Raw genomic sequence first — 70,662 nt, forward strand, 5'->3', positions numbered from 1 at the left:
TACAGGGCCCAAGCACTTGGGCCATCCTCCGCTGCCTTCCTGGGCCACAGCAGAGATCTGGACTGGAGGAAGAGCAACCGGGACAGATGCCAGCACTGCAATTGGTGGCTTTACCGACCGGGACTAGAACCTGGGGTGCTGGCGCCACAGGCAGAGGATTAGCCAAGTGAGCCGCGGCGCTGGCCTCTGAGATACTTCTTAAAAAATTTATCTGAAAGGCAGAATTAGAGAGGGAGGGACAGAGAGAATCTTCATCTGCTGGTCCACACCCCAGTATGGCCAGAATAGCCAAGGCTGGCTCAGGCTGAAGCCAGGAGCTCCTTCCTGGTCTCCCACATGGGTGCAGGGAAGCAAGCCCTTGGGCCATCCTCTGCTGCTTTCTCAGGCACATTAGCAGGGAGCTGGATTGAAAGTGGAGCAGCCAGGACTTGAACTAGCATTCACGTGGGATGCCAGTGTTGCAGGTGGTGGCTTAGCCCGCCGTGCCAGCAGAGAGCAGCTGTGGGTCTCTGGAATGGGTTCCTGTGACCATGGCTGGCTGTTTCTCCCGCACCAGCTCGTACAGGGGCAGAACCTGTAACTGTTAGCAAGACTGGTTTAGAGAAGGTCATGGAGGTCACAGCTGCTGCCGTGCCCTTGTCCTGTGCTGGGGCCCAGCTCTGGGTGCTGTGCAGCTGTGCTGTGGTTTTTCCTGTTAGCTCTTACCTGCCTTCCTGGACAGGACTGCGTGTTGCACCTGGCTTGTGATTTTTAGGGTCAGAGTGGATGCTACTGTGACCTGTGGAAATCCTGCCAGGTCGGAGCTGAGTTCAGCCGGGTCTCCCGTGTAGGTGGTGGGAACCCAAGTGCCTTTGCTGTCACCTGCTGCTTCCCAGGCTGTGTATTTAATGCAGCCAAGGTGGATCTGAAGCAAAAGCCTTGAAGCTCCTTGGTTAAGTTACTAGTCCCTCCTTAGATGTGAGGGTTGGGGTGGGGGGAGCTTACTTGTGCTGCTGGGTGTGAGTGGTTAGTCTTGGCTGAGGGGGGCCCAGGAGTTCCTGAGGTGCCAGGTTTGGTTTCTTCATCTGGATGCTGGTTGTTCATGTGCTGTTCAGCCTGCAAAAACCAGCCGAGCTGAGATGTGCATGTTGGCTCAACTGAAGAGGTGGAAAAGCAGGGAGGGGACCAAGCCCAGACTGCAATGGCCTGAGTGAGGATGGGTGGGGGGGGAGGTGTGGCTGGCAGAAGGTGGGCAGACCAGGCAGGGGAGAGAAAATGAAGGTGGAAGTGCCACCTTAAAAGTAGGAAACTGGGGGCAGGCACTTAGCACAGTAGCTTATGTTGCCACTTAGGAATGATGTGTCCCTACTGGAGTGCCTGGATCGAGTTCTGGCTCCTCTGCTTTGAGGTGATGGCTCTGGTACTGTCTCTGTCACCGACACAGTAGACCCAGATGGAGTTCTGGGCTCCTGCTACAGCCTGGCCCAGCCCTAGCTGTTGTGGGCATCTGGGAAGTGAACCAGTGGATGGGAGATTGCTGCCTTTCAAATAAAATGAGGTGCGTGCGGGGGGATCCCACCCACTTGGTCTAGGACGGTGCGGGTGGTTGCATGTTTCCTGGAGATGCTGATTTGCGGCTGAGCAGTCTAAGCGTTGGGACCCGCTGGGACCCTTGCACATCCGTGGGTGGAACTTGGCTGGTGTGACTTACATTGGAATGGAGACAATGGAAAGTGCCAGCACTTCCCTGCCTGTTACACTGCCCAGTATTGTGCTAGCAGCTTTAGATACAGCTGGGAACCCTCACAACCACGTGGGTGGTGGTTTAACGCAGCAAAGCCCCTGGGTGGACTAGACTTGAGGGTGGTGCGGGGGCGCAGCAGGACTGGAGCCAAGGAGCGTGTGCCCTGCCCCCCACACCACTCCCTGCAGCTGCCCCTCCCTTCACAGGTTGTGAACTATTCTGCAGTCTAGGGAAGGCGTTTTTCCTCGAGAGGATGTTGTGCAGGCTTTCCTTCATGGAAACCTTCATTTCTGCCTCGAATCTCATGACCAAGGCCAGCAATACGACTACGCGAGGCAGCTGGCGTGGAGGCTGAGCACCTGGTCTACCCTCTAATACAAAAGCCACGCTTCCAACTGCTCAAGGAAAAATCTGATATAATGGTAATTTTACAACCAGCCATGTTTTCATTTTGAATTTTAGAATTAACATCATTTGGGGAGAAAAACTGAACCCCTGGTAGTAGCTTGTAAAATGGAACTGGTTTTAGTCAACAGTAAACCCGAACTTTCCAGTCAGTTGTAGCTGGGGCAGAAATTATTGCAGATTTGAACACTGAAGCCTGCACAGCCAGGCCCATTCCACCCTTTGGTTAGCAGATTTACCCACGAGGGTTGGTGTAGTGGCTGCTGCTTGGGGCGCAGGCACCCCACACTGAACTCGAGTTCCAGCTGCCGTGCTTCCAGTCTAGTCCCTGCTAACGCACTGGGAAGCGGGAGAAATGGCGGAAGTACCTGGGGCCTGGGTACCCATGCAGGAGACCAGAATGGAGTTCCTGGCTCCGGTCCGGCCCAGTCCTGATTATTGCATGCCTTTGACGAGTGAACCAGCAGATGGAAGCTCCTGAGTCTGGCACTCTGATAGGGGATGGTGGTGTTGTAGGTGGCAGCTTATCTTCCACACCAAAAAAAATTTTTTAAGGATTTATTACTTATTTGAAAGAGTTAGAGAGGCAGAGGCAGAGAGAGGCCTTCCATCCGCTGGTTCACTCCCCAGATGGCCGCTAATGGCTGTAGCTGGGCTGATCCAAAGCCAGGAGCCTCCTCTGGGTCTCTTATGTGGGTGCAGAGCCTGAGAACTTGGGCCATCTTCCATTGCTTTCCCAGGCCATAGCAGAGAGCTGGATTGGAAGTGGAGCAGTTGGGACTCGAACCAGCGCCCATATGGGATGCCAGGACTGCAAGTGGTGGCTTTACCAGCTGTGCCACAGCAATGGCCCCACCTGCATGGTAAAGTTAAACCCCTGCTCAGACATCTGGGATGGAGTCACCCCCTGCCGCTTCGGCTCCAGCTTCCTGCTGTGCATCCTGACAGCTATCAGAAATACTTGGGATACATAAATGAATCTAAAAAAAAAAAAAAAAAAAAAAAAAAGGAATGCTGGCAAGAATGCGACATACCAAGTCTCCAGCTTTGTCAGGTTTGGGGTGGAGTGGGGGTGGTGGAACCACACTTCCTGAAGGAACCTTTTAAGCTGAGCCTTACTTACCTTTGCATTTTTCCAGATTAAAAGGAGGGATGTGTTAAGCCAGGCCTAGACGAGGTTGTGTTTGGGAAGGTAAAACTCATTGCTTGTGTCCTCCAAGCACCAGGGGGAGGCAGTGGTGCATGTGATCCAAACACCAGAGGCACACTGGGGCACAGGGAAGCACTGACAGCAGGAATCTTCTGGAAAGATTTCTCCGCAGGCACAGATTGAGGGAAGAGGGTCAGCAGCTTTTAGTTAATGGAGAAATGGAGGAAACTGGATCCAGTCTGGAATGGTTTTGGAGGTGGTCTGGTGAACATTTTAAGCCAGGGCAGATCTGCAGCTGACTGGGCCCCGTGCTGGGGGACACTGCAGAGGCCGGGCCTTTGACAGCATGCTGGGCTGGCGACATTCTGGGGCGACGTGGGCTGCTGTGTAACTATTGGTCGTACCTCTACTTAGAAGGTCCCGAGAAGCCAGGCTGGGCTAGGTGCAGGGGTGTGGCACCGCTCAGCGCCACTGTGTCACCCACTCATTCCCTAATGGACCTGCAAGTGAGAACGTGTCCGGGCAGCGTTCATCTTTGAGGCCACGGAACGGATACGCCAGCGGACCAAAATACTTCAGCTTCTCAGCTGCCTGGAACCATGTTTCATGGAACCTAGACCGAATGTTCGCAGCTGTGATGCTAACTGGGCAGCAAAGTTCAGAGGTTTGCGGTAGCCTCAGAGAAACCTAAAATGTTCCACTTTGCCTAGGCAAGAAATCTGATCCGTGGCACAGGTACGTGGGGACTGGGCCACACTGTCGGACTCTTCCCAGTGTTCTCTCTGGAGGGAGGACAGTCACCCGCGAGTTCTCAGCCGAGTCGGGACAGAACCATGGGAGAGCCTCTCACGGATGTGCAGGGCCAGAGTCCAGACTGCAGATCCTGTAACGAATGTGCTGCGTGGTCTTCAGGTAACTGGGACTGGTGGGAAAGGAAGCTGTGGGGATGCTAGGGTCATGCGTGGCGCAGCTTCACTGTGCTTGTCTGCTCTGGGCAGTGGCACGTCAGCACTTACTGCAATGCCCCGCGGTGATGGTGACCACATGCACCCTTCCCTGCACAGGGGCTTCCTAGGAACCCAGGCACAAGTCAGAAGGCCGAGTCATCAGACAAAAGCTAAACAATTCCAGGCCAAGTTCGCAAGCTTGTCACTGGCCAGTGCCAGAACTCACCTGCCTGTGAGACGCTGGCATCACACACCCAGGCCTGCAGCAATCCCCAGGGCACCGCATGGCGACCCCACGCCAGGCCTGTGTGACCAGGCCAGGGGAGCAAACACAGCAGACAACTCCGGCCCTCCCCTTAACGGGGCTGTCCTCAGAGCCAAGTCACTTGGTGTCTCTGGGCCCTGGCTAATCTGTAAATATGCTCATCATTTTACGCCACTATCATCGCACCTCCTTTATGGTTGCTGGAAAGATCAAATATGAATAGGGTCAGGGAAAGCTCCTTACAAATGTGACACTAAAATCGTTACACAGAGCTCATCTGTCATTATCCTTGCTTTCTATTCGGATCTCTGTATAAGAACTGTATTAATCAGGACTCTGGTGGGGAACTGTGAAGCATCCTGGGGCTGGCAGCCGCGCCTCTGGGTGGCTGTGGAGAGTGGCCGGGGGAGCCCAGTGCTGTAGCCGGCCCCGCCCAGCCCAGCCCAGCCCAACAGAAGGGCAGCTAGGGAGCCGTCGGCCCCAGCCCCTTCTGCCCTCTGCTTTCATGCTGGGTCTTCCTGCTGGCTGAACCCACCTTGCTGCTAGGGGCCACCGGAAGCCCCCCGAGGGGGCTATTAAAGCGGGTCACAGCCTCTACTCCGAAGCCACTTGCCACGCCATGGTTTTTCCCAGTTTATCGGTGGCAGAAACGCAGGTTCTTTCACACCTGCACGAGCATCTCATGCTGCTGCTCCTAGTGACAACACATCACGCCAAATACCGCTGATGCTGGGTCCTGACATGCTAGTCGGCCCAGCAGGATTGGGAGCTGCTGTGCTCACATCCCGGAAGGCACTTCAGCAAGGGCACGCCAAGGACCGTGCACGACTTGCAGCACTTGGGAAGGCCCAGCTGCCCTTCGGCACCCATGGCGGGCAGTGAAACCCAAGATCTGCTGATGAGCTGGGAAGTCCAAGTCCAATGACTCCAGACTCAAACCTTCAACGGCTCTGTAGACCACAGGGCTGCCCACGCCCTCCCTGGGACCCCCTCTCCCCGGCCCCCTCCTTCCACCCGTCTCGCCAACGTCATGGTCAGGCTTCCACACAGGGCTTTCTTGGTCAAAGAAGGGTCTTTAATTTAGCTTTTGTCAAGCTTCAGTTCTTAGAAAAAAGGTCTCTTTTTTTTCTGTTAAAACAAGCAAAAGATGGTGAGGGGAACTATTCTAAGGAATCCAACAAGAAAAGGGAACAAATACCTTTTATGAAAAGGACTTCCAAGCTCACTGAGCCCCGAGTTTAACGGAAATATCTTCATGGAACCATCTCCACGCAAGACACTTAGCACCGCGCCCCAGCAGAGGCGCGGATGGGATCCAGTCACCCAGTGTCACGTACAACACCCTCAGCAGAAATGGAAGCAAAGCACTCTTTACTCTTTCAGTCAAGTCCAAGGTCCTCCAGGCTGCGTGCTGCTGGGCTAGCTGTAGGAGAAGCAGTAGAGGTCCTGCCCGACGGCCATGAGCAGCCCCGGCGCCCCGCGGAAGCCCCCGAGGCGGGAGGAGAAGGCCACGCTGGGAATGTAGGCCTTGGAGGTGGGGTACGGGGACGGTATGGTTCTGAGCAGCTGGCCATCGTGCAGGCTCCAGATCCTTGTGTAGCAGTCCTGGCCCACTAAGAAAGAGGGGAGACACGTGCAGCAGGTTAGCAAGAGAACACAAAGGAAAACTCAGGCACCCAGGACACGGCCGCTCACAATTCCTGCGGCCAGATGGGGTCTCCTGCCAGCCAATGGGAAGTGTTTCTACTGTCAACATGCACGCTGATAAAAACCAAAATCATGAGTCACCCTGGTTGGGGGTGTGATGCTGCGGGGGCCCCATGGGTGGGTGTCAGCACAGCTTAGGTGGGGGCCCAGCCCACCCAGTCTAGTTGACAGGCCACTCATCTTTTTCTGAAACAGTAACCAGGATGTCCCAACTTTATTCCACCCCCGTGGAAAAGCTGGGCAACATTCCCCACCGCCACCGCACGTGGCCCAGGCCCTCCGTGGCCCGGTGGTGCAGCTCCTCAGGACCAGCTGAGGCCCTGAGCGACACAATGCATTCAGGTCACGGTCACGGCCACTGGCGTTGTGCAGCAGCAGCAGGAGGGGCCAGGCCTCTGAGACTCCGGATTGCACATCTGTGCTCCTGAGCCCACAGGTGCCACCTGGCTCACCACTTCTGTTACCCAGCACACAACTCTGCTATGGCGGACACTCATGCATCACGACAGACTGAGGCGGCTCATGCTGGTGCCGAGACAGTGAACAGTCTCAGAAAGGCCAACAAACAGGCGCTGTGGCGTAGTGGGTAAAGGCGCCGCCTGCAGTGCCAGCATCCCACATGGGCGCTGGTTTGAATCATGGCTGCTCCACTTCGGATCCAGCTCTCTGCTATGGCCTGGAAAAGCAGTAAAAGATGGCCCAAGTGCTTGGGCCCCTGCACCCACATGGGAAACCCAGAAGAAGCTCCTGGCTCCAGATCAGCGCAGCTCTGGCTGTTACAGCCATTTGGAGAGTGAACCATTGGACAGAGGACCACCCCCCACCCCCCACTTCTAACTCTGCCTTTCAAATAAATAAATAAATCTTCAAAAAAAAAAAAAATTAAAAAGCAGATGCTGCTTAGGAAGTAATTACTTTCTATGGTAGTATTAGCAAACTTGAGTACTAATGGCAGGGGCCCACTATTTCATGTTTAAAACCTCCATCTCTCAGGCTACCATAATACTCTACAGCACAGAAGCAGTGCAATCTATAATCTATAAGAGCCCCTGTAGCTCTTCCACAGGGCTCAGTGGCTGACAGCCGCTGCCATCCAGCGAGTTGTGGACCCCCATGAGCGGGGCCATGGGAGTAGCCATCAGCAGCTTTACAATGACCCCAATTGAGCACAAAAGAAACTGAGCCCATGTTCCACCATGAGACCGCTGCCCGCTGCACGAGGGGTAACAATACTGGCCGAGGAACGACCCCCAAGCCCAGCCTCCCAGCTGCTAGTTCTCAGTGTACCTCCTCTGTTTCTGAGTGACGTCTGCCCCTGGCATGGGGACAGAGGAATGTCCTAATGCTGGGCAGTCCCACTATTTCCTTCTATTTTTTTTAAAGATTTATTATTTATTTACTTATTCAAAAGTCAGAGTTACACAGAGAGAGCAGAGGCAGAGAGAGAGAGAAAGGTCTTCCATCCACTGATTCACTCCCCAATTAATGGCCAGAGCTGTGCTGACCCAAAGCCAGGAGCTTCTTCCAGATCTCCCACGTGGGTGCAAGGGCCCAATGGCTTGGACCATCTTCCCCTGCTTTCCCAGGCCATAACAGAGAGCTGGATCGGAAGTGGAGCAGCCAGGTCTTGATTGGTGGCCATATGGGATGCCAGCACTGCGGGTGGAGGCTTTACCCACTACGCCACAGCACTGGCCCCTGTTGCCTCTTTTTTTTTTTTTTTTTTCTTGGACAGGTAGAGTGGATAGTGAGAGAGAGACAGAGAGAAAGGTCTTCCTTTTTGCTTTTGGTTCACCCTCAAATGGCCGCTGCGGCCGGTGCACTGCGCTGATCCGAAGCCAGGAGCCAGGTGCTTCTCCTGGTCTCCCATGCGGGTACAGGGCCCAAGGACTTGGGCCATCCTCCACTGCCTTCCCAGGCCATAGCAGAGAGCTGCCCTGGAAGAGGGGCAACCGGGACAGAATCTGTCGCCCCGACCGGGACTAGAACCCGGTGTGCCAGCGCTGCAAGGCGGAGGATTAGCCTGTTAAGCCACGGCACTGGCCCCCTGTTGCCTCTTAATATCCAATTCCATATCCCATGTCTCCCCAACTCAACTGTCCACACTCCGCCTTTACTCAGCTCTGTTCTTGGGCGACTTCTCCCTCTGCTGCCAGCACCTGTGGGGGTGGAGCCTCCCCTGGCCCAAGTACCTGCCACCACGATTTCCTCCTCCTCGTGCACGTGCAGGGGCAGGTAGGCATACTCGTTCACGTGGCCTTTGTACTCTCTCAGACACTTGGTGGTCCTCAGGTCCCACAGCTTGATCTGTGGGGGAAGCACCGGAGGCAGTGAGCGGGGCTGGCAGGTGTACTGGTGCAGGCCAGCTGAGAAGCCAGGGAAGCCAAGGGGCCTCCAGTGGCCTCTTCAGGGGATGAAGACCTGCACCTTGGAGTCCATCCAAAGCACGGAACTGGAGGGCCACGTCCACTTCTTCAGCCACACTGGGCTCAAGTGGACAGTGAAGGCGCTCCCTAGACAGTCTTGCCCGGCCTGTGTTTTGGGCCCCATGCGGCTATGGCTGGAGAGCTGGCGTCCCTCACCTTTCCAGCCATGTCTGACACCATCAGGCACTGCTCTTCCTGGAGGATCTGCACTGAGGTCACGGCCGAGTCGTGGAACAGACGGGTGGCCTTCCAGCCACTGCCTTGACTTGGACATCGCAGATCAATGCCAAACACCTCCCCGGAACGACAGCCATTGTAGAGCAAGGGAGCCTGTGGGAAGAGGGACTGCCTGGGCCCTGCCCGGTACTCTCCTCCCCTCGGTCGGGCGGCCGTGGAGATGGGCGGTTTGGCTCTCAATGGACTCGGAAGGAAGCTGAGTCTCTGTGAAGGGTGGTGGGAGGACTGGACCCCGCGGCCCCCAGCACTTCCTTGCTGGGAGCACACAGGCCTGAGAAGCGGCTCCCGCTGCTGTGAGGCCCCTCGGAAGCCCAAACGCCGCAGCTTGTCTCCAGCAGGGGGCAGTGAGCACGCAGTGGGAGAGATCAGGGTCCCAGTTAGAGGGGGATGGGTTGGTTAAGGAGGCCCGACTGAGGGACTCACTGCTTTCTGCCCAAAGCAGGCCAGCACCTCCACTACACCTTCAAGGGAGGGCCACGCTCACTGCAGGGCGAATCTTGGAGATACAGCTACTGTAACTTTGACTTTTGAATATATAAAATGTACAACCTGAAAGCTACACATGAAACTGTTAAGTGTTATGAACTGGAACTTACTTTATACATTTTGGAAATAGTCCTGCTGGCCAATCCAAGTACTCAAGAATGACCCACTACAGACTTCAATGGGAGTTCTAGAAAGCCAGCTTAGGCAGGCCACCACTTCCACTCAGCTCAGTGGGAGTCATGAAGCAGCACACTGATCCTCCCCAGCGTTCCTTCTCCCCGGTGAGAGAGGCCACACAGGGTCTCCCCCTCAAGCCAAGTCCCAGGGAACTGCGACCTCCTGCCCCACCCAACCAACCAGGAGAGCAAACTGCTGTGCCAAGACGTCACTGTTGGTTCCGTACGACTGCCGGTGCCCCGTCACCACGTTGGTCAGCAGGACCCGCCGAGACAAGCCTGGCGGAGACAGAGCTGGGTCAGTGAGACCAAGGAGAGGGCCGCTGGGTGGGACCTCAGGGCCCCGGCTCACCGGTACTGAAGCAGTTGTTTGCCTGGATGTTCAGGGACCACGCGCAGGACCAAGCGCCAGGGATGCGGAAACTGCACAGCATGCCAGGCCGCTCCCCTGCCGAGAGAAACAAAGCAGGCTGTCCCTGGGCCGCCAGGCCAGTGACCTGTCTGTCCCTACCAGGGCATCAGTGGTTCTGTGAGACCTCAGCCAGTGTGCCTGCTGTCTTGGCAAGAGCTGCTGTCTGCTACAGTATACCAGAGCAACTAGGCACTGATGACGTAACAGGGCCATGCCCCAGCCTCTGCAGTCCCACAAAATAAGCCTCTACTGTATACCATGCCCTGTTAGTGGTGATACTGTCAGCCGTCAGGGAGGCAGCCAGAGTCACAGGTGAGATGACTGCCAGTCATGAACCACACCGCCAACCATGTGAGCTCAGTGACAGTTTTTAAAAATAAACTTTTGGGGCCAGTGCTGTGGCATAGGGGGTGAAGCCACTGTCTGTAGTCTGGTTCCAGTGCTGGCTGCTCCACTTCCAATCCAGCTCTCTGCTGTGGCCTGGGAAAGCAGTAGAGGATGGCCCAAGTCCTTGGGCCCCTGCACCCACGTGGGACACCCAGAAGCTCCAGGCTGCTGGCTTTGGATCAGCCCAGCTCTGGACGTTGTGGCCATCTGGGGAGTGAATCAGTGGATGGAAGACCTCTCTCTCTCTCTCTCTCTTCCTCTCTGTAACTCTGCCTTTCAAATAAATAAATCTTAAGAAAAAACAACAACAAAAATAAACTTTTGTGTGAAGTGCAGAGTTCAGGGAGCTGTCGCAGGCGCCAGAGCCTCCCTCCCTCTCTCCGCTTTCCCAGTTGCTGCCCGCGCAGACCTCCCCGGTGGGAACTGCTCTCCTGACCCGCACACTAACAATCTGTGAGGCAAACTCTGAGCCTGGCTTTGCCCCAGTGTCCGTGTCTGCACAAGGGTCACAGGACACCCGCTCTTCCCTCAGCAGCCTGCCGGGCACGGCACTGAGGGCCCACAGAGGCCCTGGCAGGCATCCCCCAGAGGTGAGACTGGGAAGGGCCGGGCGAGGACAGGGGCCAGGTCTGCCTGCGGCCTGCGCTCCCAGAGGCTGACTCTTGTCTTACTGATCCCCATTCTCCAAAAGGCTGGAAGCTTTGCACCCACAATGTTGCCCGGAAGTATTCAGAGTGCCTGTCATACAGCCATTCAAGAGAGGGCTTCTGAATGACCTGTGCAGGCAGCCCGGAGCAGTGTTTTGTTGCTCGCTCGCTCGCTCTCTCTCTCACACACACACACACACACACACATGACCTGTGCAGGGAGCCCAGATCAGTGTTTTGTTGCGCTCTCTCGCTCTCTCTCTCTCTCTCTCACACACACACACACACACACACACACTCTGCTGTGTTCTGGTTGCTGCAATGACCCAGCAGGGGTAAAAAGGACGGGGCAGTGAACAGCTCCCGTGCTCCTGGCACCCAGCCCGGGGCAGGCGTAGGGAGCCCTCCCCCAGGGCTTCTGCACAGCAGCCCTGTGCCCTGCCCTTGCAGCCAGACGCCTCCCTCAGAGCAGGGGCTTTTGTCACAGCAAAGGGCCCCGTACCTGGGTGACTGCTGACAAACAGTGACGCTGGGAGTAGCGTGGCACAGCCCGGAGTCTCTGCAAGCCCCATGAGGCAGAGCCTGCACAGAGGTGTTAAGGACAGTCAAGTGCAAAGCTTTCCCCGAGGAGGGAGAACGGGCGCAGGAACCCTTCAGGAAATGACAAACTCACAAAAGGACAGAAGACAGACACCCTTCCCTCAGGTGGACCTCACCTGCATCTCTCACACTCAGAACATCACTGGCTCAGTTACAAGGTCTCTGGTCCTTCCCGGTCCAGTTCTGCCTTCTCATCCACCCAGACAGAACTGGTGCTCTAAGAACAGGGCAAGTTCTTCTGGGCCACGTCACGACACTTCCTCCAGAGGGTGCCTGGCCATCAGTAACTCAGGATTTACTTTATTTATTTGAAAGGCAGAGTTACAGAGAGAGAAAGAGAAAGAGAGAGACAGAGAGGGAGGGAGGGAGGGGGAAGAGAGAGAGATGGAGACAGATGTAGGTCTTTCATCCACCTTGTTCTTAAAACAGAGAAAAGGCAGCATGAAGTCTTCTCCAACTTCCTGGGCTCCGCATATGGCTCCAGGTCACTCCTTGCCATCACGGGACTCCTTCTAGCAGTATACGACGACACATCTAACATCTGGCTGACGGCACCTGGGCTCTGCTCCCTGTCTCTCCCTGCCATGTGCTGGAGCTCTCTAAGGCAGCGGCTCTTTACCCGCAGCCTGCGTTTCACATAAACATGCACCCAAACACATGAGGCAAATGCTCCACACGACCTCTGTCCTGACCCTAAATATGGAACTCTCCTCTGGGGACCGAACCAGCAGATGCAGGACCCCCTCTCTCTGTAACTTTTTCGAATAAGTAAATCTCTAAACAACAAATACAAAACTGCTATTTCCTAGTCTGGTTCATGAAACAAAAATGCAGCCCCCAAAATCGACTTCGTGGCTCACTGATGAGTTACGACCTCAGCCCCGGCATCCACAGCAAGGGTGGAGTTCCAGGGCCACAGGGATGGACACCTGCAACTTCAGAGTGCGTGTATGTGTCTACTTACACCAGCAGCTTTCCTGGTTTCCCACCTCAGCCCTTAAAGTTTGCTTATCTCTCTTTAAAAAAAAAAAAAAAAAACTGAAAGACATAAGGAGAGGTAGAGAGAGAGAGAGAGAGAGAGAGAGAATCTTTCATCCAATGGTTCACTCCCCAAATGGTCACAAGAACCATGGCTGTGCCGCTGAAGCCAGGAGCTTCTCTCCCATGGTTGGCAGAGACCCAGGCACCACTTGGATCATCTACTGCCTGGTCCAGGCTGTTCATAGGGAGCTGGATTGGATGTGGAGCAGCCAGGACATGAACTGGTGCCCACATGGGGTGCCATGTTGCAGGCAGAAGCTTAACCTGCTGCACCTCAATGGCGGCCCCCAGTTTTTGCTTATCTTGAGGGGTTATAAAACGACATGGCAGAGGCAGGCATTTGGCACACAGGTTATCTGCGTCCCCACCAGAGTACCCCGAGTTCATGTTCAATTCTGCTTTCCATTCCAGCTTCCTGCCGAGCACCCCAGGAGGCAGCAGGTGATAGCTACGGGACTGGGGTCCCTGCCACCCATGTGGGAGATCTGAACGGAGTTCCAGACTCCTGGCTTAGCCTGGCCCAGCCCTGGTTGCTGTGGGCATTTAGGGGAGTGAGCCAATGGACGGAAGATCTGTCTCTCTGCCTTTCAACAGGAAACCCTAAAAAAATTAACATCTCAAGATTGAATTTGGATTCCCTGACTACAAGCAGGTACACCTACTGCAACGATGAAATAACTCAGGTTTTCTTCTCTTTGAATTCCCTCTTCACACCCTTGCCTACCTGTTCCTGGTTTGATTCCTCTCCCTTTCCCTTTCCAACTGAACTTCTCTCCAGAGGGGCCTGTGCTCAGCCCACTTCCTCACCTTTCTTTCACTGTTCAGCCCAGTGGCTGCTTCTCACAGTCACATGTTTCAGCTGTGCCCTGTGGCCATAATGCCCATTTCTAACCACATACACCCCTGACTTCCGGCCTGCCTCCCTCCCAGAGTTCCATCGTTGGACCTTCTCCTGTCACCAAATGCTTGCCATGGCTACGGTTGGGCCAGGCTGAAGCCAGAAGCTAAGAACTCAGTCTAGGTCTTCCCCACATGGGTGGCAGGAACCCAATTACTTGAGCCATCACCCCTGCATCCTAGGTTCTGCATTAATAGGAGCTGGAGCCAGAAACCAGAGCTGGGCATCAAACCCAGGCACTGCTGTGGGTCACGGGTGTCTACCTGTCCCCTTAACTGAAGTGCATAACCATATCACTAATGTACCTCAGGCTTCAAACCCTCTGAAACGGAGTGCTGGGAAGCAAATGAAACGTTTCTGACTCAGCCGTCATTTGTTAGGACCAACTGTGTACCAGCAACTGTGTGAAGTGCGTTCAGTTAACTAATGGTAAACTCGGGCAATGCAGGCGGTCGGTGTTCAGTGCAGCTTCCCGAACTCATTTATTATGGGAATGGGCCAAAGACAAGAGCCATGTACACGTGGCTTTGGCTTTTAGACCAAACAAATCCTGTGCAGCAAAGGAGCCCCTCAGAGTTCCAGAGGATGGGCTCACTCCCCACAGTACTGTGCTCCTGGCAACCCCTCCACGCCCATCTGGAACGAGGGAGGCAAGGAGAGCTCTCAGAAGGCCATCAGTTGCTGGAGGGAGCCTCAGCGCTGGGGCCCACAGTGCTTTTCCCCTTGGCCTTAGGAGGATTCGGGGCTCCGTCCCAAGGCTGTACTGCTCTCTTCTGCCGTCTCTCTCTGCTAAAGCACCAGTTCACAGGCGTGGGTGCCGGGCCTGTCCAGAGACCCAAGCCTGATGCCACATGCTATAGTGGCAGAGAAGGCTCAGGGGCAGACTGCCTGGTTCTCACCCTGTCTCCACCACTTGCACGTGAAGTTTCAGAACAGCGTTTGGCACACAGAGGCATTAGTATCATCCTAAGAAACAGCCACCGCCCACGGGGCCCCGACGGCTTCTCTGTGCTGCACAGGATCGGCTCTGACCCGGCTGCACTGCTTTCCTCTGGAGGATGACAACCAGTGCGGAATGGCCCAGCCCCCTGCCACCAAGAGGCCATCTCACAAGGGCAGGATGCCCAGGTCCACACTAAGGCATGGCTGCCCCCGCCCGTCTCCATCTGCCAAAGGATACAGGATGTGGGAATCCAGGTGATTGAGCGAGGCCCAGCACACGGAGTTCACCTGGTGAGGAAGCACATGGCAGGATGGAGAGAAACAGGAAAATGCCTAGGAAATGGCCTGGGGGAGACACACATGCACCCTTTTTCTTTGGGCCTCACTGCTCTTAAAATGGGCCAATCTCCTCGCCCTGCTAGTCAGGGAGGTCACTGGCAAGGGCCCCACAGGGAGGCATCCGGTAGACCCTGTGGACCCAGCTGAACCCTCTACACCGGCAGGGACGAAGCTTCCTCCTTCACTCAGACACCACTCAACTGGTATTCATCTCTCTTTTAAAGAAAAATTTATTTAAAAAATTCAGACTTACAATGGATACATATACACCAAGCCTCCCTGAACTCTACCAAAAGGAAAAAGAATCCTGACAATGAGGAGACCCCTTTCAATCAGCAGGGAGAACTTTACGGGCCATTCTAGCAGTCCCAGGCACTGCACTTCCACTTGGAGTCAGTACTGCCAGGGTTGACACTTGGGCCTCAGAGACTCGCTCTCACCCAACTTATAACCATCACCATCTTCAGTATTTGTGGCTGGCTTTCTCTCATTTCACTTCCCCTGCCTCTTGGGAAACTCTGACATTAATAATAATTATGTTCACCCTAGCAATACCTAGTTCAGACAGGCAGATCTAATCAAAAGGAAAGCAAGGGATCAGTTCGTCTGGTCTACGCTGCGGCCCACGCCCTAGGTGAACTGAAGGACGCAGCTTCTTCTGGATGCAGCAATCATCCCGCGGCAACTGAAACGTTGCGCCTGTGGAAGCGAGCTTCTGCCACTGCTTTACAGCTGCGCTGGCCACAGGCCGACTGATGTCCTGATGCACAGGAGCTGACCGCTCCATCAGGCCACGGTCAGTGTGGCCCAGGAACCCCGAGCCGTGGCAGGGGCCCTTTTGGACGAACTCCTGGGCCTTCTGGAGGGAGTGTCCTTTCAACTGGCCAACGCAGCACTGCCTCAGCCGAGCCCAACTATCTAAGTTATCTTGTCTTCCAAAACAAGAAACGCCCTAGGGTCCTCATCCCCACCCCACATGGGCTCTCAGGAAGTAAGAATCCTTTTGCCCCATGAGAGCACACAGCTCCCCTCTCTCACTGCAGTGCCTTGGATGAATAGGCACAGTGGGCTCAGGGCTACAGAGGGGATGACGCACCTTACGGTTGGTGAAGTAGAGGTTTTCCTGCATGTGCACCTGCAGCGTGGGCATCTTCAGGCCGCGCAGGCTGATGATGCCATACTTGGAGCCTCCGACTCTGACGTCATTAACAGTGAAGAGCCGGCTACTATTGGTATCCGCCTGGAGGGGGAAGTGGGCACGGGTGACCTGCCAGGTTTGAGCCAGGAAGGCTGCCACAGACTACCTGGCCCCTCTCCAATGCTCTGTGTACTTTCCACAGGTGAGAACTTGTGTTCACAAGGAAGAATGGAGATCTAACTTGCTCCTACTCAGCACGGCCATCCCTGAGCAAAGCTGACGGGTGTCTCGGGTCTACCAACTCAGGAGTAGGAACGAGGACAACACAGGGGGCTTGGCCAGGAAGGATGAGTTCTGCAGTGACCCCTCCCTCAGAACTGGGTTTGGAAGAGTTTCAATATCAGCCCGGAGGAACGTACCACGAGGCCATCACAAAAGTGATGCAGCAATAGGGAGAAGGGAAGTTTTAATTGCTAAGACAGGAGGACACAGAACTGTCTTCCTGCACCACAGGCAGTAAGACTGCCACAGAAGAAAGAAACAGTGCACTGACTAGGAAGTAGAACAGAGCAGGCTGCATTAGGGGCGGGGCTACTTTTAAGACTTTTTTGCCTGGGTTCCATTCCCAGCCATGGCTCTTGGTTCCAGCTTCCTGCTAACGCACACCCCGGGGGGCAGCAGGTGATGGTTCAATTAGCTCGGTGCCTGCCACCCACTTGGGAGACCTGGACTGAACCCCCAGCTTCTGGCTTTGACCTGGCCTGGAATTGGCCACTGCAGGCATCTGGGTGGTGAAGTAGTTGATGAGAGCTTTCTCTGTTTACCTGTCTCTCTTGGTCTCTTGCTCAAGTAAATAAAATTTAAAAAGTGGTTAAAATGATTTCAAAGCAAAAACTACATGCTTACATATTTTAAACATATTAACACAGAGACATATGCATGGTTTTGGGTGCTGGTAAAATTGTACTGACTACAAACTGACTTGGGAAGAACAGCTGTATTCCTGAAGTGTCACTACCAGTGTGGAGAACCCAGTCTCAACACTGCCTTCCTAGCCCTCTAGTCCCACCAGCCAGCCCGTCTGCCGCACAGCTGGGTGCTGGGGAGGATATGCCAAGGGCCACACACAGCTTGCAAAGTGAGACAAGCATGAGGACTGGGGCTCAGGCTTAAATAAGCAGCACAAGCATCATTAGACCCCATATACCAACTTCCCTGGTTCCTACCTGGTGTGACCTGGAGAAGGAGCTCTGGAGGGGAATCCACTATGAGAAAATAAACTACTGGGGGCCAGCACTGTGGCACAGCAGGTACAGCCTCTACCTGCAATGCTGGCATTCCATATGGGTGCTGGTTGAGACCCGGCTGCTCCACTTCCAATCCAGCTATCTGCTATGGCCTGTGGAAGCAGTAGAAGATGGCCCAAGTCCTTGGTTCCCCTGCACCTGCATGGGAGACTTGGAGGAAGCTCCTGGCTCCTGTCTTCAGATCGTCACAGCTCCGGCCGTTGTGGCCAATAGGGGAGTGAACAAGCGGATGGAAGACCTTTCTCTCTCTTTCTCTGCCTCTCCTTCTCTCTGTGTGTAATTCTGACTTTCAAATAAATAAATACATCTTGGCTCATGTCAAACTCTATGCCCCCAAAAGAGGGCAAGGCCACAGCAGAGAGCCTGGGCCCTGGTGCAGCACCGCACAGGGAAGGCTCTGCTGTGGCGGTCTCCTGGGGCAAGAGGACCCAGCACCAAGCTCCAGGGCCAGCCCTGGCGTTAGCTGCAGTCCCGCCAGCAGATCACTGTAGGATTTCGTGTCCTCACTCGCCCTAGTCTTTCCCTCGGCCTCCAGGATGGGCCTTGCCAGGCTGCCAGGTCCTCACGGGGTCCACGCGCAGACGAGGCTCCCCTCACTTGTAGTGGACCTCCTAGCTCTCTACCTACACTTCCCTCGCCTTGGGGCTCCTGCAGCCCGGGTCTAACCAAAAGCAGACTCTGAGCTCCCTGCAAATGCGGTGAGGGAGACAAGCAGACAGGCAGGCCCCTGCCACCCAGGCTGGGGTCAGAAAGCCAGGGAGCCAGACCCTGTTCCTCCTGAGGGCACATGAGCTTCAGGCTCGGCCACCGAACCCTGCTCTGGAGCAGGAAGAAGGGTCACAAGCCCCCGGCTACCGGTGCCTTTTCAGTGCATACATGACACAAACGAGCAGTTCTCTTGTAATGGCTCTTCCTCAGCGTGCAGCCAGGCCTACCCTAAGGTCAAATGAGGTGGGAGCGGTGTTGGACACAGCAGGCATCTTCCCCAGGGCTAAGTGGGTTATAATCACAAAACCAAGAGCCAGCTTTGCCAGCTTCCACTGCAACCAGCTGCGGCACAGCCAGGCTTTCCACCAGTGCTAAGCCACAGGTGCCCCGGGGACGGAGCCACATCCTGGTATCCACACAGCCCCTCGCACTCACCAGGATGAGGTTAAATCGGTCGCTCGCCAAAGCAGAGGGATCTGAGCTGCGGATGTGCACCTTCTTCCTCTGCATGCAGCTCAGTCGCAGCTCGTGGGCTAAGCTGCAGAGAGACAGGCCGCAGCTAGGCCCCGCCCAGCCAACGCAGGGGCTTTTGTCCTTCCCGCCCCAACGCCGCCTCTCCACAGTGCTTCTCAGAGAGGAGCTGAGCAAGACTCCCTCACAGGAGGGACACGCAGGGGAGGCCTGCCTGGCCTGCCACTCCGGGTGGCGCTGGTCCCTGCTGAGGGCTGAGCCTGGAAAGCCACCTCCCACACAGGCAGGAAGCAGCAGACTGCAGGCCTCAGCAGCTCAGGTGCTGGCGTCTCGCAGAGCCCACCTGAGGGATTTATCTCGAGCAAGACCGTGAGCCATGGTCTCTAAGAACAGGGGGAAGTGTCACCCACCCTGCTGGGTTTTACTTAGAATCGTACCAGACATCACAACCGTATGATCACGTTTAGTACTCGCACTCCCACTGAATGTCCCTGGCTGGAGGAGAAGCTGGAGGGCCTCCACCACTGATCACCAGGAACAGTAAACATCGGCGTTTCCGGCTCCCCCTGCCCCGCCCCCCAAGCTCCCAGGGCTAGGGAAGCAGAAGGCAGGCTGCCACTTGGAGCCCCAGCTACGCGGACACCTGGAGGAGCAGTCAGTCCCCCTGGATGTGGCCTGGCCCGAGTGCGATCCTGGACCATGGAAGTAAGAGACGGGACGGGAGAGAACATTCATGAAGAAAATCTAACAGTGAGGCACTGTCTTACCGGCAGTAACTGGTGACACTGAGAAAACCCAGCTGGCGCTTTTGTAGGAAGGACGATGTATTGAATCCCTTTCTGGCTACTTTCTAAGATTAAAGAAAAACAATTCAATGAGGATTTATTTAGGTTATGGGATTAATGGAGATGTTTTCATTCCATAGGGTATGAGGAAGGAAACAGGTGCTGCTCTATCAGGAATTACAGGCCCCAACATCTAGCAGCGTGCTCTATAAGTCTCCTTGGGTAGAAAGTCCAGCCTGGGAAGGCACACGAGGGGCAGAGCCTGCTCTGTACCCCTGTCCAAGCCTCCCAGGGATTTGTGCCTGGGAAGATGATGCCACTACCACTGGGCACTTGGGGCTGTGTTGTGTTCTCACTTCATCCACACCGACAGCCACCCCCAGAGCACATGCTCCATCCTGCTGCCCCAACCAGCATGGTAACCTGGCATGCCAGTCACACAACTGGTCTACTAGCAGGCATCACTGGTACTACCCCGTGCTGCTCCCAGTGTTATCACACACCTGGTCTTCTACTAGCAGGCATCACTGGTACTACCCCACGCTACTCCCAGGGTTATCACACACCTGGTCCACTAGCAGGCATCACTGGTACTACCCCATGCTACTCCCAGGGTTATCACACACCTGGTCTACTAGCAGGCATCACTGGTACTACCCCATGCTACTCCCAGGGTTATCACACACCTGGTCTACTAGCAGGCATCACTGGTACTACCCCATGCTACTCCCAGGGTTATCACACACCTGGTCTACTAGCAGGCATCACTGGTACTACCCCATGCTACTCCCAGGGTTATCACACACCTGGTCTACTAGCAGGCATCACTGGTACTACCCCATGCTACTCCCAGGGTTATCACACACCTGGTCTACTAGCAGGCATCACTGGTACTACCCCATGCTACTCCCAGGGTTATCACACACCTGGTCTACTAGCAGGCATCACTGGTACTACCCCATGCTGCTTCCAGGGTTATCACACACCTGGTCTACTAGCAGGCATCACTGGTACTACCCCATGCTACTCCCAGGGTTATCACACACCTGGTCTACTAGCAGGCATCACTGGTACTACCCCATGCTGATTCCAGGGTATTCACACACCTGGTCTACTAGCAGGTAGTCACTGGTATTACCCCATGCTGCCTGCCAGGGTTCCCGAGGGGAAGGACAAAGCGGTAGAGTTGCTGCTGGAACCCAGCACACAGGAAAAAGGGGTGGGGGTAGGGCAGGAGCCTTCTGGCCGCTTTATCTCTCCATCGTCTTCCTGCTGGGGAGACTCTGGGCCTGAGCACCTGCACTAAGCATGAAAATGGGACTGGCAAGGGCAGGGGAGCGGCGGCCAGGTGCAGAGCCCACCTTTTCCTGCTTGTCGTCTTCCTTGAGCAGCTGCAGCCGTTTGTTCTCCATTTCCTTCTGGCGGATGCCCTCCATTGTGAGGGGGTTGCAATTGTTATGTCCTGGGAGCAGGCGGAAGTAGCGGTTCTTTTCAGGGTCGTAGTAAAACCCTGGCAGTTCTTTCAAGAGAACAATGAAATGAAATTTACCAAGGTAAAACACTGCAGGTTGGGGCCGGTGTTGTGGTGTAGAGGGTACAAGCCGCCGCCGGCAACACCAACATCCCATGGCCAGTTCATGTCCCGGCTGCTCCACTCCTGATCCAGCTCCCTGCTAAAGCCTGGGAAAGCAGCAGAGGACGGCCAAAGTGCTAGGGGCCCTGCAACCTACATAGGAGACCTGGAAAAAGCTCCTGGCTCCTGCCTTTGCTTTGGCTCAGTCCTGGCCATTGTAGCCATTTGGGGGGTTAATCAGCAGATGGAAGAATTCTAAAACTGCCTTTCAAATAAATAAAATAAATCTTAAAAAACAAAACCCAAAACAAACCATCCACTGTGGGCTGACCCACCCAGGAAGATGCCCGGGGCCCGCTGCCTGTCTTCCTCATGGGCCCCGGGACCCAGCTCAGTCCTGGTGGAGACCATCTGCTTCAGGACCTCAATTCCTGACACACCCGGCTCCTTCCTTTCATTTGCTCACTGAATTCCCATCAGGCCAGGAACGGGGTGGTGACCCCACGTAAGTGAGGAGACAGAGACGCACGTCCCAGCCGTGGCTGAAGGGCTACCAGGAGAGAGGCCAGCAGCCGACAAGGCGGGATTCGGTTCCACATCTCCCCACGGGTAAGGGCTAGGGCAGCCCAGCCAGCGCACTGACTTACCTGGCACAGAACTCCCAGTCGAGGTGGACGGGGACGCAGCATCATCGGGGCCAGGGTCTGGTGGGCTCTCCAGGGCCCCCGGGTGCAGCCTGTCAACACAAGGGAGGCTACCTCACAGGGAAGGGCCTGAGCGCCTCCTTGGCAAGCCCCGTTCTGCGGCCCTTACCTGTGCCCCTCCAAGCTTTGATTCCTTGGGGAGCACTGACCCCACTGCAAAGGCACCAAAATGGAGCTGAGCATGGGTTTCTCCTGCTCTCCTGTTGACAGGGATGCGTATCACAGTAATGCTCTTCTTGCCGCCTCACTTGAGCATTTTGTAAGACCTTTTGGAATTTTCCAGATCAAAAGGAGAACAGAAATTTGTGCCAATAATAGTTTTACCATCTGGGCCCCTTGTCAGCCCAAAGCAGTTACAAGGCCAGATGAACGTCATTCTTTACTGGATCCAGAAGTGCTAGGAGTTTAAATTTTACTTGGTTACCCAGCCTTACAGTATAGACAATGGCATTCGGGAACAGAGGTAGTTGGCTCAGTTATTCTGGGACAGAGCCACAGTTAAAATGCTGGATTTATAAAGGCCCACGTCGCCTCTGTGGCAGTTACAGGCTGAAAGATATGGTGAGAAAGCAAAAGACCTTACAGGCCAATCAGAATCCTGATGAAATTCCTGTTAACACAACTCTGCCTTCCTACCACCACACTGGAACACAACCCAAAAGGAATACAAACTGCCCAAGTGGACTGAAGGAATGAAAGAATGTTCTTGCTTCCATAAACACTGATGCTATGCAGAGTTTCAGGGAAAACCGTCTATCCCCTGCCACAGCACACTCCACCGAGCAGGCTGTCTGCAAAGGGCTGCAGGAGGGACTCTACGTCATGAGCAACGTGCACATTTCCAGGCCAAGGCCCGCAGCTCCGTTCTCACCCTGGGCCCAGAAGGCCACTGTCCAGCAGGTTTCTAACATTCTGCCAAAGCTGGGCCAGGACACGCTTCTTGTGCAGGTCACATTTTGCTCCATGTTCTGCTCTTGTGGGAAGGCCTGGAGTCCACAAAGTATCCACGGTTCTCCTCCCAAACACACAAACATTGGGCCCTGTCCTGATCTTCCTACAGTGTGGGTCACGTCTGGGAATCTGCACCCAGAGACACACGGCACACTGACGGTCTACTCAGAGCCAGGCGGCCTGGTAACGGGGTCCCACACATCACCTCCAGAGAGAGGACTCGGCCTGCTTTGTACAGGCAGTAAACAGGACTCACAACCGGACCTCCTCGTTCTAAAGACCTGTTCTTTCCAACTTTTTGCTCCTATTTGGGTCTATCTGTGTCTTTGCTTTTTTAAAATTTAGTTGAAAGGTGCAGAGAGAGAGAGAGTGAGTGAGTCTTGAGATCTTCCATTCCCCCAAATGCCTGCAGCAGCCTGAAGCCAAGGGCCAGGAACTACATCCTGCTCTTTCACACGGGGGGCAGGGGCCCAGGCAACTGAGCCATCCTCCGCTGCCTTCCCCGGTGCATGAGCAGGCAGCCGGATTGAAAGCACAGCAGCCAGAACATGGACTGGCGTGCCAATGTGGAATGCCAGTGTCACCAACAGCGGCTTAACTGCTCTGTCACAACGCTGGCCCCATTCCCTTTCCCTCCTATTTTATTTGAAAGGAACAGACACAGAGACAGACATGGGCAGATCTCCCATCTGCTGGTTCACTCCCTGGTAAGGGTGCAACAGAACTTGTCTCCTCCAAACTCAAGAAGACGTTTAAACCTCAATGCTTTAATGTTAATGCTTGATTGAGGGTGGAGACTTAATCTACTGATAGCATCTGGGATGATGGGGCTGGTGGGAAGTCCCTGGGTCATTGGGGCGTGCCCTGGAGGGTGGTTCTCCTGAGAGGTTTGATATTTGAGCTCAACTTCGGCCTAGAAGCTCTCTCACTCTCTCCTTTGTGGCTCACCGTGCAATCATGCCTAGTACCCGCCATGAGCAGCCTCCATCAAAAGCCCGACTATGGGGCTACCCAATCCTGTAACCTTCAATTGTAAGCTGAAATAAATCTTTTATTTCCTAAAGATGTACCTCTCAGGTATTTTAGTTAAAGTAATGAAAAGTGGGAAAATACACTCCCCAAGTGCCCATGACAGCCAGGGCGGGGCAGGCTGAAGTCAGGAGCCAGAACTCCATGGGGTCTCCCATGTAGTGGCAGGAATCCTGCCAGCTGAGCTGTCACCTGTTGTCTCCTGTGGTGTGCATGAACAGTAAGACAGTCTTGGGAGTGGAGCCAGGATTTCAACCCAGGTACGTGCATCTGGGATGCCGGTACTCCAGCTGCTAAACACCTGCCCCGGTTAAACCTGTTCCAGGGGAGAATCTTGGTGTGACTGTTATGGCTCCAGCACTCTGTCCATTCTCACAGGAGGTCTGCTTTTTGAGAGTTTGGATATTGGCACAAGTGACCTCTTTGGTGACGAGGAGTGTGCAAAACTGAGGGCTGTGCAGGCTCTCTGTGGCCAGTGACACAAGAGCAGCCTCCCTCGTGAGGGTTCTCTGTTGAGATGAAATAATTTGAACCTGCGTCATGCAGAAAAACTGGAAGAACCTGGGACACGTTTATACCAGGGACTTCGATGGACATATCATCTGGGTTTTATTTTTCAAGCTGGTGAGGTACACAGTTTTCCCTATTGCCATACACCGTATATACACTTCTGTGAACATCAGACACTGTATTTTATATATTGACATATATTCATATACTAAACACAAGTTATATATTACATGAAACCATATAAATGTATTTATACGTCCTTTTTCAGGACTTAGGCTGCACTAATGAAATTTAAGTTCCAGAAACATATCTTCATTGGATGAAAAAAAGAAAAATCAACAAAATGAAGCAGCAGGTCTCCAGTGGTAGCAGATGTGCGCCTGCAGCCTCAGAGCCAGTGCTTGGCTGAGAGTTGCGCAGTCACTGTGCTACTCAGCACGGGCACTCGGCAGCAGCCACAGGCCCTGGGAGCTACCGGAAACTCCTCAGGCCCCAGCTCGGACCCACGGAGTCATGTCTGCATTCTGACGAGACCCTCCAGTGACCCCCACGCTCTACTGGATGCTGAAACATCACTTGCCTCTCGTTCAACTCCTGCTGTCTCAGCCAAGGATTGCGTGGGTGTCGGCTTCTCCCATGTTTCTTCTTACCCTGCCAGCTGCTTCTATTCATTTCTGTTCCTAGAAGACAAAGACAGCACCCTGGTGTGCACGTTTGCTAGCTGCCTCTTCAAGCTCAGACGGGTTAGCACCCAGGCCGCAGCTGTAAAGGGCTCCTGCCACACTTCCCCACAGCCTTCCCCGCTCCCTTCTTGGGACCCCATGGTAGCTGGTATGGTTCCCTGTCCTGCAGGCGTGAACACCCTTATTTCCAGCCCACGCCCCCATGCACTCCGCAAGTGCCTGTCCTTCGTCTTCCTGTTTTCCCTCATGTGCTGGGCAAACAGGTGACCCAGCAGGTTGTCCAGGCGAGCTCATCCCACCTGCTCTTCCCAGGACTCTGCAGATAGCTACTCCCATGTATGTTTAACGTCTCCAGCTCCTTAACTCAGCTTATAAACACATCCAGGCTTTCTATGTGTGTGTGCTCCAGCACCAATCCAAAGGAGCAGCACAAATTCTGCCTTCATTTCCCAACATTGCCCGATCCTTTGGCCTCACCTGCCTGCTAAGAGAGGCTCTTAAAGAAGCACACCAACGAGCACCTCTGTTCCTGTAACATGGGGCATCACCATACTTCACTATTCAGCTTCTGCACTGTCTTCCTCTTGGTTTTACTCTTACTTGTCAAATCAATCCTTTGCTGTTTCTCCTGGTCGTGCACCCTGTGGATGCTTTCCATATTCTGTCCCAGCTCTCCCTGTCACACCTGACTCCACCTCAGCCACCAACATATAGGTTCATTCCCATTCCCAGCGAGCCCGCGCACGAAGTCCCTACACAGCTGCCCCCGTTCACTTCCACAGATCCAGCAGGCTCAAAACCAAGTTCCTGGGCTGGCACTGTGGTGTAGAAGGTAAAGCCACTGCCTGCACTGCTGACATTGCATATGGGCACCTGTATGAGTCCTGGCTGCTCCATTTCTCATCCAGCTCTCTGCTATGGCCTGGGAAAGCAGTAGAGGATGGCCCAAGTCTTTAGGCCCCTGCACCTGCACGGGAGACCTGGAGGAGGCTCCTGGCTCTGGATCAGCACAGCTCCAGTCGCTGTGGCTACCTGGGGAGTGAACCAGCAGATGGAAGATATCTCTCTCTGTAACTCTGCCTTTCAAATAATAAAATAAATAAATCTTACAAAAAAAAAAAAAAAAAAAAAGCCGAGTTCTGGATCCCTCCCAACCTGCTCTCTGCCCTATCTATATTCCCCTTTCCTGTAAAAAAGGGCTGGCACTGTAGCATAGAAGGTTAAGGCTCCGCCTGAACTGCTGGCACCCCATATGGGTGCTGATTCGAGTCCCAGCTGCTCCCTAAAGTACTGGAAGACAGCCCAAGTACTTGGGCCCTTGCTCCTATGTGGGAGAAACAGAAGTTTCTAGCTTCGGGCTCCTGGATTGGGCCTGGCCTAGCCCCAGCTATTACAGCCACTTAAGGAGTGGACAAGCAGATGGAATATCTCTAACTCTGCCTTTCAAATAAATAAAATAAAAATTTTCTTTTGACAGAGCGGACAGTGAGAGACAGAGACAGGGAGAAAAGATCTTCCTTTACTGTTGGTTCACCCTCCAATGGCCCCTGCGGTCGGCACACCACGCTGATCCGAAGCCAGGAGCCACGTGCTTCTCCTGGTCTCCCATGGGGTGCAGGGCCCAAGGACTTGGGCCATCCTCCACTGCACTCCCGGGCCACAGCAGAGAGCTGGACTGGAAGAGGAGCAACTGGGACAGAATCTGATGCCCCGACTGGGACTAGAACCCAGGGTGCCAGCGCTGTAGGTGGAGGATTAACCTAGTGAGCTGCGGCACTGGCCAATAAGTTTTTAAAAAAAGTATCAATGGCCCATTGTGCAAAAGTATAATCATTTTATTCATTTTCCAATGGTTCCTCAACACAAGGGATCAATTATCATATACCCAGGCAAAGAATAAAGCTGCATTTATTGCAAGATGAGTTTCAGAATGGAACTGGTGTTGTGGTGTAGTAGTAAAGCTGCTGACTGCAATGCTGACACTCCATAGGGGTGCCAGTTCGAGTCCTGGTTGCTCTACTTCTGATCCAGCTCCCTGCTAATGTGTCTGGGAAAGCAGCAGAGGAGGGCCCAAGTACTTGGGCCCCTTCAGCCACGTGGAGACCCAGATGAAGCTCCTGGTTCTTGGTTTTGGCCTGGCCCAGCCCAGGCTGTTATGGCCATTTGGGGAGTGAATCAGCAGATGGAAAATCTCTAACTTTCAAATAAATAAATCTTCAAAATAAAAGTTTCAGCCTGTGTACAGGAAGGAAAGCTATGACAGTCAGTGTTAAGAAAAATCAGGCAAACTGACAATGTTTATTATTACCAAGTCCAATAAATACAAAATCAAAATTTCTTTAGAGTATGCATTCTGGCTTGTTTTAAATATGTGATAATGCGGGGCCGGCACTGTGGTGTAGCGGGTAAGGCCGCGGCCTGCAGTGCAGGCATCCCATATGGGCGCCAGTTCACGTCCCAGCTGTTCCACTTCCGATTCAGCTCTCTGTTATGGCCTGAGAAACCAGTGGAGGATGGCCCAAGTCCTTGGGCCCCTGCACCCACGTGGCAGACTGAGAAGAGCTGATCTGGCTCCTGATCGGTGCAGCTCCGGCCATTGCAGCCATCTGGGGAGTGAACCAGCAGATGGAAGACCTCCCCCACTCCCTGCCTCTGCCTCTCTGTAACTCTGCCTTTTAAATAAATAAATAAATCTTTAAATACGTGATAATGCATTGAATACAGGGAAGAGCAACGTACTACAAGTCAGACCATCCATGGGGGTGGGGGAGTAGGGCATGCCCTGCCAACACCATCACCTTCAATAGGGGGCTATACAATCAGAAAGACATAGTAGATAATAAATTGGTGAGGGATGGGCATTTAGTCGAGTGGTTAGACTCACGTCCCACATCAGAGTGCTGAGTTCTGTACCTGGCTCCATTCGGACTCCAGCTTCCTGCTCAGGCAGACCATGGGAGGCAGCAGTGACAGCTCAAGTAACTGGAGCAGATGGGAGCTCCCTGTCTACCTCTCTCACATATACATAGCTAAAGTAACTGGTGTATGCTCATTTTGGCCAGGGAGAACGTTTCTATTAAATTGCCAACTCATACCTGCAAAGGTTCAGGTGCTTGCTACAGCAGAATAAGGTAGGCCAACATCAACTGAGCTATGAGCAAGATCAAGCCAAAATCATTTTTAAAAGCCCATGGGTAGAGGCCCTGCAAATACAGAAAGGGTTTAAAAACTAAGTTTTCAGGGCCAGCGCCGTGGCTTACATGGCTAATCCTCCGCCTGCGGCGCCAGCTTCCCATATGGGCACCGGGTTCTAGTCCCGGTTGCTCCTCTTCCAGTCCAGCTCTCCGCTGTGGCCCGGGAGGGCAGTGGAGGATGGCCCAAGTGCTTGGGCGCCTGCACCCGCATTGGAGACCAAGAGGATGGCTCCTGGCTTCGGATCGGCATAGCTCCGGCTGTAGTGGCCATTTGGGGAGTGAACCAACGGAATAAGGAAGACCTTTCTCTCTGTCTCTCTCACTAGCTCTACTTGTCAAAAAAAAAAAAAAATTAAAACAACAACAACAAAACACTAAGTTTTCAGTAGCTTTAAGAATCTTTTTCATGACATAGCAGGCTAAGCCTCTGCCTGCACTGCTGGCATCCCATATGGTGCTGGTTTGAGATCCAGCTGCTCCACTTTCAATCCAGTTCTCTGCAGTGGCCTAGGAGAGCAGGGGATGATGGTCCAAGTGCTTGGGCCCTTGCACCTGTGTGGGAGACCTGGAAGAAGCTCCTGGCTCCTGGCTTGGATTGGCTTAGCTCTGGCCATTGTGGCCATCTGGGAAATGATCCAGCAAATGGAAGACCTTTCTGTCTCTCCCTCTCTCTGTCTGTAGCTCTCTCAAATAAATAAAAAATCTTGGGCCGGCGCCGCGGCTCAATAGGCTAATCCTCCGCCTAGTGGCGCCGGCACACCGGGTTCTAGTCCTGGTCGGGGCACCGGATTCTGTCCCAGTTGCCCCTCTTCCAGGCCAGCTCTCTGCTGTGGCCAGGGAGTGCATTGGAGGATGGCCCAAGTGCTTGGGCTCTGCACCCCATGGGAGACCAGGATAAGCACCTGGCTCCTGCCATCGGATCAGTGTGGTGTGCCGGCCGCAGCGCGCCAACTGCGGCGGCCATTGGAGGGTGAACCAGCGGCAAAAGGAAGACCTTTCTCTCTGTCTCTCTCTCTCTGTCCACTCTGCCTGTCAAAAAAAATAAATAAAAAAAAAATCTTTCCCCACACGCAGGTGCAGCCACACCTCACCGCGGACACATGCGCTGGTCACCCGGCATTCAGCTGCTTGTGCTCCTGTCTCACACTAAGTGGGGTGTGAATCCTCTGAGGCAAGGATCCAGTCCTTTTTTCTAATCCTGGTCTAGCTGGCTCTCTGTAAACTTTTGCTAACTAAAACAACAACAAACCTGCAGCTACTTTAAATCCCAGTGAGCTGTCTTCTGCGCAGGGCATTTTCCTGGACTACTCGACACACATTTACAGAGTGCCTACTCCACGTCGGCCACTGGGCTAAGCAGGGGTAAATATGCTGTGGTCTCCAGACTCGTGGCCCTGCTTAGTAGGGGAGCCAGATGCATAGACCACTTCCTGCTGTGCAGGGTGAGGTGAGGACCCAGGCCTCTCCAGGATTAGAGGACAAAAAGGAGTGGCTGCTCTGGGTGGACAGGCCACAGAGGTGAGGGAGAGGCTGAAGTGCAGTCTGAAGAATGCAAGACCATGCAAGGTGCTGGGGGCAGAGCCTGGGGCAGCTTGATATGGTCAAAACCTGAGGTAGAGGGGAGGGGCGAGACTGGACGGGCAGCAGGGCTGATCAGGAGGGCAGTGGGTGCGAGGCAGTGGCATGGTTAGGCCTGCCTGGAAAGGACACAGCACAGCTGATGAGAGGTGAGAGGTAAGGGGTGCTGTAGCAGCCCAGGTGAGATGCACTCACACTCACACACTATGGAAGGGGTTCTGGAAAAAGAGGGGCTTGGACTTACTTTTTTAAGAATTCATTGATTTCTTCTATCTACAGGTTCACTCTCCAAATGGCCACAACAGCTGCGGCTGGGCCAGGCTGAAGCCAGGAGCTAGACAGTCCATCCTGGTCTCCCACATGGATGGCAGGGGCCCAAGTGCCTGGGCCATCACTTGCTGCCTTCCCAGGCACATACGCAGGAGGTGGAATAAGAAGCAGAGCACCGGGATTTGAACTGGCGCTCTGATCTGATATGCCAGACTCACAAACAGTAGCTTAATACATAATGCACTGAAGGATCTCTGTGAGTGAGACCTCAGGGGAAAGAAGGGGCCATCAAAGAAGGATGTACTTTTCTCTGAAGGGAGGAGAGAACTTCCACTTTGCTTATGGCCCTGTCTAAATACTGACAGGGTCTGTGCAATCAAAAGGCTTCCATAGCCTTGCAGCTCATGTCAAGAGCCTCAGGTTGATCACCGAGGTCATAAACAAGAGTGTCAACTGCTAAATCAACAACAGGAGTCACTGTGCACTTGCTCCCCATGTAGGACCTCTGTCCTTAGTGAGTTGTACTGTGAGAATTAACTGTAAAACTTGTTTTCAAACAGTACTTTATACTTTGTGTGTCTGCAAACTGTGGAAATCTTTACTTAGTATAGAGTTAGTCTTCTGTATATAAAGTTAATTAAAGACAAATCTTAATTAAGAATGGGATCAGAGCGGGAGTAGGAGGTGGGATAGGAGTAGGGATGAAAGGGCAGGTATAGGGGGAAGAACCACTATATCTCTAAAGCTGTACCTATGAAATTTGTATTTATTTAATAAACGCTTTCTAAATATATATATGTATATGTATATATATATATATATATATATATATATATATAAAATGCACAGTATGTATTTGCTTGAACTTGGGAATATTTAGGAAGCGAACTTCATGGGAGAGGTAAAAAGAGGGGCTGAGAATGGATAAATAATTGTTAGTGTCAGGTACTGGAAGAACAAGAATAAAGGAGAAAGAGCAGTTTGGAGAGCGAGGATAAGTAAGTATGATTTTGAACAAATCAATTTCAGGAGGCCAAGTCAGAGCACGGGTCTGGGAATTCAGAGGAACCCAGGCTAAAGACACAGATTTGAAAGTCATTAGCAGTTGTTGACACAGATTGAGACAATGTGGTTCCAAAGCCAAACACAGCCAGCCAATTTTATCCAACGATATGAAATCCAGCACACATCACAGTTAGCAGAACAATGCTTCCTGAGCAAGGACAACTTGGGCACTGGGACATATGACTATGTCTGGAAACATTTTTGTCCTAACTCAGGGGTGGGCTGGGCTGCGACGGCAGCTAGTGGCTAAGAGCCGCTGGGGATGCCGCTGAGCACCCTACGATGCGCACAACAATCTCCAACACACAAATGCCCAGCCCCAAATAGCGCAAGGTAGAGAAGCCCTGTGGTGGATGGCAAACGCTCACAGCAACTTGCCGGGTAAAATGCTGCGTCCAGCAGGGATGGGAGAAAAGCTTTTACAAAGCATCATGGTTAAGGACCCAGTATCCAGAAAAAAGAATTTATAACTCCATAAGAGAAATACAACCCAAATAAAAACCACCAAAAGTGGTGGGTGTTCGGTGCAGCAGTTAAGATACTTCTTGGGATGCGCACGTCCCATATCAGAGAGCAGGCTCTCCTCCCAACTTCAGTGTCCTGCTAATGTAGACTGTGGGAAGTAGCAGGTGATGATGGTTCAAGTACTTGGGTCCTGATGCCAGCACAGCAGCTTTACCTGTTAGCCACAACCTGGCCCCAAGATAAGTAAATTTTAAAATAAAGCCAATCAGCCCATGAAAAGATATCATTCAGATACAACTTAAGCCCACAAGATAGGACTTTGTATCAACTAGGAAGGCTATAATAAAAAAGCAGAGATTAAAACAAATGTTGGTGGCTGGCGATGCGGCTCACTAGGCTAATCCTCCACCTGTGGCGCCGGCACTCTGGGTTCTAGTCCCAGTTGGGGTGCCGGTTCTGTCCTGGTTGCTCCTCTTCCAGTCCAGCTCTCTGCTGTGGCCCAGGACTGCAGTGCAGGATGGCCCAAGTCCTTGGGCCCTGCACCTGCACTCTCACTAACTCTGCCTGTCAAAAACAAAAACAAACAAAACAAAGCAAAACAAAAAAAAAACACAAAAAAACAAAAACAAATGTTGGTGAGGATATGGAGAAATCAGAACCCTTACACACTGCTCCTAAGAATGTAAAATGTCAGAGCCACTTTGGAAAACAGGTTAGCAGTTCCTTAAAGGTCAAACACAGAGTTACGTATGATCTAGTAAATCCTCTTGTAGGTATATTCTCAGGAGAAATAAAAACATATGACCATACAAAAATCTGGACATTAGCCAAAAAAGTAGAAATAATCCAAATTTCCATAAACTGCTGAACAGACATGGAACATTCATACAAGAGAATATTATCCACCAAATAAAATGGAACTAAGCATTAATACATGCTATACAACGTGGATGGACCCTGAAAACATGATGGCCACAATCCTGCATGATTCGGGTATGTGAAACCTCCAGAAGTGGCAAATCCAGAGAGAGAGATGATTTTCAGGGTGGGAGGTGGGGTAGAGGGGTGAAAATGGAGAATCAGAATCAGGATGATTTTTAATTGGTTTTTGTTTGTTTTTTAAATCTTTCTTGAAAGTCCATTACAAATTGTTTTTCTAGTTATCTCCAATGAGTTGATAAAAGATCAGATTAAACTGTTCCCCAAATGGCTGCAATGGCTGGAGCCCAGCTGATGGAAAGTTAGGAGCCAGGAGCTTCTCTTTTTTTTTTAAAGATTTATTTATTTGAAAGAGTTACACAGAGAGAGAAGGAGAGGCAGAGAGAAAGAGAGGTCTTCCATCCACTGGTTCACTCCCCAGTTGGCCACAACAGCTGGAGCTGCGCTGATCTGAAGCCAGGAGCCAGGAGCTTCTTCCAGGTCTCCCACATGGGTGCAGCAGCCCAAGGACTTGGGCCATCTTCTACTGCCTTTCCAGGCCATAGCAGAGAGCTGGATCAGAAGTGGAGCATCTGGGACTCGGATCTGCACATATATGGGATGCCAGGGCTTTAACCCTGCTGCATCACAGTGCTGGCCTACTTAGTATAATTCTAATATAATTTTAAATGACTCATGTTTCTTTCCTTCCTTCCAAGATTTTATTTATTCATTTGAGAGTCAGAGTAACAGACAGTGAGAGGGAAAGACAGAGAGGGAGGTCTTCTTTCCATTGGTTCACTTCCCAAATGGCCGCAATGGCCAGAGCTGAAGCCAGGAGCCAGGAACTTCTTCCAGGTCTCCCATGAGGGTGCAGGGGCCCAAGTACTTGGGCCATCTTCTACTGCTTTCCCAGGCCATAGCAGAGAGCTGGATTGGAAGAGGAGCAGCTGGGACTAGAACCAGCGCCCACATGGCATGCTGGCACCGCAGGCAGAAGATTAACCTACTGTGCCATGGAGCTGGGCCCCCCTACCTTTTTTTTTTTTTTTTTTTGACAGGCAGAGCAGACAGTGAGAGAGAGAGACAGAGAGAAAGGTCTTCCTTTTGCCGTTGGTTCACCCTCCAATGGCCGCCGCGGTTGGCGCGCTGCAGCCGGCGCACCGCGCTGATCCGATGGCAGGAGCCAGGTGCTTATCCTGGCCTCCCATGGGGTGCAGGACCCAAGCACTTGGGCCATCCTCCACTGCACTCCCTAGCCACAGCAGAGAGCTGGCCTGGAAGAGGGGCAACTGGGACAGAATGCAGTGCCCCGACCGGGACTAGAACCCGGTGTGCCGGCGCCGCAAGGCGGAGGATTAGCCTAGTGAGCTGCGGCGCCGGCCTACCCCCTACCTTTTTTTAAAAGATCCATTTATTTGAGATGTAGAGTTACGGGGGAGGGGGGAAAGGGGAAAGGAAAGAGAGAAGGCCTTCTATTGTCTGGTTCATTCCCCAAATAGTCGCAACTGCCAGAGCTGGGCTGATCTGAAGCCAGGAGCCAGAAGCTTCTTCTGCCACTTGGGTGCAGGGGCAGAAGCACTTGGGCCATCTTCCACTGCTTTCCCAGGCAAGAGATCTAGCAGAGAGCTGAATTGGAGGAGGAGTAGTCGGGACTAGAACTGGTGTCCAACGGGACTTCAGTGCCACAGCTGGTGGCTTAACCTACTACACCACAGTGCTGACCCCATGAGTCATATTAATGTGTGTCTGTTTCTTTCCTTTTCTCCCTATCCCCCAGAGCTCTGACCCCAGGGTTGAAGAGCTCTGTGTCACAGCATTCTGGGCTTTGTCCCCACTCTGAGTTTGCTTGTTTTCTTTGGAAATACTCCACCAAATTAGGAGCTTTCCAAAAGCTGGAGTACCACAATCAATAACACAACACTCTAGGATGACAGTAGCTTTTCTGGATGTGACTTTAAAAGCAGAATTAGGCTGGATGTGACTTTAAGACCAACATGCATGATTGATGTATGTTTGGAAACCACTGACATGTTGGTGTCAATCCTGGTTATGCTCTTGTTTAAAGATCAATTTACAGGGGCGAGCACTGTGGCATAGCAGGTTAAAGCCCTGGCCTGAAGGGCTGGCATCTCATATGGGCGCCTGTTCTAGTCCCAGCTGCTCCTCTTCAGATCCAGCTCTCTGTTATAGCCTGGGAAAGCAGTATAAGATGGCCCAAGTCCTTGGGCCACTGCACCCACGTGGGAGACCCGGAAGAAGCTCCTGGCTTCAGATTGATGCAGTTCCAGCCATTGTGGCTATCTGGGGAGTGAACCAGCAGATGGAAGACCTCTCTCTCTGTCTCTACCTTTCTCTGTAACTCTTTCAAATAAATAAAATAAATCTTTTTTTAAAAAAGATAAATTTATAGATCAAATACGAAACTTCATGTTTCAATGAAAGTAAAAAAGAAAACTGGTGTTTTTTCTTTAAGGCTTCATGGAATAGAATTTGTATTTAATCAGAACACTACAAGGCTTCTTTTCTGGCATCAACATAAAAGAAGTTGCAACTGTTAGATCTTTGGTTTTCACATGTACTACCACTAGGCACAGTATATTACTGTGAAAATACTCTGAAATTCATAAACCAGAGAAAAAAGGGAATTTACACAAAAAAGATTGCATATACTAGGTATGGTGTTGAAATGACTGGATGTGTAATATTTTTTTAAGTATTCATTTTGGGTCAGCATACATTTAATTATTTTTCCATTTTCAGTAACATTTCGTGATTCAACATAGTAAGTCACTATTAAAGTTTTACAATAATGTAATTGGTTGACTCATTTTAAGATAAAAATGAAAACTAAGGAAAGTACATTTAGAAATTTAAAGTTAAAAAATGCAATCTAAACTTTACTCTTTTAAAAAGATTTATTTGAGGTCTTCCATCTATCGGTTCACTCTCCAAATGGCTGTAATGGTCAGAGCTGGGCGGATCCAAAGCCAGAGCTTCTTCCCATGTGGGTGCAGGACCCCAGCACTTGGGGCCACCCTCTACTGCTTTCCCAGGCCATTAGCAGGGAGCTGGAGTACAGCACCAGCACTTACATGCCTCAGGTGGAGGCTTAACCTGGTATGTACAGCTCCAGTATAACTCTTCTGTAGCATCATCATTTTCTGCTTACTCATTTTTGTTAGTTCTTGGACAGGTAGATACTTATCCAGGTACACGTTTTAGCTGACAGTAATCTCGGAAAAGGGAATTTTGAATGCACTCCTTCAATAGCTAAAAGGTAAGTAATCTGGTGGGTAGAGTGCTTCTGAAAATTTCTAAATCTTCTTCCTCATCATTTTCTGTGTGTTTTGGTAGGCACACTTGTGGAAAATGGAATTAGAAGATACATTATGGGCTGGCGCTGTGGCTCACTTGGTTAATCCTCCGCCTGCAGTGCCAGCTTCTAGTCCCGGTTGCTCCTCTTCCAGTCCAGCTCTCTTCTGTGGCCAGGGAGTGCAGTGGAGGATGGCCCAAGTGCTTGGGGCTCTGCACCCGCATGGGAAACTGGGAGGAAGCACCTGGCTCCTGGCTTCGGACCAGCGCAGTGCCAGCCGTAGCAGCCATTTGGGGTGTGAACCAACGGAAGGAAGACCTTTCTCTCTCTCTTTCACTGTATAACTCTACCTGTCAAATTAAAAAAAAAAAAAAAAGATATATTGTTTTGGCATAAAAATTTTTTTAAATCCACATATGGGGTGGGCTGTTTGGTATAACAGTTAAGTTCATTACTAGTGCGCCTAGGTTTGAGTCCCAGCTCCACTTCTTCTTCTTCTTCTTTTTTTTTTTTTGACAGGCAGGGTGGACAGTGAGAGAGAGACAGAGAGAAAGGTCTTCCTTTGCCGTTGGTTCACCCTCCAATGGCCGCCGCACCGCGCTGATCCGATGGCAGGAGCCAGGTGCTTATCCTGGTCTCCCATGGGGTGCAGGACCCAAGCACTCGGGCCATCCTCCACTGCACTCCCTGGCCACAGCAGAGAGCTGGCCTGGAAGAGGGGCAACTGGGACAGAATCCAGTGCCCCGACTGGGACTAGAACCTGGTGTGCCGGCGCCGCAAGGCGGAGGATTAGCCTGTTGAGCCACGGCGCCAGCCCCAGCTCCACTTCTGATTCAGCTTCCTCCCAAAGCACTTCCTGAGAGGCAGCAGGTTCGAGTCCTTGGGTCCCTGTACTCATGTCAGTGTCCTGGATCGGGTTCAGAATTTCTCACTTCAGCCTTGCTACTGTGGGCACTTGGGAAGTAAACTATTGGATGGAAGAGCTGTCTCTCTGCCTTTCAAACTAATAATAAAGGGGGGGCAGCACTATGGTGCAGTGGGTTAAAGTCCCAGCTGTAGCACTGGCATCCCTTGTGGGGATGGCCAGAGCCGGGCTGATCAAAAGCCAGGAGCCAGGAGCTTCTTCTGGGTCTCCCACTTAGATGCAGGGGCCCAAGGACTGGGGCCATTTTCTACTGCTTTCCCAGGCCATAGCAGAGAGCTGGATTGGAAGGGCAACCGCAACTTAAACTGGCACCCATATGGAATGCCAGTGGAGGTGCTGGCTTTTCCTGCTATGCCACAGTGCTGGCCCCGTCTCTAAATATACTTTTAAAACACCCACTGAGGGGGGGGTCAGCGTTGCGGCACAGCAGGTTAAGCCACACCAGTGGTCCAAGTTACAGCTTCTCCCCTTCAGATCCAACTCTCTGCTAATGCACCTGGGAAGGCTGCCATAGCCCAAGTACTTGGGTTCCCGTCACCCACATGGGAGGCCTGGATGGAGTGCTCAGCTGCTGGCTTTGGCCTGGCCCAGCCCTGGCTGTTGCAGCCATTTGGAGAATGAACCACTAGATGGATGCTGTGTCTCTGACCCTCTGTTTCAAGTAAATAAATAATATTAATAAAAAAAAAAACCCGCACAATTGTACTCTTTAAATGGCCAATTTTATGGTATGTGGATTGTTTCTGAAAGAAAGATGCCCACCTCAGCACACTACAATACTGAAGGTCGGAAGCCGCCTCAGCATCCGGGAACCCGGCGACAAGGCTGCAAAATGCCGACGCCACGTGTCTGCAGCGCGCAGCGCAAAATGGCCACCCCAGCCCTGGCCGAGGGCCGCGCGCATGCGCCGGGGTTCCGTTTACGGAAAATGGCGAACCAAAGGTTTCCGTTGGCGCTCGGAATTTTATATTCTGGCGCCGGTCCTTGGTCAAATGTCCATAGGAGTTTACTTTCACAGATTTAACAGCCACACAGCTCTGATTTACTGTTTTACTCCGCGAACTGCCAGAAGCCAGGAAGTCCACCCCGTGTCCCACGCCCATGAGCAAGAAGCTGGATCTCAAGCGGAGCAGCAGCAGCAGCTGAACCCCCCCCCCACCCCCGAGTTATTTTTAACCCTCTTTACAGATGCACAGACAGGGACCCAGCCTCAATTAAAATCCCCATTGTTATGTTAAAGCCGGAGGTCGGGTTTGGAATCGCGTCTCCTGCGGGCAGCTGCCCTAGCCGGTGCCAGGTCTGCTGGGTGCACAGCTGGCTGCCCGGGACGAGGTCTGCAGACCGCCCGGGAGCGGGGCGTTTCGTGGCAGCTGGCTTACTCGCTCAGCGTGAGGTGGACCTGGTGCAGGCTACCCTGGCGAAGCGGCCCCCTGGCCACAGATACCGTAGAGCCGGCGTTCGGCACACTTAGTGAACGCCCGCCAACCAGCCGGCACGGCGCCGGGCGCTTCGCAAGCGCTGTCTGCTGGCCGCGGTGTCCACTCTCCGGGAAGAGGCGACCACGATGTGAATTTTGATAGGGCAAAGCCCCCGGCGGGTCCGCACTTCAGTTGCGGCCAGGTGCTGGGCGGGGCCTTCAACAGCAGCGATTGGGGAAGGTTGCTTCCGGTCAGACACGGAGCGGAGCGGGGACACTCGGCGCCCTCCCCCCGTGCTTACCGGACAAGGCCCCCCGGGATCCACGCCCCCCAAGAACGCCGAGCTCGGGGGCCTCGCCGGGATGCGGTCGGCGGTCCACGTGCTCACTCCTCGCCGCCCCTCTCCCTGGCCTTCCCCCGACGCCCCGTGCCACCCCGAGCTGCGCAGCGGAAGCGGCAGAGGCCCTCCAGCCAGGCCACAGGCCACCCGGCCTGCAAGGCTTTACCTGTTTGGAAGGTCCCTTCCGGCTCCCCCGCAGGCCCTGGTCCTCAGGAGTAGGGGCGAAGCGTGGAAAAACCCGGAAAGGCCTCGGCGTAGCGTCAGTGTTTTAGGTGCGCCGGGCTTTGTGTTGTTGCAGCCGATTGGGCTACGGCGGCCGCCCTTTCCTTCTCATTGGCTGCGGCGTCTGTCTGTGGACGTCCATAGGGGGCGTTCTTACGGAGAGGGCGGGCAGTGCAGTTCCGGCTCCGCCCAGGCCTGGCCTGTCCCCGCTCGGCGCGCTTGTGGGCGGGGACTGGGCTAGCTGGGAGGCGGGGCCCGGCGTGCTTCGGGGCGGGGCTGGGCGCCGCCCTGGGCGCTGCGGACCGGCGAGGCGAGCTTCTTCGAAGCGGGGGAAGCCGCGTCGCGGTGCCGCTGACCCACTGGTCTGACCCGGGAGAAGCCCTCTTGCTTCTCGGAGCTACCATTTAAGCCCCCACACCAAGATTTGAGGAGGAGAAAAAAATTGTGTTGTGGAAAGGACTGCGGAGGCTCTGAGGTGAGGGAGGGAGCAAGGAACAGTTGGTGAACCGGTGGTGACTTCTCGTCAGGGGCCTAGGTGGCTGAGGAGGTGCAGCGCGTGCCCTGGGCTGGCAGTTCTAGGGCTAGTCCTGCTTTTTTTTTTTTTTTTTTTTAAAGAACTATTTATTTTTATTTGAGAGGGAAGGTCAGAGGGAAAGGTCCTCCATCCGCTGGTTCACTCCCCAAATGGCTGCAGTGGCCAGAGCTGGGCAGATCCAAAGCCAGGAGCCAGGGCTTCTTCCTGGTCCTCCTCATGGGTGCAGCCACCCAAGCACTTGGATCTCTTCAGCTGCTTTCCCAGGCCATAGCAGAGAGCTGGATTGGAAGTGGAGCAGCCGGGACTCGAACCGCCGCCCATCCCATATGGTATGCTGGCATTCCAGGTGCAGGCTTAACCTACTGCACCACAGTTCTATTTCCTACTTTCTGAGTGACCCAGAAAGGGAGTCTCTTCCCTTCGCTCTTCCTTAATTTCTTCTGTTGAGACAGAGAAGTTGATCCAACTCGAAGTTTGTTCACGTAGCCAGTATTTCCAGAATGATCCATGGGTGCTGTCCTACTTCTCAGGATCGGTTGTCAGCCATGCGATGCTCTCAGAGGAACAGGGCAGCCTGTGATAGGCACCTGGCTGGATGCGGCGGTTTTGTGAGGAGAGCTGGATTCAAATAGGCCAGGCTCGGTGGGAGCGCCATGTGCTCCGGTAACCCAGAACCCTGTGGGTGGCTGGACCCATGAGAACCAGGCTGCGGGTTTGCCGATGGTACCTGTGTGTAGGATTTTGCCTCTCAGGGAGTTGACCAACAAGGGCAGAGTGTGGAGTGGAACTGGCTGATGGTGAGGGAAACGGGGGTATAGAGTGAGGTCAACATACAGTGCAGCTTCAGGAGGCTTGGGCACCCTGGAAGGGAAGGCAGAGAGAGAAGTTGTGGGCGGGACGCACAGTGTGGCTGCAAGCCCCTGCGGGGAGTCATTTTGGCTGCTAGGGAGGGGAGTCTTGGCAGCAACCCCAGCAAGTGAGGTTGGGGCTTAATAATGCAAGGCCTCAAACCCCCGAGCACGGTGGCAGTGGGAGGCTCTGAAGCACCAGCCCTGTGCTCAGGAGGAAATAACCTGGCAAGCTCCATCCGGGAGATTGGAGAGGGGGCTGCGGAAGGCAGCTACCAGGCTTCTGAACGCTCATCAGAGTTGAGCCAGGATGGTGACAGCCGGCCTGGAAGGGAGCGATGCGTGGGAGAATCTGCAAGATTTGAGCTCTTTTGGGAGAGGCAGACAGGGCTCCATGCTGGAGAGCTGAGGTCGCTGGAGGAAATGGGGAGGGGTTGGCTTGGGGCCTGCTCAGTGAATAAATGGCAAACAGCCAGCCAGCCAGTAATATCTAGTAAGGGAACAGTGGTGCAGGCAACGGATGTCCCCCGGGGACCTGCAAAAGCCTTTGCAGGGAAGAACATCAAAGACCTTTTGCAATGGGCAGAAGCAGCTTGACCTTGGGCAAGTCATGGGCCATCTCCACCTCAGTCTCCTCCCAGGTAAGATGAGGCTACGGCACCTGCCCAGAAGGTTGCTGTGAGGAGCAGAGGCTATGAGAACCCCTCACCTGGCGCTTGCTCTACAGCTCCCATTGGTTTAGCATGTGGTGTGTGTTACCATCGAAAATGAAAACAGTGACTTGTTTTCCATCTGATTTCCAGAATTGGAAGCCAAGTCAGATGATTTCTTTTTGGTTGAGGTGGGATCTAAATGAATGTGAAATTTGCCTATGCAAAAAAAAAAAATGAGGGTATTGGTGGAAAATGAACTTAAAAGATTAGTTTGTTTTGGAGCAAAAAACTTGAAATCCATGCATAGTTTTTTTTCATAAAACTTAATTTTCATAAACTTTTTGACATCCCCTTGTACTTTGCTAGTCCATGTATTAGGTATTTCCTAAGACCTTCTCCTAGATTTATTCTTTTAGTTACAACTCTCTGAGGTAGATGCTAATAGTTTCATTAATAATTTGATAAATTGAGTGACAGAGGTTAAGTGACTGTTGCATGGTCACGTAGCAATTGAGTGGGCAGAGAAGAGTTTGTGGTCTCAAGGCAAATGCTATCATATAGAGAGTTGAAAGAGAAATGCATATTATATATAAAATATTTGCAACTCACATCACAGGAAAAGGCTAATTATCCTAGTGTATAAAGTGCTCCTACAAATAAACTCAGTAGATAAAATGAGCAGTAACTATAAGAAAATACAGAAAAGGAAGTAAATATGAAATGATGTTCTACCTCACAAATCTGAGAACATATTTCAAAATTCTTCTGACATATCCTTTTTTTTTTTAAAGATTTATTTATTTGTTTGAAAGTCAGAGTTACACAGAAAGAGAAAAAGAGAGAGAGAGAGAGAGAAAGAGAGACATGTCTTCCATCTGCTGGTTCACTCCCCAGTTGGCTGCAATGACCAGAGCTGTACTGATCAGAAGCCAGGAGCCAGGAGCTTCTTCCGGTTCTCCCATGCAGGTGTAAGGGCCCAAGGACTTGGATCATCTTCCACTGCTTTCCTAGGCCATAGAAGAGAGCTGTATCAGAAATAGAGCAACCGCGACTCGAACTGGCACCCATGTTGGGTGCCGGCACTGCAGGTGGTGGTTTTACCTGCTGTGCCATAGCACCAGCCCCTGACATATCCTTTTCCATAGTCAGTCACAATCCAGTGTTTGTACCAATCTAATAAGGTAGTTAATAGTTAGTAAGGCTGTCATACAATCATGGAAGGGGAGTTAGTTTGGCAATATTTATCTGAAGTTCAAAATGCACATGCACTGCTAGGAACATATCTTTAAGTTGTATTTGCTTCTATCAAAGTGACTAGGCACATGGAACCTAGGTTTTTATTTTTTAAGAGTATGCAAGTTTCACTTTATTTTGAGCCAAGTCACATTTTCCTTTTCAGTAGATGCTTGAGCCAAACAAGCAAATGAAAATGAAAATACTGGCCGGCGCCGCGGCTCACTAGGCTAATCCTCCGCCTTGCGGCGCCGGCACACCGGGTTCTAGTCCCGGTCGGGGCACCGATCCTGTCCCGGTTGCCCCTCTTCCAGGCCAGCTCTCTGCTGTGGCTAGGGAGTGCAGTGGAGGATGGCCCAAGTCCTTGGGTCCTGCACCCCATGGGAGACCAGGAGAAGCACCTGGCTCCTGCCATCGGATCAGCACGGTGCGCCGGCCGCAGCGCGCTACCGCGGCGGCCATTGGAGGGTGAACCAACGGCAAAAGGAAGACCTTTCTCTCTGTCTCTCTCTCTCACTGTCCACTCTGCCTGTCCAAAAAAAAAAAAAAAAAAAAGAAAAAGAAAATGAAAATACTACGAACATCTTCATGTCTCAACTTTTAATCCAATTTGTCTTTTCTATTTCTTCCACTCTTTTCCTTTATAATTTTTATTACCTTCCAAGTATCACCTCATCCTACAGAATGCTCCTCTAGCTAAATGTCCTGCTCATTGAAAACAGCATCATTAGGGGGCTGGCACAATGGCATAGTAGGTAATGCCTCTGCCTACTCTACCACCTACCTTTACGGCCTTTTGGGGAGTGAACCAGCGGATGGAAGACCTCTCTCTCTCTCTTCCTCCCCCTGCCTGTAACTCTTTCAAATAAATAAAATAAATTTTTAAAAAAAGCATCATATTTATTATTGTTGTTTTATTTTTTAAAGATTTATTTTGCTTATTTGAAAGGCAGATTAGAGAAGGAGAAACACAAAGAGAGAAATGTTCCATCTACTCATTCACTCCCCAAATGGCCACAATGGTCAGGGCTGGGCCAGACAGAAGCCAGGAGCCAGGAGCTTATTTCCGATCTGCCACATGGGTGCAGGGGCCCATGCACTTGAGCCATCTTCCACTGCTTTTCCAGGTGCTTTAGTAGGGAACTGGATCAGAAGTGGAGCAGCCAGGATTCAAACTGACACCCATATGGGATGCTGGCATCACAGGCGGAGGGTTTACCTGCTGCACCACAACACCAGCCTCAGTATCCTGGTTTTAAAGCTTTAAGACCTTATTAATAGAAATGCTGAAGATAAACTGGAGTGTCACTGTTACTTTCAAATGTCTCCCTGCTCTCCCCAAAGCCCTGAGGTAGAGTCAGAGTGACAAAATCCCAGATAAACAGAAGCGAGAAGTTAGGCCCATAAATCCTGAGGGCTGTGAAAGGAAAACATTTTGGCACCTGAAGAACTTGATCATCTAGCCCAGCCCCTTTATTTTACGAATTGAGGTAACAAAGATAAAAATAACCTTGAGGGTGCAGAAGTTAGTGCATAACTGGAACAAAACCCCAGCTCTCTGGAATCCTCAATTTTTTCCCCACACCTGGCTGTGGCAGGGAGCGTGGTTTATAATATTGAAAGTTTGTAAGCCATCTTAAGGTACGTTAGAAGACTAGTTAAAAAAAAAAAAAACAAACAGATGGGCTCATAACTTAGATGGTGGCTGAGAGGGAGACGCAGTGAAGCCACTGGCACATGGGCTGCTGCAGGTGACAGGGAATGGAAATGACCGTAAACACTGCAGCAGTGCAAGAAGGAGGCCACAGCTACACTGAGGGTTAAGAGATCCCGGGAGTCCGATTTGGGTCCTGTATCCCTCACCTTGGGTCTCTGGGGGAGTGGAGAAGGCACAGGGAGATTAGTCTAACTCCACTCCCATATATTTTTTAAAAGATTTATTTATTTATTTGAAAGTCACAGTTATACACAGAGAGAAGGAGAAACAGAGAGAGAGAGAGATCCTCCATCCGCTGGTTCACTCCCCAGTTGGCCACAACTGCCGGAGCTGTGTCCATCCAAAGCCAGGAGCCAGGAACTTCTTCCAGGTCTCCCATGCAAATGTAGGGGCCCAAGGACTTGGGCCATCCTCCACTGCCTTCCCGGGCCATAGCAGAGAGCTGGCCTGGAAGAGGGGCAACCGGGATAGAATCCGGCACCCCAACTGGGACTAGAACCTTTTTAAGCCATGGCGCTGGCCCATATTCTTTTTTAAGATTTATTTATTTACTTGACAGGTAGAGTTACAGGTTATAGGTAGAGAGAGGGAGAGATGGAGAAAAAGGTCTTCCATCTGCTGGTTCACTCTTCAAATGGCTTCAGTAGCCAGGGCTTAGCCTGGCTGAAGCCAGGAGCCAGGAGCTTCCTCCAGGTTTCCCATGTGGGTACAGAGGTCCAAGTACTTGGGCCATCATCTACTGTTCTCCCAGGCCATAGCAGAGAGCTGGATTGGAAGAGGAGCAACCAGGACTCCAACCGGCTCCCATATGGGATGCTTGGTGCCACAGGTGGAGGCTTAGGCCACAATGCCATAGGAGGATGCTTCAAAAAGTTCATGGAAAATGGAATTAAAAGATAAATTTAGGAATTGGTGTAGAGAAATAATGGGTAAAGGGCCGGCGCCGCGCCTCAATAGGCTAATCCTCCACCGGCAACGCCAGCACTCCCGGGTTCTAGTCCTGGTTGCTCCTCTTCCAGTCAACTCTCTGCTGTGGCCCCGGAAGGCACTGGAGGATAGCCCAAGTGCTTGGGCCATGCACCCACATGGGAGACCAGGAGAAGTACCTGGCTCCTGACTGCGGATCAGCGCGGTGCGCCTGCCGCAGCGGCCATTTTGGGGGTGAACCAATGGAAAAGGAAGACCTTTCTCTCTGTCTCTCTCTCTCACTGTCCACTCTGCCTGTCAAAAAAATAAAAATAAAAAATAATGGGTAAAGTTGCCACCTGCAATGCAGGCATCCCATATGGGCACTGATTTGTGTCCCGGTTGCTGCACTTCCAATCCAGCTCCCTGCTAATGGCCTAGGTAAAGCAGCAAAAGTACTTGAGCCCCTGTCACCCATGTGGGAGACCTGGAAGAAGCTCCAGGCTTCAGCCTGGCCCAGCCCTAGCTGTTATAGCCATATGGGGAGTGACCCAACAGATAGAAGATATATCAAAAAAAAAAAAAAAGAAGATATATCTTTCTCCCTCTCCCTCTCCCTCTCTGTGTAACTCTGATTTTCACTAAATAAATAAATCTTTATAAAAATAAAATATGTTTTGATGCAAAAAAATATTTGAAATCAAAACAAATTCACAAAAATAACCTTGAAATCATGAGCATGAAAAATGTGTACTGTGAAAAAACTGTGCATACATTTCAAGTAAGTAAATAAAAAATTTATATGTTGGTTTAAACAAATCCCATATTAATTTGACTTCTTGATTATGGTGATATTGTTTGGCCAGGCTTCTCCAATGTGAAGTTACTCTTGTTCATATTTTTAAAAATTTGATGTTTGAAAGATAGGTTTATAGAAAGTTGCAAAAATAGTTAAGAGGGGGCCGGCACTGTGGCGCAGTGGGTTAATGCCCTGACCTGAAGTGTTGGCATCCCATATGGGCGCGGTTCTAGTCCCCGCTGCTCCTCTTCCCATCCAGCTCTCTGCTGTGGCCTGGGAAAATAGAAGATGGCCCAAGTCCTTGGGCCCCTACACCCATGTGGGAGACCTGGAAGAAGCTCCTGGCTGCTGGCTTCGGATTGGCGCAGCTCTGGCATTTTGGCCAATTGCGGAGTGAACCAGCGGATGGAAGATCTCTCTCTATCTCTGTTTCTTCTTCTCTCTGTGAATAACTGTGGCTTCCAAATAAATAAATAAATCTTTAAAAAAATAGTTCAGAGAGGTCCCCGATACCCTTCTTCTAGCTCTTCCAATGTTAAGGTCTCAACCTTAGTACAATGTTACTCTTTTTATTTTATTTTTATAATCTTTGAAGTATTTGTGAGGCTGTACAAACACTCTATTCTGCATCAGACTGTATTTATTAATTTATTTAAGAGGGAGGGAGGGAGGAAAGGAGGGTGTGAGAGAGAGAGAAACATGCTCCCATTGTTGGTTCACTGTAGAAATGTCCCTAACAGTTGGGGCTGGGCTGGGACTGAAGTTGAAGTAGGAAACCAGGAACTCAATCCAGGTCTCCCAAAGGAGTGGCAGGAACCCATTTACTTGAGCCATCTCTGCTGACTCCATGTTTTTGCATTAGCAGGAAGCTGCAGTCAAGTACTGGAGCCAGCAATCAAATGCAGGCACTTTGGCATGGTATGTAGGTGTCTTAAACTGCCAGGCTAAGCATCTACTTCTCTTTTATTTATTTGTGGGCATGGTTCCTGGTTATTCTTTGAGTTAAATGCATTACTGTCAGTGTCTTGATGCTCAAGTAGTCTGAATTTGGCCAGTAGGAGCCCCTTCAAATTGGTATAGGGAGATTTTAAATTTACTCCTTTCCCTTTGAAGCGTTAATAATGTTAGTATATGAAATAAACTCACAATACAGATAGCAACAAAAAGAATGTATGTGTTTTATTATATGCCCAAGCATAGGAGTATAAGACTCAGAGAATGGCTGATTCTTACATGGAGCTTAGAGGGATAGGGCCTTGGATTTCTGGGGCACAGTCCAGGCAGTGACACAGTCCAGGGAACGTTGAGGGAAGGGGGTACACAGCAAGTGAAGGTTATTTTGTTATGCAGATGAAGTGTTCCAGGTACTAGACACCTATGGCTTCTGCCTGGTTCAGGTGTCAGAGCTGCAATCTCTTCTTCCTGTGGAAGAGCTCTTCTAGAGGATATCTGGTAGGATTGTCTGTCTGCAGTTGCTATTTACTAACACAGACAGACCTCAGTCTCTTTTATAAAAGGACTGCTTTTCAGAGACATTCCTGTGACTACAGAATCCAGTTTCTCTGAATAACCAATTTGAAATATGCCAAAGAAAAATATTTGGGGTGGGGTGTTTTACTCTCCCACACTGGCTTCTGTGTTCTTTGATCATGTCCCTGCCATTTCTTGAGTATTTCCTTGTGTGATAAAAGACATTCCAGGCTTGTCTTGTACTTTCCCTGTCATAGCCTTGGGATGAGTCTGTCTTTAAGGAATTCTAGTCCCATTTAATGGAGATTGGTATTTAGAAGCCAAGATCTGAGTGCTAAGAGTGTTTATTGCTTTTAGGATGTCCCTGTTGCACAGCCCTCTCAATGTTTACACTTGGGGATACATACATGCTCCCACATACAACACACACACATTTATAACTCTATTTAGTTGTACTACACTTGATCTTAGCCAAAAGACCAAGAAGTGATACAGCTGTATTTATTTGTATATCCGTATCTAACTATCTATCTATCTACCATCTGTCCATCTTGGAAACCATGAATTCACACCAAACCCTCCAATTCCACTCCATTATTAGAAAGCTAATTTTAGTTTTCTCACTTTCCATATTTGAAATTCTCATTATGTTTATTTATTTATTTGGTCAGTCCCCTTGATATCGGAAATGACCCCCTAAAATCTGTATCAAAATGTGGCCCCTTAAAGTTCCCCAGAAATGCCATCTGGGGTGCTACCAGAATTTGGGGTGCCATACGATATCACCATATGCTTATTAATAAATCCCCAAATTAATAAGCCCGAGAGGGTCCTTGCCTTATATTTAGAGAAGAATTCTAAATACCGGCACAGATAAACGAGGTAGCATGGTACATTTTAAGCCTTTATTTAGTGAGAAAGATGCATAGAGGAGGGAGAGCTTTATCTAAGAGGGAGAGGTAAATCTGGGTTCATACTGAGCACCAGGAACCAGCCACGTAGAGGAGCATCTAGGCCAGGAAGCCTAGGGCTGGTGGCCCGAAGGCCATGCACCCTGGAAGCGCAGGGCTACAGCCAGCCCCCTCCAGGAAGAGGCCAGGAAACAGAAGAGAAGGGCCACACACCGTGTCTCAGGCGGTTAACCCACTTCCAAAGGGGAGTGGTTAATGATTGGCTGGTGGGCACCCAGGTGTGGCCAGGTAGGGGCATGAGGTCACACAGGGGAGCAGCGAAGGCGTGATCTTCCAGCTCACAAACCTAATGGATTTTTTTTTTTTTTTTTGGACAGGCAGAGTGGACAGTGAGAGAGAGACAGAGAGGAAGGTCCTCCTTTTTCCGTTGGTTCACTCCCTCAATGGCCGCTACGGCTGGCGCGCTGTGGCCGGCGTGCTGCAGCTGGCACACCGCGCCAATCCGAAGCCAGGAGCCAGGTGCTTCCCCTGGTCTCCCATGCAGGTGCAGGGCCCAAGGACTTGGGCCATCCTCCACTGCACTCCCGGGCCAGAGCAGAGAGCTGGACAGGAAGAGGAGTGACCGGGACTAGAACCCGGTGTGCTGGCGAAGGCGGAGGATTAGCCTATTGAGCCGTGGCGCCGGCCAAACCTAATGGATTTTAACCTGTATGCCTGCCTACTTCACCTTTGTGTGTAGCCATCTCTTGTTTCTGCTCCCACCCCCTCCCCAATGCAGATGCTCTTCTCACCACACAAAGACTCTGAAAACTTGTGCTGGGTCGTACCGTACACCCTCCATCCATGAGGATGCCTTCATCAGTCTCTTCTTCTTTTTAAAAAATGTACTTATTTATTTTGAAAGTCAGAGTTACAGAGAGAGGGAGAGAGATGTTCCCCAACCGCGGTTCATTCCACAGATGGCTGCAATAGCAAGGGCTGGGAAGGCCAAAGCCAGGAGACAGGACCTTCTTCAAGGTCTCCCACGTGGGTACAGGTGCCCAAACAATTGGGCCGTCTTCTACTGTTTTCCATGCCATTAGCAGGAAGCTGGATCCAAAGTGGAGCAGCCAGGACATGAACCTTTACCATGTGGGATGCCAGTGTCACAGGCAGCAGCTTTACCTGCTATGCCACATCTCCAGCCCCTTCATGAGTCATCTGTGGGATACAGTTTTTAACATGACTGACAAATTTCTTGCTTTCAAGGAGCTTACATTCTAATGATGGGGAGCAGGGTCAAAGAGAAAAAAAATTAAACATCAGATGCTGAGAAGTGCAGCAATGAAGCAGGATGATGTGGTTAGAAGTGACTGCAGGGCCACTTCTGGGTTGGGTAGTATGTTGATTATTCTCTTTGTGCCTCTCTCCCGCATCCCAGACTGCTTTGTGTATCTAAGAAATGCATTGCCTTTGTTCCTCTGCTGCCAGCCTGCTGGTTGTCTTCAACCAGCCAGAGGCACTGTTGGTAGACAGGTCGGTGGGAGGAGAGAGAAATGAGGGTTTTGCTTGTTCCATCCGGGTTTGGGATGTGTTTTGTGGCATTAGTTCCTATTATAGGCTCCAGAAATTCCATTTCCTCCCCTTGTTCCATCAAGCCTCCTGATAATTGATGGAACAAAGACATAAACTTCAGCCATTCTAGCCCATTGCCCAAAAGAGAGATAAAATTGGAATTTATCCCAAAATTAAAAAAAAAATGGAATTTATCCCTTGCCCCTGAATCTCAATTGTTCTATGCCCTATTATCTTTACCCCTCCCCCACATTCTTCCCCAGGTTTGGAAGCCAAACTTGAAAGACCAATATGGAGGAGCCTACTGCCCCCCACTCCCCGCAGGCCACCTAAGATATGAAAAGGCCCAGCCTGCTGGGGTCTGAGTTCGGTCTGTGAGTGTGATGGCAGTTGGTTGACCTCTGTGAGTTTATTTTCTCTGAATAAATTCGGTCTGGCTGCAAGTTTGTATTCTGTCTCCTCTCTGTTCTGTGCCCCCTTTTTCATACATTCGGTGCCCCTTTTGAGGAAGCACCAATCTGCACTCTTTTCCTTACAGTAATAACTTCCCGGCCGGCGCCGTGGCTCAACAGGCTAATCCTCCGCCTTGCGGCACCGGCACACCGGGTTCTAGTCCCAGTCGGGGCACCGATCCTGTCCCGGTTGCCCCTCTTCCAGGCCAGCTCTCTGCTGTGGCCAGGGAGTGCATGGAGGATGGCCCAAGTGTTTGGGCTCTGCACCCCATGGGAGACCAGGATAAGCACCTGGCTCCTGCCATCGGAACAGCGCGGTGCGCCGGCTGCAGCGCGCTACCGCGGCGGCCATTGGAGGGTGAACCAACGGCAAAAGGAAGACCTTTCTCTCTGTCTCTCTCTCACTGTCCACTCTGCCTGTCAAAAATTAAAAAAAAACAAAAAACAAAAAAAAAAAAAACAAAAAAACTTCCCATTTCTGCTCACCTTTGGGTGCTCCCGTGGCCTTGTTGCTTCCTTTTTGCCTTGCTATACCTCTGTTAATAGTTCCTCTGTTAAAGTCTCTTGAACTGGGGCAGATTGGCCTAGTGGTTAAGCTGCTGGTTAGGATGCATGTATCCCACATCCCGATTCAATTCCTGGCCCAGCTCTGGCTCTGGCTCCTTTTCCAGCTTCCTGCTGATGTGGACTCTGTGAGGCAGAAGGTGGTGGCTCATGTCGTTGGGATTCTGCCACCCTCGTGGGAAACCTGAATTGGGTTCCCAGATCCTGGCTTTGGTCCTGGCCCACCCCTGGCAACTGCGAGCATATCCGGGAGTCAGCTGGCATACAGGAGTGCTCTCTCTCTCTCTCTCTCTCTTTCTCTCTCTCTCTCTCTTTCTCAGGTGCTCTGGCTCCAAAATACATAAAAGTCTCTTGAACCATCTAAGTTGGATTGTATTTCAGTAAGAGACTTTGTGAGGAAATTGTTTTGCTTTAAAAAATGTATCATGAACAATTTTTTCAAGTCATTATATATTATATTAACAAGGAAAGTATTACTTAGGTTTGTTTTCCTGGATCTCAATGCAGAATCTCTTTACCCAGTAGAAAATGTTTTCGCCCTGCCCATCCTGATGGCCAGATGTCTTAAGTTGTGCATTAGAAGGAGTGATGTGCATGTTTCTGTAACTCTACCTCCCCAGGATCTAGATTATTCACATAATGTCCTTGTGGCTTCTTTATGGTATAGCAGTGTGCTTCTGCCAGCAGGCTTCATGGTTGTGTATTTCTCCACAGCAGGGGTTTAGGTCATTAGGAATCAATGGGGCCATTGTAGTTATTGGGGCCAAGAATGGTGTTTCCAATGGAGTAGTCTCCAAATAATTAAAGAAAGCTTTTTGCCCCTTTGCCTGGGGTCTTCCAGGGGTGGGTTAGATTAGAGAATGAGGAGGGGCTCCCAGGAAGGTTCCTCAGTGTGGCTGCCACTCTGAGCAAGACAGAAGAACATAGGATGCACATTGTTTCTGACTGCCTTTATCAGTGTCAACAGCTATAGATTGAGAGAGAAGGGGAAAAAAATCCTGCAGAATAAGAGCTGGGGGAAGAAATTGAGGCATGTCATTGTTCCACTGCTTCCCTGGTTTCTTCTGCATTTGAATTTCTGTTTAACACTGATATCAGGCTTGCCTTTAGGGGATTCGAGGAAGGGACTGGGGAAATCCGCAGCAGTTTAGCCTTAGGAAACCACAGAAGGATTTGAAGCTGAACGAGTTCATCAAGAAACTGGTATGTGGTTGTGCCTGGAGAGGCTTTTAAATATCTTGTGAGAATTGTTGTTGCTGGCCCAGGAAAGAGCATGCAGAACCTGGAACAGTCTTTGCAATTTTCTATGATCATAGAGGATCAGGAACCTCTTCAGCCCCCAATCGTGTCCCTAACTCCCAGCACAATCTTTCATGTGAGCTAGATGCTTTCACAAAATTAATTTCTTCCTTGTTCGTTCTGTCTCCTGTTAGGCAACGAAGGAGGTGATTTGAGGCACTGTAACCCCATCTTTCCAGATGAGACGATTAATACACTATGGCTGGATGAGGTCATGTCTTTGGAAGTGTTTTGTGTATTGGAAGGAAGATACTTTATACATGTGGCTTATTATTGTTAACCATCACCAGCAACATAACCCAGGGGTTAAGACTGTGTGCTGTGGAGCCAGTTGACCTGTGCTCCAATTCCTGTTCCATCACACTTCAGTTGTGGGATCTTGGGCATACAACTGAGCCCCTATCTCTAATGCCTTGGAGGCAGACTCTGTCAGATCCCAGTCTGCCTGCCTTAGCTTGCATTTCCTCTGTCTCCACTGTGGTGATTGAATGTCAACTCCTTCCTAAAGATTAACTCAGTGAGTTAAAGGAATGATACGTGGGTCAGGCAAGCCCCACAAGACCCCAGATCAGAAGACTCAGAATTCAGTTTCTGCCTCTGTAGTTAATATCCTAATGCTAGACTTCATCTTGAGATCCTTCATAGGAACCTCAGGGCATGATCAAAGAACTAATTGTGTGCCTGTGCATCACAGGCAGACCAGAGCCCACTTTGCCATCACAAGTGTCTCAGGAGAATGAACAGGCTGTCCCATCCCCAACCAATCAAAGGAAGGCCATGAGCACTGTGGACTAACCAGATGCTCAAACATGAGCTCATCACACACTGCTCAACCTCGCTGTAAGATTCACTTAATCCCTTGGGGAGTTCTGGAATTATTTTTTAAAAGATTTATTTACTTATTTGAAAGGCAGAGTTAGAGAGAGAGAGAGAGAGAGAGAGAGAGAGAGAGAATCTTCCATCTGCATGTTTACTCCCCAAATGGCTGCAGTGACTGGGCTGGGCAAAGCTGAAGCCAGGAGCCAGGAGCTTCTTCCAGTTCTCCCACGCAGGTACAGGCACCCAAGGACGTGGGCCATCCTCTGCGGCCATGCTAGGCACATTAGCAGGGAGCTGGATGGGAAGTGGAGCAGCTGGGGTTTGAACCAGCACCCTTATGGTATGCTGGTGCTGTAGGCATGGCTTTAAGCTGCTGTGCCACATTGCCAGTCCCAGAGTCCAGGAATTGAGTGACAGCTGCCCATACCCCTTCCTGTGCTCTTTGCAAAATCAACAACCACTTTCTTTCACTACCCCGGTGTCAGTGATTGGCTTGCTGTGCATCAGGTGAGTGAACCCAAGTTTTATTTGGAGTTCTACACAGGCATCTTAACCTTTTTGAACTTCAGTTTCCCCATCTGAACAATGAGGATACTAAGTTATCCACCTCAAGGTGAGGATTAAAGACATTTGGATCATACAAAGCTCCTAGAACACTGCCCGACACAAAGCAAACACTTGAAAACTCAGTGAGCTTGAACCCAACAGCTTGCACAGTAACCTTCTTCCGCAGGCACAGGCAGAATCCCAGCAGCTCAGCTGAGCCCCTTGAGAGAAAGCTGAGAGGGAAGAAGAGAATTGCTGCGGGACATTTTATAGGTGTCTGCTTTGCCATTCTGAGGCATGGGTGTGATTTCTCTGCTTTTCCCCTGAAGAGGCAGCGCCTTCAGACAAGGCTAAGACTGAACCTTGGTGCGCTGCTGCTACAGAAATGCTAGCCACCTCGTCTCACAGCAGAGGCTTCAGCAAAATGTGCTTGTCGGTCTGTAAATGGCGTCTTCCCACTGCACAACTGTGGACAGTGTCTAATGCTGGAGTGGGCTCATTTTCTGAACCAAATCAACATTTGTTCCCACTAGCCCCGTGGTGCTAGCGCCGCTGTTAATGAGCTGTGGTGTTGCCCAGTGCTGCAGGAGTCATTAGGGAGGCCCTGGTAGAGTTCTGCTTATTGCCAGGGGAGGTGTCAGAGGCAGGGAAAGCACAGCTGGGGCTCCCAGCCCCCCAGCAGATCGTGCAACACGGGCAGCTGGAGCAATCATTCTTAAGCCCATGAAGTCAGGACATAAATTCCAAGAGGAATAAAAATGGGTGAGATAAAGGATTTGGGAGTCTATGATTTAGAATCATCTTTCAGGCTTCTGAGATGTGTTAAGGTAGGATGGTGGTGCAATTTAAAGCACCTCTCTGGAGGGGGTAGCAATTTGAGCAGTGCTCTATTAAGGAGCAGGCCAAGCTCTGAGCTGGTTTCCTTGGCAGAGACTGCACTCTCTGGTGTCCAGTAAATACACATTGTAGGCACAGGAGATCGGCTGAGCCAGCGGGGACATCATCAGAATGGATAGGTCCATCACAGTACACCATGCACGGAAGTATGTTATGATGAGATGCATTGGCCCCTTATCTACAAAACCAAACCAGCCTTTGCAAACACGCTGAGACTGTGCACAGCCAGCTGGTTGGAAGAAAACCCTGACTTTAGATATAGTATGAGACTGACATAGAAGTAGGTGCTTCTCAGAACTTGCTTATGGCAGACTGGACTATCACAAAACACTTGCAGGTGCTGGTTTTAGGTGAGGTTGCTTCTGGCTGGATGAATTATTAGTTTGCTAGGACTGGCATAACTGAATACCACTGACTGCAGGATTTAAACCACAGCAATTTAGTTTCTCATAGCTTGGGAGGCCAGAAGTCCTAGATTAAGGTGTTGCAGGTTTATTTTTTTCCAAGGCATCTCTCCTGGCCTGTGGATTGCCTTTCCTTTGTGCTTGAGCACCCTCGGTATCTGTGTGCCCAAATCTCCCCTTATTGTAAGGACCTCAGTCCAAATGGATCGGGGCCCAGCCTCATGACTTTTTAACTTTATCACCACTTTAAAGACCCTTTCTCCAAAATCAGTCATGTTCTGAGGTGCTGAGGGTTAGGGCTTCCTTGAATTTGGGGAGGATACAATTCAGCCCATGATATGATCCAATAAGTAAATATTTGGAGAATAATGGGAGGCATAGTTTGCACTATTGGAGAAGGAAGCTAAAAATATAGAGAAGAAATGAGATTGGAATTGTATTAAAGTAAAATTATGGATACACACACACAAACCCAGATGTAAATGTGTGTATATACATATTCATATATTCTCTAACTCTGAAATAAGTATATATTATATTTAGGTCTTGATTCCTAAATACTGTTTTCTACTAAAAAGAGTCAGAGCTGGGGCTGGCTCTGTGGCACAGTGGGTTAAAGCCCTGGCCTGAAGCGTGGGCATCCCATGTGGGTGCCGGTTCTAGTCCCAGCTGCTTCTCTTCCAATCCAGCTCTCTGCTATGGCCTGGAAAATCAGTAGAAGATGACCCAAATCCTTGGGCCTCTGCACCATGTGGGAGACCTGGAAGAAGCTCCTGGCTCCTGGCTTCTGATTAGTGCAGCTGTAGCCGTTGTGGCCATGGGGAGTGAACCAGTGGATGAAGGCCTTTCTCTCTGTCTCTCCCTCTCACTGTCTGTAACTCTACCTCTCAAATAAATAAATAAATAAATACATCTTTAAAAAAAAAAAAGAGAGAGTTTTTGTTGTTGTTTGAAATTCCAGAGTTGAGGCAGAGAAAGTCTAAGGAAAGTAATGGATTATAATCCACTGAATATCGAGGAATCATTGAGTCTATACCAATAGAACTGAATGCATAAGTAAATGAGGGAAGGAGAAAACTTTTTTTTTTTTTGGACAGGCAGAGTGGACAGTGAGAGAGAGAGAGACAGAGAGAAAGGTCTTTCTTTGCCGTTGGTTCACCCTCCAATGGCCGCCGCGGCTGGTGTGCTGCAGCTGGCGCGCCACGCTGATCCGAAGGCAGGAGCCAGGTGCTTCTCCTGGTCTCCCATGGGGTGCAGGGCCCAAGCACTTGGGCCATCCTCCACTGCACTCCCTGGCCACAGCAGAGAGCTGGCCTGGAAGAGGGGCAACTGGGACAGAATCCAGTGCCCCGACCAGGACTAGAACCCGGTGTGCCGGCACCGCAAGGCAGAGGATTAGCCTAGTGAGCCACGGCGCTGGCCAAGAGAAAACTTTTTAAAAAAAGATTCTTTTTAAAAAAGATTTATTCATTTGAACGTCAAAGTCACACAGAGAGAGAAGAAGAGGCAGAGAGAGAGAGGTCTTTCGTCTGCTGGTTTGCTCCCCAGTTGGCCTCCATGGACAGAGCTGCACCAATCCAAAGCCAGGAGCCAGGAGCTTCTTCCTGGTCTTCCACACGGGTACAGGGAACCAAGGACTTGGGGCATCTTCCACTGCTTTCCCAGGCTATAGCAGAGAGCTGGATCGGAAGTGGAGCAGCTGGGACTTGAACCGGCGTATACTGCAGGCAGTGGCTTTACCCACTATGCCACAGTGCCAGCCCCAAATAATACTTTTTTTTAAAAATATTTTATTTATTTGTTTGAGAGGTAGAATTATAGGCAGTGAGACAGAGAAAAAGGTCTTCCATCTACTGGTTCACTCCCCAAATGGCCGCAACAGCCGGAGCTGTGACGATCTGAAGCCAGGAGCCAGGAGCTTCCTCCTGGTCTCCCACGTGGGTGCAGGGGCCCAAGCACTTGAGTCATCTTCCACTGACTTCCCAGACCACAGCAAAGAGCTGAATTGGAAAAGGAACAGCTGAGAATAGAACCAGTGCCCATGTGGGATGTCAGTGCTGCAGGCAGAGGATTAACCTACTGTGCCACAGCGCTGGTCCCCCAATTAATTCTTTAAAAAGAAGCATTAAAGTATTTTAAGTGTGATGGGGCATCATGTTGGCAACTCATTTTCAAATGGTTCAGGAAAACAAGGGGTTTTTGTTATAGTTTTGTAAAGTTTTATATTTAAAACTATTTCAAAGTAACAAACTTATCTAAATTAAAAATATGAAGACCAAGTCAAGATGTTTTATTGGACAAAGGCCAAGAGTTCACTGCCAGCAACCTAGGAGAGGGAATTCTAAAGTACATTTTTTTTCAGGCAGAATGAAAGTGGTCTGAGATGGAAGACTGGGGATAAATGAAGGAATCAAGGAAAACAAGGGGAGGCTGGCACTGTGGTGTAGTGGGGTAAGCCTCCGCCTGCCTTGCTGGCATCCCATAAGGGATTCAGTTCTAGTCTCTGCTCTGGCCTGGGAAAGCAGGCCAAGTGCTTGGACCCCTGAACCTGCATGGGAGACCTGCAAGAAGCTCCTGGCTCCAGATCGGCTCAGCTCTGGCCATTGCAGACGTTTGGGGTGTGAACCAGCAGATGGAAGATCTCTCTCTGTGCCTCTCCCTTTCTCTGTAACTTTGTCTCTCAAATAAATAAATATATTTTTAAAAAAGTACAATGAAGGGGATAAACAAGAAATGTAGAAGAACACCCACTCTGGAGCTAAAAATAAAATACATGGCAAGAATAATATCTAAGTTGGGAGGGTGATATGTGGACTTAGATGTCTTAAAAATTCCTTGCGTTTTCTTGGTGGAAAGTAGATGTAGTGACTACTGCGATTTTTGATAAATGAAAGATTCATATTCTAATTTTTAATTTAAGAATTAAAAGAATAGTAAGAGAATAAATAACTTCAAAGAGGGTAAGAAGATAAAATAGCACAAAAATTTCCTTGTTGATCCAGAATTAGGCGAAAAGGAAAGAAAAAGGAACATAAAACAAGTAGAAAGCACATAATTATTTAAATTATTTAATTATTAAAATGGATTTAAATTTAAACATACCAGAACTCAACTGGCCGGCACTGCAGCTCACTAGGCTAATCCTCCGCCTGCAGCGCCGGCACACTGGGTTCTAGTCCTGGTTGGGGCGCCGGTTTCTGTCCTGGTTGCCCCTCTTCCAGGCCAGCTCTCTGCTATGGCCCGGGAAGGCAGTGGAGGATGGCCCAAGTGCTTGGGCCCTGCACCCGCATGGGAGACCAGGAGAAGCACCTGGCTCCTGGCTTTGGATCAGCGCGGTGCACTGGCTGCAGCGCGCCAGCCGTGGTGGCCATTGGAGGGTGAACCAACGGCAAAAGGAAGACCTTTCTCTCTGTCTCTCTCTCTCACTGTCCACTCTGCCTGTCAAAAAAGAAAAAAAAAAAAAAAAAACCTCAACTGCATATGGAATAGATACTTCAGTTAAAAGACAGAGATTGTTGAATTGGGTAAAATATATACATATTTTTTTGAAAGGCAGAGTTACAGTGAGAGAGAGAGAGACAGAGAGAAAGGTCTTCCTTTTTCCGTTGGTTCACCCCCCAAGTGGCCGCTACGGCAGGCGCGCTGCGCTGATCTGAAGCCAGGAGCCAGATGCTTCCTCTTGGTCTCCCATGTGGGTGCAGGGCCCAAGGACCTGGGCAATCCTGTACTGCACTCCCAGGCTACAGCAGAGAGCTGGACTGGAAGAGGACCAACCAGGACAGAATCTGGCGCCCCAACCGGGACTAGAACCCAGGGTGCTGGTGCCGCAGGCAGAGGATTAGCCTATTGAGCTGTGGCGCCAGCCGGTAAAATATTAAAAAAAATTTTTAAAAGACAGAGTTACAGAGAGAGGTAGAGATATATATAGAGAGGTCTTCCATCTGCTGGTTCACTCCCCAGATAGCCTCAACGGCTGGAGCTGCGCAAATACGAAGCCAGGAGTCTTCCAGGTTTCCCACATGGTGCAGGTTTGGGCCATCCTCCACTACCTTCCCAGGCCACAGCAGAGAGCTGGATCAGAAGTGGAGCAGCCGGGACTAGAACCAGCATCCACATAGGATCTCAGTGCTTCTGGCCAGGGCTTTAACCTGCTGTGCCACAGTGCTGGCTGAATTGGGTAAAATATAAAACCACACCAAACCAAATTCTCTGCTATTTAAAGGAGACAAAGATAAAACAACAATGTTTGAGAGTCAAAGGACAATAAAACTAAATACAAGCAGACCTTATGGTATAGTTGTGGCTATAGTTAGTGTTAGCATAGGATTTTAGGGCAAAAACATCACTGGACATAAAATAGTCATCTCATAATGATTATGGGTTTAATTCACCATAATAATCCAATAAATCTACATTTCAGTGCACCTAATAATTATGGCTTTAAATATATAAACCAAAAACTTACAGAACTACAAAAAAGCAATGGACAAATTTATAATTAAGGAATATTTTAACATAATGTCTCTTGATAAGTAATTGGACAAGTAGATAAAAGTCAATAAACACTTGGTGATTTGAACAACATCATGCACACAATTTAATGGAAATATCAATACATTAAACCTTGTATCCAAGGTACATATTCTTTTCTTTTCTTTTCTAAAGATTTAGTTATTTATTTGAAAGGCAGAGTTACAGAGAGAGAAGGGGAGAGAGAGACAGAGATTTTCCATCTGCTGGTTCACTCCCCAAATGGCTGCAATGGCCAGAGATGGGCCAATCTGAAGCCAGGACCCAGGAGCTTCTTCCAGGTCTCCTATGTGGGTTCAGGGCCCAAGGACTTGGATCATCATCTGCTGCTTTCCCAGGTGCATTGGCAGGGAGCTGGATCAGAAGTGAACCATCCAGGACTTGAACCAGCGCCTATATGGGATTTTAGCACTGCAGGCAGCGACTTTACCCACTACACCACAGGGCTGGTCCCTGGTACATATTCTTTTCAAAACCAAGCACTATTTACAAAATTAAATACAGTTGGTTCTTTGCATTCATGGATTCAAACCAGTTATGGATTTAAAAAAAAATAGAGAAAAAATTGAGTCTGTCCTGAACAGATTTTTTTCCTTATCATTATTCCCTAAATAATAAGGTATAACAACTATACATATATTATTTGCATTGTTTTAAGTATTATAAGTAACCTATAGATGATTGCATAGATTTTAGGCCATTTTATATATATAAAGAACTTGGGCATGTACAGATTTTGGTTGGTCGTTTGTGTGTACTGAGGCCAGTCTTGTGTGGATACTAGTGATGACTGTATATATTAGGCTCTATGAACAATTCTTTACAGATTTCAGATGATTCAGATCATAGAGTGTGTGTTTTGTGACCACAATGCACTTACACTGGAAACCAATGATGAAAAGATAACCAGAAGATAAATCACTCTTGTGTATGCAGATTGCATTAGTCAGGTTTAGTTAGGTTATCCTGTGAACAAGCCACCTCAGACTCTCCTTGATTTACAACATTTATTTCTCATCCATGCTAATATTCCTACTCTTGCAGCTTTGCTGCCAGCTATGGGTTAGGTTCAGATCATCTTTCTTTGTCTTTCAATTTTGGGTCCTTGGCTGAAGGAGCAGCCACCGTGCAGCACATTCCTTTCTCATGGCCAAAGGCACTGCAGCACAAAAGGCACACTCAAACCACAGAAACAGATTTAAAGCCGTGCTCCAATACAGCACACCTCTGCCCACAGTCCACTGGCCCAGGAAAGCCACATGGGCAAGTCCAGAGTCAATGGAGTGGGCAGTGTATAATGATACTACAGATTAGTGGGGAGGGAGTGACTAGGAAAAACAGTACAGGCCAGCGCCGTGGCTTAACAGGCTAATCCTCCGCCTTGCGGCGTCGGCACACCAGGTTCTAGTCCCGGTTGGGGTGCCGGATTCTATCCCGGTTGCCCCTCTTCCAGGCCAGCTCTCTGCTATGGCCCGGGAAGGCAGTGGAGGATGGCCCAAGTGCTTGGGCCCTGCACCCCATGGGAGACCAGGAGAAGCACCTGGCTCCCGGCTTCAGATCAGCGAGATGCGCCGGCCACAGCGGCCATTGGAGGGTGAACCAACGGCAAAAGGAAGACCTTTCTCTCTGTCTCTCTCTCTCACTATCTACTCTGCCTGTCAAAAATAAATAAATAAATAAATAAATAAATAGTGGGCTAAAAATCTTAAAAAAAAAAAAAAAAGAAAGAAAGAAAGAGAAACAGTACCATCTATGACTTAAACTGAGAAATATGTTTCTGGGGTTGGCGTTCCAGGGTCCCAGGTTAAGCCTCTGCCTGCAATGCTGGCATCCCTTATGGGTGCCAATTTGAGTCCCTGCTGCTCCACTTCTGATCCAGCTCCCTGCTAATGGCCTGGGAAAGCAGCAGAAGATGGCTCAAGTACTTGGATCCCTGCACCCATGTAGGAAACCCAGGTGAAGCTCCTGGTTCCTGCCTTTGGCCTGGCCCAGCCCTGGCTGTTGTGGCTATTTGGGGAGTGAACCAGCCGATGGAAGACTTCCTTTACTTCCTGCCTCTCCCTCTCTCTCTCTTTTTGTAACTCTGCCTTTCAAATAAACAAATCTTAAAAAAAAAAGTTTCTTAATAACCTGTGGGTCAAGGAAGAAACCATATGGAAATTAGGAAAAAGATTGAATTAGTAATTTTAGAAACTCAGTATATGAAAACTTGGAGATGCAGCTAAAGCAGTACTTGGAGGAAAATTTGTACTTAAATGTGTATGTTAAAAATCAAGAGGGGCTAACACTGTGGCATAGTGGGTAAAGCCTCTGCCTGCAGTGTAGACATCCCATATAGACACCGGTTTGAGTTCCGGCTGCTCCACTTCTGATCCAGCTCTCTGCTATGGCCTGGGAAAGCAGTAGAAGATGACCCAAGTCCTTGGGCCCCTGCACCCACATGGGAGACCTGGAAGAAGCTCCTGGCTGCTGGCTTCGAAATGGCTCAGCTCTGGCCATGTGGCCAGTTGGGGAGTAAACCAGCAGATGGAAGATCTCTGTCTGTCTCTCTCTCCCCTTCTCTCTCTGTAACTCCGCCTTTCAAATAAATAAGTAAATCTTTTAAAAAATAATCAAGAAAGAGTGAAAGTTCATGGGGTTAGCATTCATCTCTAAAACTGCGAAAAAACTCTAGAGTGGTTGTATCTTGGGAAAGGTACTGGGTGGCTGGTGGACAGAATTCTTTTTCACTGTGTATCCTTTCACCTTTTAAATCTTGTGCCATGTATTCTTGGGATTTATTTTTAGGAAAAAACCATATTTTTCGATACATCCATTTGTCATGCATGTTTTGAGGGCTTGAAAGGAAAAAGGAAACATACAAAAGCAGACTAGTTCAGGAAAGAGAAAGGAGATATGACCACAGTGCAGAAAAGAAAAAGGTCAAAGAATATGAAGTGGTTGCAACATACAACTCTATCGTAGCAAATTTAGAGCCTTAGAGAAAATAGATTATTCTTATCAAAATACAAACTACAAAATTTGACACAGAAAATAAATTAAAAGCTAGAATATATTATTTATCATAGGAAAATTGGGAAAAAATGATTGAATTCTACCGTTCAGAAATGGAGTTAGCATCCCACTCCTGTGAATCTACCCAAGGAAAATGAAATCAGTAATTGAAAGAGCTATCAGGGGCTGGCCCTGTGGCGAAGCGGGTTAACGCCCTGGCCTGAAGAGCCGGCATTCCACATAGACGCTGGTTCATGTCCCGGCTGCTCCACTTCTGATCCAGCTCTCTGCTGTGGCCTGGGAAAGTAGTAGAAGATGGCCTAAGTCCTTGGGCCCCTGCACCCAAGTGGGAGCCCCAGAATAAACTCCTGGCTCCTAGCTTCAGAACGGCGCAGCTCTGGCTGTTGTGGCCAACTGGGGAGTGAACCATCGGATGGAAGACCTCTCTCTCTCTCTCTGCCTCTCCTCTCTCTGTGTAACTCTGACTTTCAAATAAATAAATAAATCTTTAAAAAAATTTTAAAAAAGAAAGAGCTATCTGTACCTCCATGTTTATCGAAGCTCAATTCACAATAGCAATGACATGGAATCAACTCAAATGCCCATCATCTGAAGACCAGATAAAGAAATTATATGCTATGTATACCATGGAATATTACAGAGCAGTGAAAAAATAAACCAAAATCCAGTCATTTGCAACAAAATGGATGAACAAATGCCATATGTTCTCCCTGATCTGTGATAACTAATAGAGCACCTAAAAGGCAACCTGTAGAAGTGAAATTGTCACTTTGAGAAGCAATGACTTTGAGCAGCCCTTGTCTTGACTGTTGAGGAACAGTTTTTTTTCTTTTACGTATCTTTTTTTTCTTTCATACTAATTGTTGAACTCTTAATATAGTTAACCATATGTGTACAAATTTAACTGAAAATAGATCCTAGTAAAAAATAAGAGTGAGAATAAGAGAAGGAAGAGGAAGAGGGGTGGAATGGTGGCCACAGTGGGAAGAATCACCATGATCCTAAAGTTATAAATGTAGAATGTAGGCTGGTGCCGTGGCTCAATAGGCTAATCCTCTGCCTTTGGCCCTGGCACATCGGGTTCTAGTCCTAGTCGGGGTGCCGGATTCTGTCCCAGTCACTCCTCTTCCAGTCCAGCTCTCTGCTATGGCCTGGGAGTGCTGTGGAGGATGGCCCAAGTGCTTGGGCCCTGCACCTGCACGGGAGACCAGGAGAAGCACCTGGCTCCTGGCTTCAGATCAGCAAGGTGCGCTAGCTGCATCGGCCATTGTGGGGTGAACCAACGGAAAAAGGAAGACCTTTCTCTCTGTCTCTCTCTCTCTCACTGTCCACTCCTCCTGTCAAAGAAAAAATGTAGAATGTATGAAGTTTGTAACTGTAAAGCAGAATAGTTATGTCTACATTCCTGCAGACTTACTTCTAAGGACACAGTTTTAAAACTTGTCATGGGACTCAAAATCCTCTTAAGCTGGGTGGTAAAAATCGCATTTTAAGTATTTTAGAGATCATATGGGTAGGATCAAGTGTTAAAGTAATCATATAAATAAGATAATAATAAAAGATAGAATTAAGAAGGAGTGAATGAGCCCACGTGGGAAGCAGTCCACACAGCAGACTCGTTGAATGACAATTGCCTTAAGTAGCACTCTGACCTCAGAATCATCCTTTAAGGCATTCTGGTCTGGCTGAAAAGCCCAGGGGAGCATTTCAGGCATGGAAAGCCAAGATACTTTGACAAAAAATGTTCTACATGGAATACCTCTGTGGATGAGACCCCAGTGGAAAGAAGTCATTGAAGAAGGATGTACTTTTCTCTGAAGGGAGGAGAGAACTTCCACTTTGCTTATGGCCTTGTTGAAATACTGAAGGACTTTGTGGACTCAAAAGGCTTACATATAGCCGATGCAGCTCATGTCAAGAGCCTCGGGTGATTGCTGACATCATACATAAGAGTGTTAATTGTTAAATAAACAACAGGAGTACTGTGGACTTACTTTCCATGCAGGACCTCTGTCCTCAAAGAGTTGTATTATGAGACTTAATAGTAAAACTTGATCTCAAAGAATGACTTCATTTTAGTGTATTAAGTGGAGGATATTCTTATGTCTCATAAGTGTTAATTAAATCTAAGTGCTTGCAAAAGATGTATCATTCTTGGGTTCTTCTTTAAAGATAATTAAGTTCCTTAAAAAAAAAAAAAAGGAAAGTGAAATAACCTTCTAGATGCAGTGACTTTGAACAGCCCTTGTCTGGACTGTTGAGGAACAGTTTTTTATTTTTTTTTCTTTTCTTTCTCATACAAAGTGTTGAACTCTTTACCTAGAACAGAGTTAATCTTCTGTGTATAAAGTTAAATGAAAATAAATCTTATTAAAAAGCAAGACTGAGAACAGGAAAGGGAAGAGGAAGAGGGGTGAGAGTGTGGATGGGAGGGCTGGTATGGTGGGAAGAATTACTATGTTCCTAAAGTTGAATTTATGAAAAGTATGTAAGTAGATAAATTTTAAAATTATAAAAAAAGAAAAAAATTTAAAAAATGGAGATAAGTGGGGCTGACATGGTGGTGTAGTGGGTAAAGCTGCTACCTGTGATGCTGATATCTTATGTGGGTGCCAGTTTGAGTCCCAGCTGTTCCACTTCTGATCCAGCTCCTTGCTAATGGCCTGGGAAAAGCAGCAGAGGATGGCCCAAATGTTTGGGCCCCTGAACCCATGTGGGAGACACAGATGAAGCTCCTGGCTCCTGGCTTTGGCCTGACCCAGCCCTGGCCATTGTGTCCATCTGGGGAGTGAGCCAGAAGATGGAAGATCTCTCTCTCTCTCTCTCTGTAATGCTTTCAAATGAGTAAATCAATCCTAAAAGCAAAACAAAACAACACAAAACAAACAAAGCCAGGTAGATTCAGAGCTGAATTTTATTTAACCTTTTACACAATGGATGATTCTGAAAAATTTCAAAATCCTCCAATTCATTTTATAAAGCAGGTGTAACTTTATAACCAAAACCTGATAAAAGTAATATAGAAATAAGGGGAATTTTAGACCAATCACATTACTGAATATATGAGTGTATTTGGAGAAACTCTAAATAAAATACCAGCAAATAGAATGTAATGAGAAGAATTGGGTAATAATATAACAAAACAAATCAGGGCTGGCATTGTGGCCTACTGGGTTATGTTGCCTCCTACAGAGCCAACCTCCCATGTGGCTACTGGTTCAAGTCCTGACTGCTCACCTTCCAATCCAGCTCCCTGCCCATGCTCCTGGGAAAGCAGTAGAGGATGGCCCAAGTACCTGGGTCCCTGCACCCACTTGGGAGACCTGGAAGAAACTGCTGGCTCCTGGTTTTGACCTGGCTCAGCCCTGACCATTGAGGCCATTTGAAGAGTGAACCAGCCATGGAAGATCTCTCTCCATCTCCAACTCTGTCTTTCAAATAAACATAACAAAACAAAACAAAAAACTAAGGAGTGAAAAAAAAGAACATCACTAAAAAAAAAAATCTTGGTACTTAACTGGAAGGCTTTTTATCAGGATATTTCTTAATAAAATCTGTGATTGAAATAATGGAGGACCATGTGATTATATCAGTAAATGCCAAAAAGGCATTGATAAAATTCATCTTATGTCTAACCAAAAACTCTTAAAAATAAATATAAATGGAAGCATTGGAGGGTGAACCAACGGCAAAAGGAAGACCTTTCTCTCTGTCTCTGTCTCTCACTGTCCACTCTGCCTGTCCAAAAAAAAAAAAATATGTATATAATATGTATATATATATATATTTTAGAAAACTTATTTAATGAATACAAATTTCATAGGTACAGCTTTAGGATATAGCTGTTCTTCCATCATACCCGCCCTCCCACCTCCTACTCCCTCTCTCATCCCATTCTTTGTTAATATTCATTTTAAATTATTTTTATATACAGAAGACCAACTCTATACCAAGTATACATTTCAACAGTTTGTACCCACACAGACACACAAAGTATAAAGTACTGTTAGAAGACAAGTTTTACCATTAATTCTCATAGTACAACTCATTCAGGACAGAGGTCCTACATGGGGAGCAAGTGCACAGTGACTCCTGTTGTTGATTTAACAATTGACACTCTTATTTATGACATCAGTGATCACCCAAGGGGAAGCAATTTAAATATATCAGAAACTATTTGTCGGCCTCTTGGCGCACTTGGTTAATCCTCCGCCTGCGGCACCGGCATCCCATATGGGCACTGGGTTCTGGTCCTGGTTGCTCCTCTTTCAGTCCAGCTCTCTGCTGTGGCCCTGGAAGGATGGAGGATGGAGGATGGCCCAAGTGCTTGGGCTCCTGCATCCGCATGGGAGACCAAGAGGAGGCACCTCGCTCCTGGCTTCGGATTGGTGTAGCTCCGGCCATAGCGGCCATTTGGGGGGTGAACCAACGGAAGGAAGACCTTTCTCTCTGTCTCTCTCTCTCTTGCTGTCTAACTCTAGCTGTCAAATAAATAATAAAAAAAGACTATTTACCAAACTCATAGCAAATATTATTATTATGACATGAATAACCATAAAAGTAATTTCTATTAAAAATCACCATTGTATTTTGACTGGCACAGTAGAGAACAAGAAAAAAGCTATCCTTTTTTTCCTCTGATAATATGATTATATATCTGGAAATATTAAAAGGCCCCAATTTTAAAAATATTAGAATTAATAAGAATTTGGTAATAGGAATGGATTTGAAATAACCACAAATGCCAAGAACTTTTCTTTACTAAGTATGGAAATAGGAAATGGGAAAAAGCATTGCATTTATAGTACAAAACCAATGAAATACTTACACATAAATTTAACAAGACCTATATAAGTAAAACTATGAAATATTGAAATGAAAACAAATATTTGAATAAATGCAAAGGGTGTACCAAATTCTTGGATATGGAGACAATGTTTAAACTGACATTTCTTGGGTGGTGTTGTGGCTCATTGGTTAAGCCGCCACCTGCGGCACTGACATCCCATATAGGCGGCAGTTCAAGTCTGGGCTGCTCCACTTCAATCTCTGCTAGAGTGGGAGAGAAGTGGAGGATGGCCCAAGTGCTTTGGCTCCTGCCACTTCTGTGTGGGAGACCTAGAAGAAGCTCTTGGCTCCTGGCTTTGGCCTGGCCCAGCCCTGGCCATTGCAGCCATTTAGGGAGTGAACCTGCAGATGGGAGATCTCTGTCTCTTGCTTTCTCTGTAACTCACTTTCAACACATAAATCTTTAAAAAATGTTTTTAAAAGATTTTACTTATTTAATTTTTTAAAAAGGTTTATTTATTTATTTGAAAGTCATAGTTACAGAGATAGGAGAGGCAGAGAGAGAGAGAGAGAGTGAGGTCTTCTGTCCGATAGTTCACTCCCTAGTTGGCTGCAATGGCTGGAGCTGCACCGATATGAAGCTAGGAACCAGCAGCCTCCTTGGGGTCTCCAACATGGGGACAGGGGCCCAAGGACTTGGGCCATCTTCCACTGCTTTCCCAGGCGATAGCTGAGCCATAGAGAGCTGGATCAGAAGTGGAGCAGCAGGGTCTCGAACTGGCGCCCAAATGGGATGCCGGCGCTTCAGGCCAGGGCATTCACCCACTGCGCCACAGCGCCGGCCCCAAGATTTCATTTATTTATTTGAAAGTCAGAGTTACACAGAATGAGAAGGAGAGGCAGAGAGAAAGATCTTTCATCTGCTGGTTCACTCCCCAATTGACTGCAATGGCTGGAGCTGTGCTGATCGGAGCCAGGAGCCAGGAGCCAGGAGCCAGGAGCTTCTTCCAGGTCTCCCACGCAGGTGCAGGAGCCCAAGGACCTGGGCCAACTTCTACTGCTTTCCCAGGCCATAGCAGAGAGCTGGATTGGGAGTAGAGCATCTGGGACTCAAACCAGCGCCCATATGGGATGTCGGCACTGGAGGTGGCAGCTTTACCTGCTATGCCACAGCGCCAGCCCCTAAAATTTTTTTTTAAAAAAATTAACCAAAGGCCAGCAATGAGAAAGAGAAGATGGCCCTAAGTGCTTGGGCCCTGCACCCATGTGGGAGACCTGACTGATGTTCCTAGCTCCTAACTTTGGCCTGGCCCAGCCCTGGCCACTGGGGCCATTTAGGGAGAGAACCAGCGGATTGAAAATTCTCTGTCTCTCCTTCTCTCTCTGTAATTGTGTCTTTCAAACAAATAAATAAAATATTTAAAAGAACATTTTTAAATTATGCTATAAATGACACCATAAACAAAGGTAATGGGCAAAAGAGTAAATGTATTGCAGACGGTAGTCAGAGTTAGTTTCTTTAATCTTATAAATTTCATCTCACAAATTGACAAGAAAAATAATAATGCAAATGGAGAATTCCTGTAGAAAAATGGACAAGATATGAAGACAACATTTGCAAAACTAGTGCAAATATCCAACAGTTATAGAAAAATATGCTCAAATTTTTTTAAAAAAATTTATTTATTTTCATTGATTTGAAAGATGGAAAGAGAGCAAGAGAGAGATCTCCCTTCTGCTGGTTCACTCTCCAAATGCCTGCAGGAGCCAGGGCAGAGCCAGGTTGAAGCCAGGAGCCCAGAATTCAATCTGGGTCTCCATGTGGGTGGCAGAGACCCAAGGACTTGAGTTACCACTTGGTGCTTCCAGGGTGTGTATGAGCAGGAAGCTGGGATTGGGAATGAAACCAGGACTTGAACCCAGTCACTCCGGTAATGGATGTGGGCGACCCAAATGGCAGCCTAACTGCTGGGACAAATGCTTGCTGCAGATACTGCAGTTTCTTGGTGGTCAGACTAAGGCCACTGACAGCACACCTTCCTACAAAATGCAAAAGATCTGGGCCCTTCCTAGGCCCTGAGAACATGATGTTTGGTTTGGAAGCCATTGGTGAGCTATGTTGCAGCCCCAAACCCTATGAACAGTGTGTGTCATGGCCCAAACTCACAGAAATGCAAACTAATAATGGATATTGCCTTGTCTCCATTCAAGGGGAAAATGAGGGAGAACTGTACTACCTGTTACCAGCAGGGCTGTGGGGCAAAATGTTCTCTCACGGGTTTCTGGTGGAACTGTAAAACATCCCAGCATTTTGGGGAAGGCAATCTGTCAATACCTATTAAAATTAAAAACACATGTTCCCCTTGACCCCAGAATCCTACTCCTAGGAATCTAGTCCATAAAAATAAAAGTGCTAATTTGTAAGGACATGTGTGTGAGAATGTTTATTGCAGCATTGTTTGTAGCTGCCAAGAACTAGAAACATGGCGAATGGCCATTAATCAGTGAATGGCTGAAAAATTAAAATATATTACTCCATAGAATATTATATGGCCATTAGATGAAATGAATGATAGCCCTACCAGATGTCTGAGAGAGATTTCCCCGAGATACTGGTGAGTGAGAAAAGAAAGATGCAAAATGAGTATAATATGGATCAGAATTGTCAACAAGGATTAAAAACCTGCTACATGTGGGTGGATATGAAAACATGTACGTGTGGGGGCATGGCTACAGTGGTGTGGTTCTCTAGATTGTTATTATTTGAGGGAGAAGAAGAAAAGAACATTTTCAAATTTGCATATAATGATAACAGCAATTATAATTGTGGGAGTATCTGTGCATAGATGGATATACGTGTGGACATGCGTGTGGATATACGTGTGGACATACATCAAAGGTTTGCCTCATTGTTACTGGCTAGGATAGTGACATTTTAGGGGACTTTATTGTCGTGATTGTATCTTTATGTATTGTTCCAATTCTTAATAATGGGCATGCATTATTTTTATATCTAGGAAAGAGATGAAGTTATTTTCACTTTGAAAATATAATAACAACAAAAAACCTAATAAACCTCAAACTTGTAATACTAACATGACTCAGTAATGTACACATTTTTATTTATAGTTGCCTTGAGGGGCCTCAATTTGAAAAAGGGATGGCAGAGAATGAATGCAGGGAGTGTTGACAGCCCTGAAGTGTTACCTCCATTGCAAATGATGGGGCAGCTGGGACAGTGTTGAAAGCCACACATATATTGGTGATAGCACATCTTTGTGATGGCTTTCCTGTGTCAGCAGAATTATTTGCTGCTTGTGGTAAACTTTTAAAAACTTCTAGCACAAGTTTGGTTTTTTTAAAAGATTTATTTTATTTATTTGAAAGGCAGAGTGACAGAGATGGAAGAAGAGACAGAAAGGGCAAGATCTTCCATCCACTGGTTCACTCCCCAAATGGCTGCAATGGCCAGGGCTGGTCCAGGCTGAAGCTAAAAGCCTGGAACTCCATCTGAGTCTCCCAAGTGGAGCCCAAGGGCCATTTTCTGCTGCTTTTTCAGGTACATTAGCAGGGAGCTACCTCAGAAGCAAAGCGACTAGGACTCTAACTGTCACTCTGATATGGGAGGCTGGCATTGCAGGCAGCTTCACCTGCTGCACTACAGCACCAGTCCAGAGGTTTGGTATTTTAGTCTTTTTTTTCTTTCTTATGGGGTATATACTATAGTCAACTAAGATTGAGATTCCCCACCCTCCTCTGAGGGGAACACGAAAGGACAAAGAGTAGCACAGAGTAAAGTGTGGGGAGACCTTTCCCACTGTTGGGGGCACTGGCTCCATGTTGCCTGCTGCCCCCAAGGTGTATGGTTTTAAAGAAGTTTCTGGGGCCGGCGATGTGGTGCAGCGGGTTAAAGCCGCAGTCTGCAGCGCCGGCATCCCATATGGACGCCAGTTTGAGTCCCGGCTGCTCTGTTTCCGATCCAACTCTCTGCTATGGCCTGGGAAAGCAGTAGAAGATGGCCCAAGTCCTTGGGCCCCTGCACCCACGTGGGAGACCCGGAAGAAGCTCCTGGCTCCTGGCTTTGGATCGGCGCAGCTCTGGCAGTTATGGCCATTTGGGGAATGAACCTGCGGATGGAAACCACCCGCCTCCTCTGGCTCTATCTCACTCTGTAACTCTGTCTTTCAAATAAATAAAATAAATCTTAAAAAAAAAAAAAAAAAGAAAAAAAAGAAAAGAGGTTTCTTCTTTGCTTTCCAGATAGCCAATGAAAATAGCATTGTGTGAAATCACACATGCAGTACTGCAATGTGCAGACTGGAGAGTACAATATTTTTTTTTTTTAAAGATTTACTTACTTATT

The 70,662-nt window shown here is 49.5% G+C and overlaps 1 protein-coding gene across 4 annotated transcripts; it reads right to left on the reverse strand.

The window, feature by feature from the left end:
- Positions 1-5,551: 5,551 nt before the first annotated feature.
- DCAF4 (DDB1 and CUL4 associated factor 4) lies at positions 5,552-38,418 on the reverse strand. Of its 4 annotated transcripts, none has more exons than XM_062181063.1 (14): positions 38,304-38,390; positions 24,545-24,644; positions 21,418-21,506; positions 20,559-20,716; positions 19,180-19,262; positions 18,377-18,479; positions 15,885-16,028; positions 14,688-14,737; positions 11,471-11,550; positions 9,875-9,970; positions 9,704-9,801; positions 8,780-8,953; positions 8,390-8,504; positions 5,552-6,103 (listed from the first exon to the last, which is right to left on the reverse strand). In XM_062181063.1, exons 2-14 carry the CDS (start codon positions 24,634-24,636, stop codon positions 5,910-5,912), a joined length of 1,476 nt encoding a protein of 491 aa, XP_062037047.1. In that variant the 5' UTR covers positions 24,637-24,644; positions 38,304-38,390; the 3' UTR covers positions 5,552-5,909. The 4 variants fall into 4 exon arrangements, with proteins under 4 accessions (XP_062037047.1, XP_062037046.1, XP_062037049.1 ...); XM_062181062.1 differs by having other exon boundaries at positions 9,875-9,973; XM_062181065.1 differs by lacking the exon at positions 24,545-24,644 and having other exon boundaries at positions 9,875-9,973; positions 38,304-38,418.
- Positions 38,419-70,662: the final 32,244 nt, after the last annotated feature.

Source organism: Lepus europaeus, chromosome 22 (genome assembly GCF_033115175.1).
Source record: "Lepus europaeus isolate LE1 chromosome 22, mLepTim1.pri, whole genome shotgun sequence".
Classification (NCBI taxonomy): Eukaryota; Metazoa; Chordata; class Mammalia; order Lagomorpha; family Leporidae; genus Lepus; species Lepus europaeus.

What these genes read in the sequence shown, in the direction of transcription:
- DCAF4 (XM_062181062.1), bottom strand. Translation starts at nt 24,636, where the DNA reads ATGAATAGAAGCAGCTGGCAGGGTAAGAAGAAACATGGGAGAAGCCGA. An exon ending in AGTGTCACCAGTTACTGCCG is followed by an intron (nt 18,480 to 19,179) that starts GTAAGACAGTGC and finishes GTCTCTCTGCAG; the next exon opens with CTTAGCCCACGAGCTGCGAC. An exon ending in GTTTGTCAGCAGTCACCCAG is followed by an intron (nt 9,974 to 11,470) that starts GTACGGGGCCCT and finishes TGTTTCTCTCGG; the next exon opens with CAGGGGAGCGGCCTGGCATG.